Source organism: Lathyrus oleraceus, chromosome 6 (assembly GCF_024323335.1).
Source record: "Lathyrus oleraceus cultivar Zhongwan6 chromosome 6, CAAS_Psat_ZW6_1.0, whole genome shotgun sequence".
Taxonomy (NCBI): domain Eukaryota; kingdom Viridiplantae; phylum Streptophyta; class Magnoliopsida; order Fabales; family Fabaceae; genus Lathyrus; species Lathyrus oleraceus.
This window is the reverse complement of record NC_066584.1, coordinates 307,302,517-307,374,605: the sequence shown is the minus strand read 5'-3', so window position 1 is coordinate 307,374,605 and position 72,089 is coordinate 307,302,517. Positions and strand designations below refer to the sequence as shown.

The 72,089-nt window shown below is 36.8% G+C and overlaps 2 protein-coding genes and 1 non-coding gene across 3 annotated transcripts; all 3 read right to left on the bottom strand.

Moving 5' to 3' along the window:
• Positions 1-31,461: 31,461 nt before the first annotated feature.
• LOC127095362 (uncharacterized) lies at positions 31,462-31,848 on the bottom strand. The gene has a single exon (XM_051034065.1). The coding sequence runs from the start codon at positions 31,846-31,848 to the stop codon at positions 31,462-31,464; it is 387 nt and encodes a 128-aa protein (XP_050890022.1).
• Positions 31,849-32,058: 210 nt separating this feature from the next.
• LOC127095361 (uncharacterized) lies at positions 32,059-32,895 on the bottom strand. The gene is made up of 2 exons (XM_051034064.1): positions 32,663-32,895; positions 32,059-32,569 (listed from the first exon to the last, which is right to left on the bottom strand). Exons 1-2 carry the CDS (start codon positions 32,893-32,895, stop codon positions 32,059-32,061), a joined length of 744 nt encoding a protein of 247 aa, XP_050890021.1.
• A 14,992-nt stretch (positions 32,896-47,887) lies between these two features.
• Positions 47,888-47,994, bottom strand: LOC127099627 (small nucleolar RNA R71). The gene has a single exon (XR_007794109.1). It is a non-coding gene; the product is annotated as a small nucleolar RNA R71 (small nucleolar RNA).
• Between the last annotated feature and the right edge of the window lie 24,095 nt (positions 47,995-72,089).

Below are 72,089 nucleotides of genomic sequence, written 5' to 3'. Positions count from 1 at the left end.
GCATTTAATTCAAATATGTTTTATCCAATTCCTAAGATCTCATCAAAACACCAAAGAAATAGCCATGAGATCTATCATAGGTTAAACAAGGTCAAAGGATCTTGGAGAAAAAATTTCATAATTTTTGGACATTTAAAAATATTTTTAAGCAATTAAAAACAAACGCAAAATCAATTAATTCATGAAAATATTAATAATGATCCAAAAAATAATTTTAATTCAGAATATGAAAGAGAATAATATTTGAATTTTTTTGGTGAAAGTCCCATATTTTTTGGATCAATATTGAATTTAATATGAATTATTGAAGAAAATGCAAATAAAACAAAAATTCAGAAATTCTAAATTACGTGGACCATCAGATCTCCCTCATTAATTGAGGTGGCAGATCTGATGATCCAAAACGCGCGTTCCACATGTACATTAATCAACTGCGCTGTACCAATGGTAATTAAAAGCAACGCTCAGGATTAGAACGTGATACATGGATCCTATGGTCCACAGCCTTGCCAAGTCACCACCGGAGCCAGAGCTCCGGTCATCTTCTCCGGTGAACCTCACCGGACTGGTCAACATGAACCATCACCTAAAAGAGAAACAAGGACATGATCTTAAAGAAAAAATGGCACTGAGCTCGAATCTGACCTCCATTCATTCTAATTCCAAATATATTGAGAGATATGTGGAATTGAAATTTGAGGTACATGAACTGAGTTGCTTCGATTTGACCTCAAAGCAACTCAATATTCTTTCCTACATTGGAAGGACTTCAGACAACCAAAGAATCAATGGAATTGAGCAAGAAATTGATAGAATCGAAGAGTTTAAAATTTCTGAAAATTACCTTCAATGGAGGTCTGAACTCGATGGATCTTGATCTTGCTTGGACTCACTCTACTTGCTTGTAGGTGGAAGATGGAATGGTTTAGAAGCAATGGATTCCTGGAGAATTGAATTCCAAAATAGTGGAGATTCAAGCTCAAATTCAAATGAATTTATCAGGCTTATCCTTTGAGAATTGAGGGTTAACAATGGGGGATCAAAGCTGGCGCAATGGTGTCTGAATTTCTGAGCAATTGAAGCTCTATTTATAGAGGAATCATGTGATATTTGCACACTCACTTCCACTTTCCAAAATTGGCAAATGTGATGTAATGCTGCATGGGCGTGCATAGGCCCATGAAGTGATAGCTTGAAGTCCATAATTGAAGATCAGATGTGTTGAAGTAGGCTTGGATGGCAAGGCACATGTACATTGATGCTTGAAGATTGATCCATGCCAAATGATATCAGCCTGTTTAAGCCATGTGCAGCCTATGCATTTCTCATCCAAAATGAATGAATTTAAGCTCTTTGGAAAGGTGAGATCAAGAGGAATAACTTTTATGTTCAACAATTTTTCATTTGGAGCTTATAACTTGGAGAAATTTGAGGTGGAAGTTTGGAATTTTTGGACATATCAAATTTTTTCTAAGTGTCAAGCCATATGTCTCAATATTCCACCTTACTTAACTTTTTATATGAGCTTCAAATGAGAAAAGTGTCTTCATTAAAGTTGTAGCTCTCTCAAAGAACTTCAAAATGGTTACAAATTTCATGTCATTTGGATTTGAAATGATAGAGTTATGCATTTTTGAAGTTTGGAAAAATCACTCGATCAATAGTATAGGTCAAAAGTGACCTATAATGTAGCCTCGTATCACATGCTCAAAAAAGTTGAATTATCTCCCACTCCAAACATCAAAGTTGAAGTAGACACATTGAATTTGATTGTGCAACTTGGAAATCTTTCATCTCATAAAAATTGAGCAAGTTATGGCCTTGGGAAGTTGACTTTCAAATTAGGGTTTAGACAAAATGACCTATAATGTTTCAACATAGAAAATGATTTTCCAAGCAAAATTAGCTCTATGTCTCATTTTCATATGGTGAAAATTGTAGGAGATAGGGTCTAGGGAGACCCAGTTTTGATCAGATGAATTCATCTGGCCAACCACCTTCAACCAACTTGCTAATTTCCAATTCTCTTGACTTTCTTGGCTCATGGTAGATCATATATGCATAAGATGATGAAATTTGAAGTGTCCCTTGAGAAATTTGATCAATTGGTGAGATAGCTTGTTGGAGAAGTTACTCAAGATACCCAGTCAAACTAGGGTTTCCAAGGCAAATCAACCACAAACTCTTAAAGAAAACTTGATCAACGGGACTCATATATGATGCTTATAACCGTTCTTGAATCAATTCTTGGTTGTGCTCTTTGTTCATGAGGGTCTCAACCCCTAGATCTGAACTCGATGGATCAATGAGATCATGCCCTTCCTACAAAAGAGTTAGATAGATGCAAAGACATGTTTTTTTGGTATTTTAGCTAGTAAAAATGATAATATACAAGTATGATATAATCACAAAATGCTTGGTAATCTCTCCCAAAACAAACCCAATGAATGAGGGATAAGGAGGATGCCAAGATATGATCCCAATGCTAATGCTTATGATGGAATTTCATGAGGGGTCTTATGGTCAAAATTGGGGTTTTACAGAGGGGTGTTAATGCAGAGTGGTCAGGTTGTAGCTTATGCCTCTCGTCAGTGAAGCCTCATGAAGAGAACTATCCAACTCATGATCTTGAACTAGCTATTGTTGTTTTTGCATTGAAAGTGTGGCGATATTACTTGTATGGAGTTCATTTTGAGATGTTTAGTGATCACAAGAGTTTGAAATACTCATTTGACCAGAAAGAGTTAAACATGAGACAGAGGAGATGGATGGAGTATTTGAAGGACTTTGATTTTGAGCTTAAATATAACCCGAGGAAGGCGAATAAGGTTGCAGATGCCTTAGGTCGAAAAGAGATGCATAAAGTTGAGTTGATGATGTTAGAATACGCATTTTTGGAAAAGTTCTGAGATCTTAACCTTCAGTTTAGTTGGACGCAGGATGGTGTGATAATGGGAAATTTGAATGTCATTTCTAACCTAAGGGAAGAGATCCGACAAGGACAAATGATAAATGAGAAGCTACAAGAGATGTCGACTCAACCAGGTTTCACTCAATCACCGGATGGAGTTATTCTGTTTAATCAAAGGATTTGTGTTCTGAATGATGCCGAGTTGAAAAGAAAAGTTTTAGAGGAAGGCCACAAGGGGGCGTTTACTATACATCCAGGTTCATCGAAGATGTATCAAGACTTGAAGAAGGACTATTGATGGCCTGGAATGAAAAGGGATATTGCAGAGTATGTGTTGGAATGCATTGTATGCCAGCAAGTAAAGATCGAGCATCAGAAGCCAGGTGGCTTACTACGACCTTTAGAGATTCCAGTTTGGAAATGGGATAGTATTTCAATGGATTTTGCAGTGGGGTTACCTCGGACCCAAGGTGGTTATGATTCAATTTGGGTGATTGTGGATCGGTTAACTAAGTCCGCACACTTCTTGGCCATGAAGAGTACTTACAAGGCAAGTCATCTTGCACGGTTGTTCATTTCAGAAATTGTTAGGTTGCATGGTGTCCCAACTAGCATTGTCTCTGATAGAGACCCAAAGTTTACTTCAAGATTTTGGAAAGCATTCCAGCAAGCTATGGGATCGAGATTGTGTTTGAGTACTTCTAATCATCCTCAAACGGATGGTCAGACTGAACGGACGATGCAGACACTGGAAGATATGTTAAGAGCTTGTGTACTTGAAAGTGGAGGGAATTGGAAGGAGCTTTTACCACTGATTGAATTCACATATAACAATAGTTATCATGCAAGTATTCGGATGGCTCCTTATGAAGCCTTGTATAGACGGAAATGTAGAACACGTCTATTTTGGACGAAAGTTGGTGAAGAAAGGATCTTAGGACCAGAGATTATTCAAGAGACTACTGAGAAGATAAGGATGGTCCGTGATAAGATGAAGAAAGCGCAAGATCGCCAAAAGAGCTATGCGGATCACAGGAGAAGACCATTGGAATTTGATGAAGGTGATCATGTATTTTTGAAGGTGACTCCGAGGTTGAGTGTAACACCCACATATAATATATGTCTAGAATACATATTATACATAGTGTAAAACTGGTACTGAAATACATAAGCGCCTAGCAGCACATTATACATAGTCATACATGTCCAAAAGAAACATAACATGGTACAAAATATACACAAAAGTGCCCAAAATAAAACAACTAGATCTAGATCACTAAACAATGATCCCAAAATATATGCACAACGGAGTAACCATCAGCCATCAGGTAGGCAAGACATCACTCTATCTTGCCCTTACCCTTCTCCTGCTCAGAACCACCTGGAAAATAATCAACAACATGAGGTGAGATAATAATCTCAGTGGGTTACCTATCTTATGGGTCCACTTGGCTCTACAGGATTTTCTAATCAATATTCTGTTTTCTATCAATATACAACTTAAGTCAACAAGGGAACGAAGACTTGAGCAATGGGGAAACTAACTTGCAATGTATGGCAACATGCATATGAGTTCTCACAACTTAACCACAATAATTATTCAGATCACGACGCATCAATTCCCGAACAAACTTACGTCTAAGCCAGGCCCGATTCATGTACGCTCGTATGATTCGACTTTCACGGTGGATATCAGGTTCTCCTATGGGACTCGAACCCACTTTTAAGAACCGTCACTCGTATGGGACTCGAACCCACTTTGAGTCTCTTTTACCGTATGTGTCTCTAACCCACTTAGGTGTCTACCTTTCCCCAATGTCCGCCATGGTTGGGACTCAAACCTAATTGAGGCTTAAATCATCGGTCCCATATCCCAATGCTTACTCATCTAAGCATACCAAATAGAGATGTGTACCATCACAGAAAACACACATTCTAAATACATGATCGGTTCCACGAACCATAATAAGATCCATCAATCACAGGTGACTTCATTCACCACAATACACAAACAATAACATGGCAGGTTCCATACAATGCGTCTCATTCTCAAACAAAACAACCATTCGTCCACGACCTCCACATATGCATCGTACGAATGAATACCGTTTCCTCATATTATCTAGGTTACAAACCTAACTCATGACCTAATTTCAATCCTAGGTTAACTCACTGGATTCATCTTGTAATTTTCACCATTAGCATGTATTCAACATAAGCATAACATCACAATTGATTAATGGTTGGAAGAATTCATTTAGAAACACTTAAGAAGTGAATTTTGAAGTTTTTAACATAAGCCAATCGATTGGTTGGGGAATCCCAATCAATTGGTTCCTTTCACATTTCTGTTTTTTCAAAATTTGTTGAGGATCAATCGATTGATCCTGAGTGTCAATCGATTGGCTCACTAAAAAATTTCCACTGTTCATATACAGAAAGTTTGTGCAATCGATTGTAATGCACTGTCAATCGATTGGTCCTGTAAAAATCACATTTTTCTGCAAAACAAAAGGTTGTGCAATCGATTGATGACAGGGACCAATTGATTGGTCCACTCACATTTTCACATTTCCAATTCACAGACACCATTTTTCCTTTGTTATTCCATTTCTAACAAAACACCACTTCTTCTTCCAATAAAACCCATCATACTACATGTTCTTATACACATATAAATCAAGGATTACAAGCTCACAATCATAAGGATTTCAAGGTCATAATCACAACCAATCATTTTACCTCAACCATAACAAATCATGTTATCACAACAATCATAAAGAACATTTCAAGCACATGTTCATAATAACAACAACATCACGAGAAATATTCATCACATATCATGGACTGTTCATGTTTTATCTATGATTATATAACCCTAATCTTCTAGAAACCTAGGGTTTCTAACTAGAACCCACCTCAAGAAATAGAAGAGGAGAAATTGTTGAAGATGAGATGAGGATGATGGTGTTGGTTCCAAGCTTTCATACTCTTCTTCTTCACTAGCCTTGCTTTCCCTTCTTCTCTTGAGTTTTTCCTCTTTCTCTATATTCTTTCTGATACATAGAGCAAATGAAATGGTACATGTGGGTAGTTGGTAGGAGATAAAAATATGTGGTGGTGAGTGAGTCAAGGTTACTAGCAAGTGGCCATGAACGTTTGTGTGGTTAATAAGTGGTAGAAACAAATATCTCAAGTAGTACTAACCATAATATTTGTTCTACCGGAGCTATTGACCCATTATTAGTGTTACCAAAATGTCTCAATTAATAAAAGGCCAATCCCAATTGATATTAATTAAGTCAACCTGAACTCACTATTTACTCTATTTATCCCAATTGTCAACTTTTAGATCACATAGGAACTCAATTGATCTCAATTAATTGGAATTTAGGCATTTAAGGAAATACGGGGTATTACATTGAGACTGAAAGGACCGTTTAAGTCACGGAAGCTAAGTCCGAGATACATAGGGATGTACCAGATTATAGAGAGGATTGGAGAAGTAGCCTACAGATTAGCTTTATCACCTTCTCTATCAGAAATGCATGACGTTTTTCATGTATCTCAACTCCGGAAGTTCATCCCAGATTCTCTTCAGCCTATTCTTCCAGATCAAATGGAAGTAGAAGCAGATCTGACTTTCGAACCTCTACCAAGTCGCATTGCAGGACGAGAAGTTAAGTTATTAAGGAATAAGGAGATTCCTCTTGTTAAGGTTCTGTGGGATGAATCACCTCCGGGCGGTGCTACTTGGGAACTGGAGTCGGAAATACGAGAATCTTACCCTCATCTCTTCCAGGTAATATTTAAATTCGGGGACGGATTTTTATTTAAGGGGGGAGGATGTATTACCCCATATTTCCTTAAATACCCAAATTCCTATTAATTGAGATCAATTGAGTTCATATGTGCTCTAAAAGTTGTCAATTGGGATAAATAGAGCAAATAGTGAGTTCAGTTGACTTAATTAATATTAATTGGAGCTGACCTTTTATTATTTGGGACATTTTGGTAACACTAATAATGGGTCAATAGCTCTGGTAGAGCAAATATTACAAGTATGGTGCCACTTGAGATATTTGTTACTACCTGTAACCACTTATTAACTACACAAATGTTCATGGCCACTTGCTAGTAACCTTTGACTCACTCACCACCACATGTTATTACCTCTTACCACCTGCCATAAGCCACTTCATTTTCTATATGTATCATAAAGGTTAGTGTTGAAATAAGTAGCTCAAGGGAAAGGTAGAAGAAGATAAAACAAGCTAGTGGAGAAGAAGAAGAAGAAGAAGAAGAAAAGCTTGGAACTAACACCATCATCTTCATCCTCTCCTCTTCTATTTCTTGAGGTGGGTTCTAGTTAGAAACCCTAGATTTCTAGAGGATTAGGGTTGTAGAATCATAGATAAATCATGAAAATCCATGCTATATGATGAATATTTCTCTTGATGTTGTTGTTTTTATGAACATGTGCTTTGATGTTTTCTTATGATTGTTATGGTTACATGATTTGTTGTGGTTGTTGGTAAGTGATTGGTTGTGGTTATGAACATGGAATCCTTGATATATGTGTGTATATGAGCATGTAGTATGATGGGTTTGTTGGAAGAAGGAGTGGGTGTTGTGTTGGAAATGGATTAACAAAGGATATGGTTTTTGTGAATTGAAAATGTGAAAATGTGTGAGGACCCATCGATTGGTCCCTGCAACCAATCGATTGCACAACCCTTTGTTTTGCAGAAAAATGTAATTTTAGCCGGACCAATCGATTGGCAGTGTATTACAATCGATTTCACAAACTTTTTGTTTATGAACAGTGGACAATTTTAGTGAGCCAATCGATTGACACTTAGGATCAATCGATTGATCATCTGCAAACTTTGAAAAACAGAAATGTGAGAGGAACCAATCGATTAGGCCTCCCCAACCAATCGATTGACTTATGTTAAAAACTTCAAAATCCATTTCTTAAGTGTTTCTAAGTGCATTCTTCCAACCATTAATAAATTGTGATACTATGTTTGTGTTGAATACATGCTAATGGTGAAAATTATATGATGAATCTAGTAAGTTAACCTAGGATTGGTATTAGGCCATGGGTTAGGTTTATAACTTAGATAACATTGGATGACGGTATTCATTCGTACGACACTTATGTGGAGGTCGTGGACGAATTGTTGCCATGATTGAGAATGAGACGCATTGTATGGAAAATGCCATGTTATTGTTGTGTATTGCGGTGAATGAAGTCACCTGTGATTGATGAACCCTGTTACGGTTTGTGGAACCGATGGTTTGTGGAACCGATGGTTTGTGGAACCGATCATGTATTAAGAATGTGTGTTTTTATGTGATGGTGAACATATCTATTTGTTATACTTAGATGAGTAAGCATTAGGATGTGAGACTGATGATTCGAGCCTCAATTGGGTTTGAGTCCCAACCATGGCGGACGTGGGGGAATTGTGGACACCTAAGTAGGTTAGATTCCCATACGGTGAAAGAGACCCTAAGTGGGTTAGATTCCCATACGGATGACGGTCGCTTGAACTGGGGATTAAGCCTCATAGAGGACCCGATATCCACCGCGAAAGTTGAATCATACGAGCATGCAAGAACCGGACCTGGCTTAGACGTAAGTCCATTCGGGAATTGATGTTTCGTGATCTGAATAATGACCGTGGTTGAGTTATGAGAACTTAGGTGCATGTTGCCATACATTGCGAGTTAGTTTCCCCATCGCTTAAGTCTTCGTTCCCTTGTTGAATTGAGTTGATTATTGATTAGAAAAACCATGTAGAGCCGAGTGGACCCATAAGATAGGGAACCCACTGAGATTATTATCTCACCCCATGTTGTTGATTATTTTTCAGGTGGTTCTGAGCAGGTGAAGGGTAAGGGCAAGATATAGTGACGTCTTGCTTACCTGATGACTGGATGGCTTTTTCGCTGTGTAGATATTTTTGGGATCATTGTTTAATGATCTAGCTCTTAGTTTTTATTTTTGGGCACTTTTGTGTACATTTTGTGCCATGTTATGTTTCTTTTGGGCATGCATGTATATGTACATTGTGCTGCTAAGTGCTTATGTATTTCAGTATCAGTTTTACACTATGTATAATATGTATTCTAGACATATATTATATGTGGGTGTTACATTAAAATAACTACTTTCGGGCACGGATAAGGAACAATTTGTTAGATGTTACTCTAGAACACGGTCTCTAGCCCAAGAAAACTATAGTACTATTTAGAAAGAGATTTTATCCATTTTTGTATGTATTACCAAATTTCAAGAAGATTTGTTTTCAAAATCATTTATAATAAAAAATAGATTGCAAAGTAAAGCCATAGTTTTAGAATCACCTTCAAATATTACAAAAACTATTTCTACAATACCTTCTTCCCCCAGACTTATGATTAAGCCTCTATTATCATCTCTATTATCTTTTACTCAGAGAATGACTACTTCTCCGTCTTCTCAAAATAAACTCACTTCAAAATTATCTATTTACACTCCTCCATCTTCTACAAAATCTTCTATTATTACCAAAATCTGTCAGAACCGATTATCCTTTTAGAGCCTATGTAGTGTCTTTCAGATGTGTCATTATTATAAATTATTTCAAAAAATTTCCCTTCTGGATTTTTATTTTTATCAAAAGACTTATTAGAAACCCGAGAATATTAAGAATTTATTTTGGTTGATACTAATTTTATTTCTCTTACTCATCAATATGATGAGAATGATAAATCAAAAAGTAAGTTCTCTAAATTCAAAATTATTAAGGTTTTATCTCCATCAGATTGGAAGCTACCCCCCACAGAAGGGAAATCCTTTTCAAGGTCTTAAAAAGATTATATCTCACAAATGGTATAGTAAAATAAATCTCATTATTAAAGATAAATTTTTTGAACAAGTTGCTTCAATAGACTCAGGGGCAGATTTAAACAGCATTCAAGAAGGGTTAATACCAACCCAATGTTACGAGAAAACCAAATAATCTTTATGAGGAGATAGCGCTAACATATTACATGTGTCATATAAATTATCCAACATTAAGATCTCTAAAGATCAAATCTATTATAAAACTTCTTTTCTTTTAGTTAAAAACATTCAATAAGCTATTATTCTAGGAACCCTTTTCCTTGATTTACTTTATTCTTTTATTGTTGATAACCTAGCTATAACGACTATGCTTTAGGTCGGAATGTTAAGTTTGAATTTTTAGACCAACTTAGGATTAGAGATCTTAACTCTGTCCCGAGTAAAGGTATATCTTTCATCAATCTTATTAATAGTAAAAGAAAACATATTAATTTTATAAACAAAGAAATACATTTTAAAAGAATAGAAGAACAATTACAATCTTCCTCTATTCAAGAAAAAAAATTAAAAATTATGCAAAATAAGTTTACTAAAGATCTTTGTACATAATGGCCTAATGCCTTATGGAAAAGGAATATACATACTATTTATTTGCCTTATGAGCATGACTTAAAAGAAAAAGATATTTCGACTAAAGCTAGACATATACATATGATAAAGAAAAATTTAGATTTTTGTAAAAACAAAATACAAGATTATTTAGAAAAAGGTTTAATTAGGACGACCTTGGAGCCACTCTGTGTTTTATGTTGTTAGTACTGCTGAATTAGAGAGAGGTAGTCCCCGGTTAGTAATAAACTACAAACCTTTAAATAAAGCTTAACAATTGAGTATGTATCCTATACCTAATAAAAAAGATTTAATTAACATATTACACCATAAAAGTATATTTTCTAAATTTGACCTTAAATTTGGATATTATCAAATTCAAATAGAAGAAACCGATAAATATAAGACCGCTTTTGTAGTACCCTTTAGGCACTATGAAGGAAATATTTTTCCCTTAGGGCTTAAAATCTCCCCCTCAAAATTTTAAAATATAACAAAAAAATTTATATAGATTACTCCCACTTTACTATAGCCTACTTAGATGATATTTTAGTTTTCTCATATTCCATTAATCAACATTTACGACACCTTAATCAGTTCTATGAAATAATTAAAGATAATGGTTTTGTTTTATCCTAAAAGAAATTAAACTTATTTCAAAGTAAAGTAAGATTTTTGGGTTTTGATATTAGTCAGGCGCGTACAGCCCTATTAGTAGGTCCTTAGAATTTGTTAGTAAATTCCCTGACGAACTATAAGAATAAACTCAGTTACAAAGGTTTTTAGGTTGTCTTAATTATGTTTCGGACTTTATTCCTAATCTTAGAACTATTTGTCTTCCTTTATTTAAGAGACTTAGAAAGAATCCCCTGCATTGGAATGATCCCATGACAAAAAATGTCACCCAATTAAAGCAAATAGTTAAGAGATTACCTTTCCTAGGAATCCCTGATCGAAATGATAATCTTATTGTTGAAACAGATGCATCAGAACTAAGGTTTGAAGGTATATTAAAACAACTACTTTCGGTTACAGATAAGGAACAAATTGTTAGATATTACTCTGGAACTTGGTCTGTAGCCCAAGTAAACTATAGTACTATTTAGAAAGAGATTTTAGCCATTGTTTTATGCATTACCAAATTTCAAGAAGATTTATTTTCAAAATCATTTATAATAAAAATAGATTGCAAAGCTGGTATGAGTGTTTACAAGAGATTTTAGCCATAGTTTTATGCATTACAAAATTTCAAGAAAATTTGTTTTCAAAATCATTTAATTTAAAAACAGGTTGCAAAGCTGTTATGAGTGTTTTAAATAAAAATGTTAAAAATTTGGATTCAAAACATATTTTTGTTTGATGGAAATCTTTTGCTACCATGCTTTGATTTAGAAATAGAACATTTTGAAGGAATTAAAAAGTCTTTACCAAATTTTTTAACTCGAGAACTTTTACAGGGTAAAAATGAGCAAGAAACAGAGTGATCCCGTAGATTATTATGGACCTCCATTATCATCCAATTATAAAGCCATAGTTTTAGGATCACCTTCATATATTACAAAAATTACTTCTACAATACCTTCTTCCCCCAGACTTATGATAAAGCCTGTAATATTATCTCCATTATCTTTTACTCAAACAATTACTACTTCTCTGTCTTCTAAAAATAAACTCACTTCAAAATTATTTGTTTACAGTCCTCCACCTTCTATAAAATCTTCTATTATTACCAAAATATGTCAGAACTGATTATCCCTTTAGAGCCTATATATCGTCTTTCAGACGCGTCATTATTATAAATTATTTCAAGAATTTTCCTTCTGGATTTTTATTTTTATCAAAAGACTTATTAAAAACTCGAGAATAATATGAATTTATTTTTGTTGATACTAATTCTATTTCTCTTACTCATCAATATGATGAGAATGATAAATAAAAAAGTAAGTTCTCCAAATTCAAAATTATTAAGGTTTTATCTCCATCCGATTGGAAGCAACCCCCAGAGAAGGGAAATCCTTTTCAAGGTCTTAAAAAGATTATATCTCACAAATGGTATAGTAAAATAAATCTCATTATTAAAGATACAAATTTTGAACTAGTTGCTTCAATAAACTCAGGGGCAGATTTAAATTGCATTCAAGAAGGGTTAATCCCAACACAATATTACGAGAAAACCAAAGAATCCTTACGAGAAGGTAATGATAACATATTACATGAGTCATATAAATTATCCAACACTAAGATCTCTAAAGATCAAATCTGTTATAAAACTTATTTTCTTCTAGTTAAAAACATTCAAGAAGCTATTATTCTAGGAACCCCTTTCCTTGAATTACTTTATTCTTTTATCATTGAAAACCTAGCTATAACTACTAATGCTTTAGGTCGTGAAGTTAAGTTTTAAATTTTAGACCAACCTAGGATTAGAGATCTTAACTTTGTCCAGAGTAAAGATATATCTTTCATCAATCTTATTAATAATAAAAGAAAAAATATAATAACTTCATAAGCAAAGAAATACATTTTAAAATAATAGAATAACAATTACAATTCTCCTTTATTCAAGAAAAAATTAAAAATTATGCAAAATAAGTTTACTAAAGATCGTTGTACATAACGGCCTAATGCCTTATGGAAAAGGAAGATACATACTATTTCTTTGTCTTATGAGCCTGACTTTAAAGAAAAAGATATTCCGACTAAAACTAGACATATACAGATGAATAAGCAACATTTAGATTATTGTACAAAATAAATACAAGATTATTTCGAAAAACGTTTAATTAGGACGAGTAAGTCTCCTTGGAGCCGCTATGTGTTTTATGTTGTTAGTGTTGTTGAATTAGAGAGAGGTATTCCCCGATTAGTAATAAACTACAAACCTTTAAACAAAGCTTTACAATGGATTATGTATCCTATATCTAACAAAAAAGATTTAACTAACAGATTACTCGATAAAAGTATTTTTTTAAATTTGACCTTAATTCTAGATATTATCAAATTCAATTAGAAGAAACCGATAAATATAAGACCGCTTTTGTAGTACCCTTTGGGCACTATGAAGGAAATATTATGCCCTTAGGGCTTAAAATCTCCCCCTCGAAATTTTAGAATATAACAATTTTTTTATATAGATTACTCTCACTTTACTATTGTCTACTCAGATGATATTTTAGGCTTCTCATATTCCATTAATCAACATTTACAACACCTTAATCAGTTCTATGAAATAATTAAAGATAATGGTTTTGTGGTATCATAAAAGAAATTAAACTTATTTCAAATTAAAGTAAGATTTTTGGGTTTTGATATTAGTCAGGGCGTGTACATCCCTATTAGTAGGTCCTTCGAATTTGTTAGTAAATTCCCTGACGAACTATAAGACAAAACTCAGTTACAAAGGTTTTTTAGGTTGTCTTAATTATGTTTCAGACTTTATTCCTAATCTTAGAACTATTTGTCTTCCTTTATTTAAGAGACAGAGAAAGAATCCCCCGCATTGGAATGATCCCATGACAAAAAATGTCACCCAATTAAAGAAAATAGTTAAGAGATTACCTTGCCCAGGAATCCTTGATCCAAATGATAATCTGTTTGTTGAAACAGATGCATCAGAACTAAGGTTTGGTGGTATATTAAAACAACTACGTTCGGGCAAGGATAAGGAACAATTTGGTAGATATTACTCTGGAACTTGGTCTCTAGCCCAAGTAAACTATAGTACTATTTAGAAAGAGATTTTAGCCATTGTTTTATGCATTACCAAATTTCAAGAAGATTTATTTTCAAAATCATTTGTATTAAAAACATATTGCAAAACTGCTATGAGTGTTTTAAAGAAAGATGTCAAAAATTTGGTTTCAAAACATATTTTTGTTAGATGGAAATCTTTTCTATCATGCTTTGATTTTGAAATAGAACATATTGAAGAAATTACAAATTCTTTACCAGATTTTTTAACTCGAGAATTTTTACAGGGTAAAAATGAGTGAGAAACAGAGTGATCCCAGAGATTATTATGGACCTCCATTATCATCCAATTATAAAGCCATAGTTTTAGGATCACCTTCATATATTACAAAAATTACTTCTACAATACCTTTTTCCCCCAGACCTATGATTAAGCCTGTATTATTATCTCCATTATCTTTTACTCAGAGAATTACTACTTATCTGTCTTCTCAAAATAAACTCACTTCAAAATTATTTGTTTACACTCCATCTTCTACAAAATCTTCTATTATTACCAAAATCTGTCAGAACCGATTATCCCTTTAGAGCCGATATACCGTGTTTCAGATGCGTCATTATTATAAATTATTTCAAGAATTTTCCCTTCTGGATTTTTATTTTTATCAAAAGACTTATTAAAAACTCGAGAATAATATGAATTTATTTTGGTTGATATTGATTGTATTTCTCTTACTCATCAATATGATGAGAGTATTAAATAAAAAAGTAAGTTCTCCAAATTCAAAATTATTAAGGTTTTATCTCCATCAGATTGGAAGCAACCCCTCACAGAAGGGAAATCCTTTTCAAGGTCTTAAAAAGATTGTATCTCACAAATGGTATAGTAAAATAAATCTCATTATTAAAGATACAAATTTTGAACTAAACTGAAGATTGAGATCTCGGAACTTTTCTAACAATGCGTACTCTAACGTCATCAGCTCCACTTTATGAATCTCTTTCCGACTTAAGGCATCCACAACTTTATTCGCCTTCCCCGGGTGATACTTAAGCTCAAAATCAAAGTCCTTCAAATACTCCATCCATCTCCTCTGTCTGATATTTAACTCTTTTTGATCAAATAAGTATTTCAAACTTTTGTGATCACTAAACATCTCAAAATGCACCCCATACAAGTAATGTCGCCAAACTTTCAATGCGAAGACAACAACATCCAGTTCAAAATCATGAGTCGGGTAGTTCTCTTTATGAGGCTTCAACTGACGAGAGACATAGGCTACAGCTTGACCACTTTGCATTAACACCCCTCCTAATCCTTTCTTAGAGGCATCACAAAATACTTCATAAGACTTACTAGGATCAGGGATGACTAAAACAGGAGTAGTCGTTAGCTTCTCCTTCAAACTCATAAAACTCTTCTCACACTTCGAATCCCATTTGAAAGAAATTTCCTTTCGGGTAAGTCTAGTCATTGGTAACGCTATCTGCGAAAATCCCTTTGTAAACCTTCTATAGTAACCTACCAAACCTAAGAAACTTCTGACTTTGGAAGCATTCTTCGGTCTTTCCCAATTAATAACTGCTTCAACTTTAGATGGATCCACCGATACTCCTCCTTGTGATATTACATGACCAAGAAACCTCACTTCCTTCATCCAAAATTCACACTTACTTAACTTGGCAAAAAGTTGTTTCTCTTGCAGTACTGATAGCACAATCCTTAGGTGTTCTTCGTGCTCTTGAGGAGTACGAGAATAAATAAGATTGTCATCAATAAAGATCACCACGAACTTGTCCAAGTAGGGTTGGAATATCTGATTCATATAGTCATAAAAACAGCTTGGGCATTTGTTACACCAAACGGCATTACAAGGAACTCATAATGGCCATATCGGGTTCTAAATGCGGTCTTTGGGACATCCGAACTCTTAACTCTTATTTGATGATATCCCAATCGTAAATCAATCTTCGAGAACACACAGGATCCTTTCAACTGATCTAACAAATCGTCTATCCTTGGTGTCATACGGTGAACTGACTTTGTGGTGTTTTTGCTTTGGAAAGCAAATGTCGCGGATAGCAAGAGTCGCCACCGACTTTTCTTTTATCCAATAAGGAAAGGAGGAAAAGAACAGGAAAGACCTTGATTAGATTTTGGGTTCGGGAGGTACATTATACAAAGGGAAGGTGTTAGCACCCTTTGTATCCATGGTTATCCATGGGCTCTTAATTGCTTAATCACTTATGTTTTTCTTGTTTGAAAAAGTGTTTGAGAAATGTTCAGAAAATGTTTGAAAAGAGAGTTTAACTTTGTAATGATTCTTGTACGAATGTATACAAAGTGTTTATCTCGTTTAATTTTGAAAGTTGTTTAGAAAAATATAACTCGGCAATGATTCTAGTACGAATGTATACCAAGTGGTGATTTTCTAAAAGATATTTTGAAAAAGTGTGAGGTGTGAAAAGTATTTTGAGCTGTGAGTAAGCATTTAAGAGTTATACCTACCCAAGGTCTTTATGGGTATTTCCTATCCTTAGGAGGGTAAAACTGTCCTTACTATTGAGAAATAAGTAGTCTTATCCTTTGGATGTAAAGGGACATCATAGGGTCATCGATTGGTCATTGAAGGCAACATTTGTAAGGATACCTTAGCATTTGAAGGGACGATCATCATTTAACCATAGGCTACAACGACGGGCCATCGAGGGACAAAATCATATATTCGAAGGCAACATCCGAGGGACTATGATTTATCTTATAGGGACATGATGATTTAATCGAAGGGTCTTTGCTAAGTGTATCCCTACGTTCGCGGGACATGACCGTAATATCGTAAGGCAACAAAGAGAGGACCAAGATCACATGTATTCAAAGGCAACATTTGTAATCAGTTAGATAATTAGAATAGATCTCCACAAGGGTATCCCACAAATAAAGTGGAATACCTAGCAAGCTACCTTCTTCGGGAGTATGTGAACCCTCACAAAAAGTCAACAAACGGGTTAGAATACCAAAACGGGGTGCAATCGAGAGTTGCACCAAACAAAAGAATCACAGTAGTAAGAATGTCAGGCCAATAATACACGGTTATAATAAAACATGTCAGATAAGCACAGAACAGAACAGCAAAATCAGCGACTGTCATGTTCGCTACTGCCTCGCCTAGCGAAGGCTTGGCAACACTCGCTACATGTTCGCTGAGCGAGGTGCTAGCGAACGACTGCGGGTTTTGAGTTTGATAACAGTACGATTTCCGGAACTCTGAACCCTATGGCATCCATTATAGAAATTACACGGTTAATCATTCAGGAAATTCATGCATACTTAAATCCACATGCAAAATCTAACTACATATCCAAAATTCAATCATAATGCATCATGTATTTAGAGATTACAAATTGGAAGTATAAAACGGTAGTGATGGTGCAAACCTGTTTGCAATTGAATTGCACCAGTGAATTGGCAGATCACTCTTAGGGTTTGTACCGGATCGAGTGGGCGGAGGTAACCTTTGTGCAGATGAGTTTCCTTCAGGGTTTCCTTTAGGGTTGCTCTGAATTCTTTTGGTTAGCCTCCAGGGTTTGCTCTCTGTGTGTGTTTGTGTTTCTCCTTTTCTCCTCTGTTTTTCGTCCTCCTTTTTTCGTCCTCCCCCTTTTCTGAATGAGGTCTTGGTATTTATAATAGTTTTTGTGACCTGATGGGCTCAGAATGAAGCCCAAAATTTCTGGTATTCGCAAGCTTCGCTAGGCGAGTGGTGCAGCGAGGAGTTCGCTAGGCGAAGGATTTGCTCGCCTAGCGAGCATGCCAGTTTGAGTCATTTTCTGGATTTGGCCACCTGTGAGCTGGGTCTTTGTTCCTTTAAGATCAATGTCTTGAACAATGAGTTGGAGTGCCTTGAAGAATGTCTTGAAAGACTAACGGGAAAATTTTGGGGTATGACAGCTGCCCCTGTTCAATATTCTTAAACCGAGAGAGTTAGAATGGTATGTACGCCATTCGTGGTCTGGAGGTGGAAGATTATTGAACACTTAGAATGCCCCAAAAATTTGCACTTGTTAATTAAAAGTTAGTCTTGATGGGGATGGGCTTAAAGATGCCATCCAGGAAGGTTGATGATGAGAGCTTCAGAGTGCGTCGTACGTTAGACTACATCTGGAGACATGGGTGCCACACTGGGTCGTAAGCTAGACCGTATAGTGAGTCATCCATTAGGCTATCAACTTCACTGGGGATAAAAGATCAGAATGGACCGTAAGCTAGATCGTATCTGAGTTGCAGAATGAGCCGTACGTTAGGCTGTATATGACGAAATAAGAATCAGAATGGATCGTACGCTAGATCGTATCTGAGTTGCAGAATGAGCCGTACGTTAGGCTGTATCTGACGGAATAAGAATCAGAATGGATCGTACGCTAGATCGTATCTGAGTTGCAGAATGAGCCGTACGTTTGGCTGTATCTGAAGAAAGTAGTCGTACGCTAGACTACACCTCGGAATGTACTGTACGCTAGGTAGTATCTGAGGAATGAAGATCAGAATGGATCGTACGCTAGATCGTATCTGAGTTGCAGAATGAGCCGTACGTTAGGCTGTATCTGAAGAAAAGTAGTCGTACGCTAGACTACACCTCGGAATGTACCGTACGCTAGGTAGTATCTGAGGAATGAAAATCAGAATGGATCGTACGCTAGATCGTATCTGAGTTGCAGAATGAGCCGTACGTTAGGCTGTATCTAAAGAAAGTAGTCGTACGCTAGACTACACCTCGGAATGTACCGTACGCTAGGTAGTATCTGAGGAATGAAGATCAGAATGGATCGTACGCTAGATCGTATCTGAGTTGCAGAATGAGCCGTACGTTAGGTTGTATCTGAAGAAAGTAGTCGTACGCTAGACTACGCCTCGGAATGTACCGTATGCTAGGTAGTATCTGAGGAATGAATATCCAAATGGGTCGTAGGCTAGACCGTATCGGAATAGTTGAAGAAATCATATGTTGGGCTGAATCAGAATGAACCGTACGTTAGGCTGTATCTGATAATATTTGTATACGTTGTATTTGCAATAAATGTCCGGGATGGGCTTAAAGATGCCATCATTAGGAGGATATCAGAATGCTTGTCAGAATGAATGTTCATATGGATTATATCTGAAAGACGTATCTGAATCTTGAATGTGATTGATAAAGGTGTCTGCCTGAATGAACCTTTTATTTTGACTATATCAGGAGGATAATTAACCTGAAAAGAAAAGTTAGCTTCATGCCATGTCATGATGCATGAGATGTTTTATGCTTGCAAACATTGTATGCATGCGTATGCTGTGAAATGATGTAATGAATGAATTATTCGTCTGAGAAGTTCTGCCAGGGGAAAATAAATCCCGAGATTCCGGTTGGAGATATTTGTGTTGATGACCCTTTCTCAGCTGGGGGTGTTTGATTTCTGTCTGATGGTAGAAATGTTCAACAGAAGCCTGGCTGGGGATGGAAGAGATGACCAATCTGTCTAGTAATGCCGATTTCTTCTGGGGAATAACTGGCTTTGCTGGGGAATAGAATTAGCAACGGATTCATTGGAAAGCATGGTTAGACCTTCTCTTCGATCCTGAAGTCTTTTAGTAATCACTATTTCTATTTTATGCATGTATTTTTGGTAAACATCGATCATATTCAAATGCATATATTAATTCAAATTAAATCAATGGACGTTTACGCAAACAAAACAGAGAAAGTAACACAAAAGTATCTTTTTGGGAACAAAATTATATTGATTTTGAAAGAGGGCCTATAAACAGGCAATTTGAGCACAAGGAGACAGAAATCCTAGTAAGAGGAAATTGTCGAGAAAACAAAGAAAAGCTATGAAGAAAAAGTCCTATTGATTTTAATTCTGCCACTGTCATTATGTCTTCAAGCATCCCATCTCCTGCTGTCGGATAGAAGTGATTGGCTTGTTCAGTCCCTTTGGCTTGGGTGAAGCTGACTGAGAACGGGACATAGTCATACGCTTTAATCCCTAATTTTTGCCTGGACCGCCTTTTCAGGTTTTCAGTCCACCAGGATACCCTTTTTTGCCCAATCCGCCTTTTCAGGTTTTCGACTTGCCGGGTGTACATTTTTATATGCTTATCCCTAATTTTTGCCCGAACCCTTTTGGTTCGCCGGGATGCCCTTACTTTTGCCTAGATACGTTGACCTAGCGGGTCTCTTTTATGCGTAGTATTTTTTGACTATGTCTGCGTTCACGGGATGTGGGAAGTCTTCGCCATCCATTGTAGCAAGTATCATGGCTCCACCAGAGAATACCTTCTTAACTACAAATGGTCCTTCGTATGTGGGAGTCCATTTGCCTCTGGGATCACCTTGTGGTAGAATGATACGCTTTATCATCAAGTCGCCAACTTGATACACCTGTCTTTTGACCTTTTTGTTAAATGCCTGGGTCATGCGCTTCTGATATATCTGCCCATGACAAACAGCCGCAGGTCTCTTTTCATCAATCAAATTTATCTGATCGAGTCGAGTCTGAATCCATTCATCCTCATCTAAGCCTGCCTCTTTCATGATTCTTAGAGAGGGAATCTGAACTTCCACTGGTAAAACGGCTTCCATTCCGTAGACTAAAGAGAAGGGAGTTGCCCCTGTCGAAGTGCGTACTGAAGTGCGATAACCATGAAGAGCAAACGGTAACATCTCATGCCAGTCTTTGTATGTTACTGTCATCTTTTGTATAATCTTCTTAATATTCTTATTAGCGGCTTCTACGGCGCCATTCATCTTTGGCCGGTACGGAGAAGAGTTATGGTGTTTTATCTTGAACTGCGTGCAGAGTTCAGTAATCATCTTGTTGTTCAAATTAGTACCATTATCAGTGATAACTCTTTCAGGGATACCATACCGACAAATGAGACTATTCTTGATGAACCGTGCCACCACATTCTTGGTGACGGAAGCAAATGAGGCTGCCTCTACCCACTTCGTAAAATAATCAATAGCAACCAGAATGAAACGATGTCCATTAGAAGCAGTAGGTTTAATCTCTCCAATCATATCAATGCCCCACATTGCAAAGGGCCAAGGTGCTGTCAACACGTTTAATGGAGCAGGAGGTACATGTACTTTGTCCGCATAGATCTGGCACTTGTGACAAATTCTAGAGTGATGGTGGCAATCAACTTCCATGGTAGACCAATAATACCCTGATCTCAGAATCTTCTTGGCCATCGTATGTCCACTAGAATGAATCCCAAAAACACTGTCATGTATGTCTTCCATAATCTTTTCTGCTTCCCTTTTATCCACCCAGCGCAACAAAGTCGAATCATGATTACGTTTGTATAATACTCCATTACTCAAAAAGAATTTAGCGGAGAACCTCCTCAGAAATTTTCTGTCATTGATGGATGCCCCTTCAGGGTATTCCCGAGTTTCTAAATATCTTTTTACTTCGTGGAACCAAGGTTTCTCTTCTACTTCATCAGCGTTAAGTTCATAACAGTATGCTGGTTCATCTAATCGTTCAATGGTGATCATGGGAGCTTCATTGTCCCATCTGACTCTGAACATAGATGACATGGTAGCCAATGCGTCTGCCAACTGATTCTCTTCTCGTGGAATATGTTCGAATGTAATCTTTTCAAAGTATGGGATTAATGTCAACACCCGCTCTCGATAAGGGATGAGATTCGGATGTTTAGTGTCCCATTCTCCTTTGATCTGACTGATTACTAAGGCTGAGTCTCCGTACACACTCAAAAACTTGATTCTCAGGTCTATAGCAGCCTTGAGTCCCAAAATACATGCTTCATACTCAGCCATATTGTTGGTACAGTCAAAGCATAGTCTAGCAGTGAAAGGCGTATGGCAACCCCTGGGAGAAATAATTACAACACCAACACCATTGCCCAATGCATTAGAAGATCCATCAAAAACCATAGTCCATCGGGATCCCGGTTCGGGTCCTTCATCTAGTCCAGGTTCCTCATAATCAGTAACAAGCATGACATCCTCATCTGGGAACTCAAAATTCATAGATTGGTAATCATCAACTGCTTGATGAGCCAAATGATCAGCTAACACGCTTCCTTTGATTGCTTTCTGCGTAGTATATTGGATGTCGTACTCTGTTAAAATCATCTGCCATCTTGCTATTCTTCCGGAGAGGGCAGGTTTCTCAAATATATATTTGATAGGATCCATCTTAGAAATCAATAAAGTGATATGATTCAACATATACTGTCTTAGTCGGCGAGCAGCCCAAGCCAAAGCACAACAAGTTTTCTCGAGCAATGAGTATCTTGTTTCATAGTCGGTAAACTTTTTGCTAAGGTAGTATATGACATGCTCTTTTCGACCAGACTCGTCATGTTGCCCCAACACACACCCCATCGAATTTTCCAACACGGTCAAATACATGATTAGAGGTCTTCCTTCAACTGGTGGCATCAGAATTGGAGGTTCTTGGAGATACTTCTTGATTTTGTCGAAAGCTTCTTGACATTCATCATTCCATATCATCTCTTGATTTTTCCTCAGTAATTTGAAGATGAGTTTGCAAGTAGCGGTCAAATGGGAGATAAATCGGGCAATGTAATTCAAACGTCCCAAGAAACCTCTGACTTCTTTATCTGTACGGGGAACTGGCATTTCTCGAATAGCTCTCACCTTGGCCGGGTCAACCTCAATTCCTTTACCACTGACAATAAAGCCCAAGAGTTTACCGGATCTTACTCCAAAGGTGCATTTGTTCGGGTTCAATCTCAACTTGTATTTCTTCAACCTCTCAAACAGTTTGTATAAATGATCGAGATGTTCTTCTTCAGTATGAGATCTGGCTATCATGTCATCCACATATACTTCTATTTCATGATGGATCATGTCATGGAACAAAACCACCATAGCACGCTGGTATGTTGCCCCTGCATTCTTTAAACCGAATGGCATTACTTTGTAACAGAAAGTGCCCCATTGCGTCACAAATGTAGTTTTCTCCATGTCTTCAGGCGGCATCTTGATCTGGTTATAACCCGAGAATCCATCCATGAAGAAGAATACCTTATGTTGAGCGGTGTTATCTACCAGAACATCAATGTGCGGAAGTGGAAAGTCGTCTTTGGGACTCGCTTTATTCAAATCTCTGTAATCTACACACATCCGCACCTTACCATCCTTCTTCGGCACCGGTACCACATTAGCAACCCATTAAGGATAAGAAGTAACAGCTAGAAAACTGGCATTGAACTGTTTCATAACTTCGACTTTGATTTTCTCGGACATTTCAGGACGCATGCGATGAACCTTTTGCTTAACAGGATGACAATCTTCCTTCATCGGCAAACGATGTACTACTATATCAGTATCCAGTCCTGGCATGTCTTCATAAGACCAAGCAAAAATCTCAATATAGTCATGTAACATCTGAATCAATCTTTCCTTGATACTGTCTCCCAAGCCTGCTCCTATTTTGACTTCTTTCTTGTCTACTTCAGTACCCAGATTTACAATTTTAATTGATTCCTCATGCGGCTGTATAGTCTTTTCTTCTTGCAATACCAGTCTGGCAAGCTCTTCAGGTACTTCACAATCTTCCTCACTTCCATCCTCGGCTTGGTAGATCGGATTTTCAAAGTCATAATTAACAGTAGCAGAACTATTATCAACAGGATCCAGAGTGGATATGGATCTGCAATTCGTTACGTGAGTGTGTGTAAGAAAACATAGCTTGTTTGAAAGATGACAGGAAAGATAAAGAGCGCAATATTTGAATGCAAAACGTCCATTGATTTATTGAATGTGAATATGCTTATGAAGATGACAAAACCCTTAACAAATTAGCTATTGTGCCTCGGGCATAGACACAATGCTTTTAAGAAGTTCAATTGTAAAAAATTAAAATTTGCAACACTAAAATAGGCAATAACAATTACTCCTGACTAAAGGAAATCGAGATAGTGTCTTCAGCCTTCCAATTATTGAGTCTGTCACCGATTGTTGGGAAAATCCAGCTATCCAAGTCACAATCGCTATCAGCATCTTCTACAACATTAATCTGATCTTTGACTATCTTTTCAGAGTTAAACCCCAGGCCAGACTTATCAGACTTGTACGGTACATCGATCAGTTGACCCCAGCCAGTATGACCACCATCTTCAATCATGGCTTGAGCATCTTTCAGAGAAATCATAGTAGGAGGAGCACGAATAACCTTGGGCACAAGGGGAGTTGGCTTAAGGACAGGACTGGGCGGAGGAACCACTTCAAATGACTGAGAAGGAGTCTCAAAGAATTCACCATCCATCTCGACGTATCTGAAGGCCTGCACACTACTGACAATATACTCTTCTTCTCCACACACAGTGACAATCTTGCCCTCTATTGGATACCTCAGCTTTTGATGGAGAGACGAAGCTACCGCACCGGCCCCATGGATCCAAGGGCGTCCCAACAAGCAGGAGTAGGAAGGACGAATGTTCATTACGTGAAAGGTAGTGTTGAAGACTTGAGGTCCTATCTTGATAGGGAGAACCACTTCACCATGGACAACACTCTTCGTACCATCGTAAGCACGCACCACAACATCATTAGGTTTCAATTCGATGCTTTTACAGTCAAATTTATCGACCACAACTTTCGGTAGCACATTCAAAGAAGAGCTGTTTTCGATCAATACATGAGCCAAGGTGATCCCCTTACACTCAATGGAGATATGCAGAGCTTTATTGTGATTCTTTCCTGTTGGTGTCAGGTCAGCATCGGAAAAGCCTAGGCCATTGTCAACAGCCAAGTTAGCAACATAATGTTCTAACTGATCCACAGATGTCTCCTGAGGTACATGAGCGGTCTTCAAGAATCTTATCAACGCATCGGCATGAGATTCAGAAGATAACAACAAGGATAACATCGAAATTTTAGGCGGAGTATGCCCCAACTGTTCTACCACATCAAAATCACTTTTACGGATGATTTTCAGCATTTCTTCCATCTTCTGCTTGGTGACATCTTCGGTAGTAACTTCGACTGACGTCTTTGACTGAGAAGGATCGATTACTGGTTCTTTTCCTCGAGTTTCAGGGGCGGGATGTGAGATCTCTGGAGAGAAGATCCTTCCACTTCGAGTAATTCTACTGGTCCCAACAATGTCATTAGGATTAGCAGAATTATCAACTTGCTTTATGCCATGGATGTAAACATCCCCTCCATAATTCCACGGAATGGCTTTGCTTGAGGAATACGGTACTGGGCCAGGTGCAGTAATGATTAGGGGAGCTACCTTGGGCTCAGTAGTAATCTTCACGGGCACTCTAGTAGCGGTAATCTTCACTGGAACTTTGGACCTAGCAATCACATATATTTCTTCAATAGGGTTTTCCATCTTAGGAATCTTTTCAAAGAGAATTGTACGATCATCCATCAGTCGTTGAATACCATTCCTCAACTTCAAGCAATCATTGGGTCGGAGTATACAGAGATCGCAATTTTCAGCACAACCTGGAAATAAACCAGCTTGCAATAAATTCCTCTTGATGATCAGGAGGGGAGATGCTAAGTCGGCCACATTAGTAATGTGAGAATTGTCATCCACAACATTAACAGTCTTGTCATGATTAGGCATAGGTCCAGTGATGACATTGGGAGTCTCCGGAGGATCAAATTCGATTTCTCCCGCGTCGATCATATCCTGAATCTTATTCTTCAACAACCAGCAATCGTTTGTATCATGCTCAGGGCTATCGGAGTGATATGCACACCTGGCATTGGGATTATAACAAGGAGAAGTAGTGTTGAGATTTGCAGGAGGGCCTCTGAGGGTAATTAAATTTGCCTTTAGCATACCCTGCAGTGCTTGTGCTAAAGCCATATTGATCTTGGTAAACTGCCTTCTTGGCCTGTCTTGTCTGTGCTGGAAGTTTTGAGATGGCGGTGCTGCAATCGTAACTGCTCCTACATTATGGTCACAATTTTTCTTGTTATGACCCCTTTCACCGTACACAGCATTTGATTCATTCTTTCCCTGATAGGACTTTTTGGTGCTTGCAGAGGTAGCTGCCTGTATCTTTCCACTTCGAATGCCGCTTTCAACACGTTCACCTGTCAATATAAGTTCAGTGAAACCCGATGAGGAACTTCCTAATAGATGGCTGTAGAATGGGCCAGTCAGTGTACCCATGAACATGTCCACTAATTCTCGATCCGTCATAGGGGGTTTGACTCTGCCAGCCAAATCTCTCCATTTTTGAGCATATTCTTTGAAGCTTTCTTTAGAGTCCATAGTCATATTCTACAGCTGCAGCCGAGTAGGCGCCAATTCAGAATTATACTGGTAGTGCTTGTAGAAAGCTGTCGCTAAATCAGTCTAGGTGCGGATGTTAGAGCTCTCGAGCTGATAATACCACTCTAACTGTGTGCCAGATAGACTCTCTTGGAAGAAATGGATCCATAGCTTCCTATCAGTGGTATACGGCTGAATCTTTCTCACATAAGCTCTCAGATGCATCTGAGGACAAGACGCATCATCATACTTAGTGAAAGCGGGGATCTTGAATTTGCGAGGAATGACCACATCAGAGACCAGCCCCAAGCTTTCGAAATCCAGACCGGGCGCCTTCTGACCCTCCATAGCTAGCATACGTTCTTCCAGCAACTTGTACTTATCATCTTTTGGAGAGTACTGTTCATTTTCATAATCTTCATCGTCGTCCTCATGGTTGAGAGGATCAACATTCTCATCTTCCGAATCATTTTCTGTCTCCTCTTCTTGATCCTTCGGAATTCTAATCTTGACTCCTGCAGCCTGTCCTTTAAGCCTTCTTCCCGGGTTAATGTAACTCACAGGTTTCTTGTCTTTCTTCTTCTCGAGCAAGAGAGCCTTCAGTTCCTCCTGCCCCTTGGATAAGCTCGAGATCATCTCCTGGAATTGAGCATTTTGAGCCTGGAGATCTTTGACAGTTTGTTCGAGGGCCATTTTTCTGTTTAATAGGAAGACCGTGAGAATATTGATCCTTTAGAATACCTGTTATGCAATGTTATGTTATGCTATGCAATGTATGAAATGTTTTCAAGGACTTTTGGAATTTAACTTTGCGTAAACCACCAAAAAAAAGGAAACTTTTATTAATAATTTTTAATCAATATTCATTACAATAAATAATAAAATACAATAAAAGCTCAAGTCTCCCAGGGGCGGCTTCTTTTTGGGCGAAGATATGCGTTGAGTCTTCGTTCCTCATTAAGCTGGCTGGTGAGCTCTAACACTTTCTTCCTTTCAGCACAGAACTGAGCTTCAAAAGTATCCCTTTCCTCTCTCAACTGGATCCAGGATTTCTTTAATTCTTCAACATTGGTAGGCATATCTGGATAAGGAATGATCTGAGGAGTACCTCCTTCAACTTCTGGTTCAAAAATCAGCGGTCCGACTGCAAGATATGGCATGACAAGTTCACGAGCTCTGGCGCGTACCCATCTGAGATAAGGTTCCATAGGAATAGAGTTTTTCTGTCCTAAAGTGCTTCTTTTCACCATGCCCTAAGCTCGTACAAATCTTTGACGGAGACCTTGGGAATCGTTGTCATGGTCAAACATAGTGCCTTCGATAATTATTTCATGTGGACCATCTCTTCGAGCACAACCAAACTGACATAGGGCTAAAGCAGGATTATAAGTAATACCTCCCCTCATCCCCAGGAGTGGTATGCTAGAGAATTCTCCACAACGGTCGATGATGATAACATTTTCTTTGGGATGAGGCCACCAACAGATGTCTGAATGGGAGAGCGACATTATCCTTTGAGACCATTTCAAATTCTGCTCATTCTTCAAGACTGATTAAGGAAGGTGCGAAATAAACCACCTAGATAATAAAGGTACGCAGCACATGAGAGTCCCTTGCCTTTTCATAGTACGAGTGTGAAGGGAATGCAAAATGTCTCCAAGCAAGGTGGGCACAGGGTTATGAGTGAGAAATATCTTAACAGCATTCATGTCTATGAATTGATCCGGGTTAGGAAATAGCACCAAACCATAGATTAGTAGTGCTAGAACATCTTCAAAAGCATGGACATTCATAACTTTTAGGAATTCTCGGGCCTTATTTATCAGAAACTTGGCAAGTAAACCCTTAACTCCACTTCTTGTTACCCAATTAGTTTCAATGTCGGACTTTGTCATGTGTAAATCCGTGGAAACTTCTTCAGACTTCGGAATCTTTTCTAAACCACTGAAAGGTATTTGATCAAGGATAGGTATCCCAAGCAGCCTGGAAAACTCTTCTAATATGGGTACCAACTGATAATCTGGGAAGGTGAAGCAATGATGTTTAGGATCAAAGAACTGGAATAGGACTCTCATCATATCTTCTTTGAAACTAGTGGTAACCAAATTGAGGAGAGAACCATGTTTCTTGATGAACTGAGCCTGATCGGGAAGTTCTGACACTAAATCCTTGAGTCGAGGAGAGATGGCTACAAAATTGATCCGGATGGTCTTCCTGGGAGCCATAGCCTTACAAAACAGAGCAACGTTAAATCCCTAAGTCCTTGAAATGGTTAGTACAATGCCATGATGTTATGATGTCATGATGTTATGATGTTATGATGTTATGATGTTAAATAAGTAACAAGCACAAACAAGTCACACAACAATCATTCCTAGGTTTTAAGGCCTGCATGAGTTCCATAGGTAAGTACCCTCCCCACTGAAGTTTGGTTGGTTCAACCTGTCCTAGAATAGTAACCGGGTTCTAGAAGGATCTCAAATCATTGACCTTTCCTTAAGTCCACTTCATTGCAACACCAAGTGGTTGACCAAAGCTTCCCTAAAGTTCAATCTCAAAGAGTGTAGTATCGAGTCTCAACCAACCCCAGTCGGAACCGAAGTCAGTTATCTCACTACTTTCTAATGGCTAGGATGAGTCAATTAGGGTTCTAAAGGTCTGGTTAACGCTTTGATGACACCACGCGGACGCCAAATTTTTCCTCAAGTAAACATGAGGAACATCAGGACATCCAAAGTGTCACGTTAGCCGTAGCCATCATTTTAACCATTCCAGTATACGCCGGATAGTCGCGATGATCTCTTGCTACTTACCTAAGGTACACTAGATCCAGGTGTAGGATCTTTCACTCAAGCATAAAATACCCAAGCAATCCCTTAAAAGTAAATCAGACAATTCGAATACATAAGTGATCTTGTTTTTTAAGGTAACCTCTCTCTTTAATATTTCCCCAACAGAGTCGCCAGTTCTGTCATATGGTGAACTGACTTTGTGGTGTTTTTGCTTTGGAAAGCAAATGTCGCGGATAGTAAGAGTCGCCACCGACTTTTCTTTTATCCAATAAGGAAAGGAGGAAAAGAACAGGAAAGACCTTGATTAGATTTTGGGTTCGGGAGGTACATTATACAAAGGGAAGGTGTTGGCACCCTTTGTATCCATGGTTATCCATGGGCTCTTAATTGCTTAATCACTTATGTTTTTCTTGTTTGAAAAAGTGTTTGAGAAATGTTCAGAAAATGTTTGAAAAAAGAGTTTAACTTTGTAATGATTCTTGTACGAATGTATACAAAGTGTTGATCTCGTTTAATTTTGAAAGTTGTTTAGAAAAATATAACTCGACAATAATTCTAGTACGAATGTATACCAAGTGGTGATTTTCTAAAAGATATTTTGAAAAAGTGTGAGGTGTGAAAAGTATTTTGAGCTGTGAGTAAGCATTTAAGAGTTATACCTACCCAAGGTCTTTATGGGTATTTCCTATCCTTAGGAGGGTAAAACTGTCCTTACTATTGAGAAATAAGTAGTCTTATCCTTTGGATGTAAAGGGACATCGTATGGTCATCGATTGGTCATTGAAGGCAACATTTGTAAGGATACCTTAGCATTCGAAGGGACGATCATCATTTAACCGTAGGCTACAACGACGGGCCATCGAGGGACAAAATCATATATTCGAAGGCAACATCCGAGGGACTATGATTTATCTTATAGGGACATGATGATTTAATCGAAGGGTCTTTGCTAAGTGTATCCCTACGTTCGCGGGACATGACCGTAATACCGTAAGGCAACAAAGAGAGGACCAAGATCACATGTATTCAAAGGCAACATTTGTAATCAGTTAGATAATTAGAATAGATCTCCACAAGGGGATCCCACAAATAAAGTGGAATACCTAGCAAGCTACCTTCTTCGGGAGTATGTGAACCCTCACAAAAAGTCAACAAACGGGTTAGAATACCAAAACGGGGTGCAATCGAGAGTTGCACCAAACAAAAGAATCACAGTAGTAAGAATGTCAGGCCAATAATACACGGTTATAATAAAACATGTAAGATAAGCACAGAACAGAACAGCAAAATCAGCGACTGTCATGTTCGCTACTGCCTCGCCTAGCGAAGGCTTGGCAAACACTCGCTACATGTTCGCTGAGCGAGGTGCTAGCGAACGGCTGCGGGTTTTGAGTTTGATAACAGTACGATTTCCGGAACTCCGAACCCTATGGCATCCATTATAGAAATTACACGGTTAATCATTCAGGATATTCATGCATACTTAAACCCACATGCAAAATCTAACTACATATCCAAAATTCAATCATAACGCATCATGTATTTAGAGATTACAAATTTGAAGTATAAAACGGTAGTGATGGTGCAAACCTGTTTGCAATTGAATTGCACCAGTGAATTGGCAGATCACTCTTAGGGTTTGTACCGGATCGAGTGGGCGGAGGTAACCTTTGTGCAGATGAGTTTCCTTTAGGGTTGCTCTGAATTCTTTTGGTTAGCCTCCAGGGTTTGCTCTCTGTGTGTGTTTGTGTTTCTCCTTTTCTCCTCTGTTTTTCGTCCTCCTTTTTTCGTCCTCCCCCTTTTCTGAATGAGGTCTTGGTATTTGTAATAGTTTTTGTGACCTGATGGGCTCAGAATGAAGCCCAAAATTTCTGGTATTCGCAAGCTTCGCTAGGCGAGTGGTGCAACGAGGAGTTCGCTAGGCGAAGGATTTGCTCGCCTAGCGAGCATGCCAGTTTGAGTCATTTTCTGGATTTGGTCACCTGTGAGCTGGGTCTTTGTTCCTTTAAGATCAATGTCTTGAACAATGAGTTGGAGTGCCTTGAAGAATGTCTTGAAAGACTAACGGGCAAATTTTGGGGTATGACACTTGGCATAGGGTACTTGTTCTTGATGGTAACTTTATTCAACTGACGATAATCAATACACAACCGCAGACTACCGTCCTTCTTCTTTACTAATAACACTGGAGCTCCCTATGGTGAGACACTAGGTCGGATAAAATGCTTGGTTAACAACTCTTCCAATTAATTCTTCAACTCTCTCAACTCTAGTGGCGCCATGCGATACGGAGAGACAAAGATTGGAGCCGTCCCATGTATCAGATCAATAGAGAATTCCACTTCCCTTTAAGGAGGAAGAGAGGTAACATCCTCAGGAAAAACTTCCAGGAATTCACAAACAGCAGGGATTTGTGTAACACTCAGATTATGGCTAGGCTCCTTGGTAAGAACCAAGAGAACTGACTTTTCATTCTCAAATAAGAAATTAACCATGCCAACTGTACCTTCCAAGATAGTAGTTAGCACATCCTTTGGAGTAGCTTCACTAGATGGAATGATAATCAACTTCTCTTCACAACCAATAAACACCGAGTTGGCGGAAAGCCAATCCATCCCCGAAACCACATCAACCTTCTTAAGTGGTAAAGAAATAAGATCAATCTGGAAAATTCTACCATTCCCCAAGAGCGAACAATTTTCACAAATTAACGGTGTCTCAACCACATCATCCATGGCGGTAGTAACCACCATAGGAGGAGACAAGGGAATTGCTTGCAAGCCAAGACGCTTAATGCACCGAATTGATACAAAAGAGTGTGTCACCCCACAATCAAACAATACAAAACAAGGATCATTATTGATGAAACACGTACGAGTAATTAAGGCATTGTTTCTCTTAGCCTTCCTTGCATCCAAAGTATAAACTCGACCGGCGCTCCTCCCCTACATCTGATTCTTATTCTGAGGACATTCCCTAGACATGTGTCCCTCCTTATGACATGTAAAACACCTAATTCCACTTACAGTACATTTTCCAAAATGATACTTCTTACACACTTGACATTGAGGTGGTTGGTTAGGTCTTGCATGTTGCACCTGTTTTCCCTTGAAAGCCTGAGATCTAGGCCTAAACTGGCTTCCTGGCCTTCCTTGGTCTCTCTGCCCACTCTTGTACAAATCCCTTTCTTCTTGAACTTTCTTCAAACTGTTCTCAGCCACATAATGTTGCCTCAAGAATTCAGCATAAGAAGTGAATTCCCTTTGAGAAACACTATGAGAAATTTCACCCCTCAGACCAAAAAGAAACTGATCAATCTTCCACCACTCATCTGGTGCGTATGCAGCTTGTCTAGAATAAGTAGCCATATCTTCGAACTTCTCAGCATACGCAGCTACTGACATAGTACTCTTCCTGATCTGTTGAAACTCAAACTCTTTCTGAGTCCTCAAAGAACTAGGAAATTACTTATCCAGGAAAATAGTCTTAAAATGCTCCCAATCCCTAGGTATTCCTTGATTGGTCATAAGAGTCGAAGCACTCTCCCACCATATCACAACTGGACCCTTCATCATGTGAGAATCAAATACAACCTTATTTTCTTCACTACAATGCACTATCAGAAAAATCCTTTCCATGTCGGTTATCCACTCCTGAACCTTCACGGAATTCAGCCCACCATGGAATTCCGGAGGATTCATGCGGAAGAAATCTAGAAAACTACCACCTGTAGCTACCTGTGGAACTCCTTGAGGATGCAAACCACCATTCCACTGCTGCATCATCTATTGCATGAATTGATTCTGTTGTTGTTGCATCTGTTGCATAAATTGAGGCCATTGAAAACCTTCACTACTATTGGCGGTTCAGAGTCTGAATTCTGGGTCTACCACGACCTCTGCGTCTATCATCCATGATCCTGAATGTCATACAAATAGGATTAAGTTGATCAGGCTCAATACTATGAATATAACAACAAGGACAATGATGACAACCCACATATGAGGCAGAAAGGAATACTTATAATATTCATGGCTAGGTCGAGGATACGACCTGCTCTGATACCAACTGTAACACCCACATATAATATATGTCTAGAATACATATTATACATAGTGTAAAACTGGTACTGAAATACATAAGTGCCTAGCAGCACAGTGTACATATACAAATACATGCCCAAAATAACATAATGTGGCATAAATGTACATAAGAATGCCCAAATTATGAAGGTCCATATGTTGTTAAGAGAGCCTTTTCAGGTTGTGCTTTGTTGCTTACAACTATGGATGGGGAGGATTTCACTCGTCTTGTGAATTCAGATGCAGTCAAGAAATACTTCCCCTAAAAATAAAAACAGAATAGCTCGCTAAGTTGAAAACACGAAAGGGGGGCTTAGGCAAAAATGAGCGTCTCGGTGGATTGAAAACCTGAAAGGGTGATTCAGGCAAAAGTTAGAGACATGAAAAAATAAATACATATATACATCCCGCTAGATTGAGTATCTCACCCTGGGGAAATCTAGGCAAAAATTAGGGATTTGGAAAGTAATTGCATCCTAACAAGACTTTGTTCTATAGCTGCCTTCTGTCAAAGATTCTCGCTCAGCCATCGTCAACTGAAGCTTCAAATACATTGGATTCAGAATTGGTGGAGAAATGGTCATTATGTTCAATGTAGCCATTTTTCCAATATATATCACCAATTTCAAATTTCTTCTGAGTCTGAAAATTTCTTCTGAGAGTTAAGAGATGTTGAGGAAGATGTGGTGTTTCCTTCCCCAACGGAGCAAATTGTTCTTTCTCCCTTTAGCAGAGACATCTCTCCGACAGTTAGAAGAAATTGTTTGATTGGGTACCTGTTTGGCCTTAGTTCCCCAGTAGAATTTCTTCTACGACAGACCTTATTGGTATTCAGATACCTGTTCTTGAATTGATGAGAAGTCCCTGGCAGTTGGCGTTTGTGACTTTGCCTATCCCCCGCGGTGGTTGATGTCTTTCGGTATTTGAGGCATCCTCACCAGAACTAATTTCTCCTGTGGACCTTTCCCTTATTTTTTAAGATGTTGTGCCGGATGTCCGTTTGAGGCTCGTGAGTCTGTTTGTGTTAGATATGTCTGTCTGTCAGCATTAATCATACACGAATCACGCATATACATGCATAATCATAGCGTTCAAATATTCCTGATTGCATTCTTTGCCATATATCTTTGCTTGTTATCTCCTGCTATTGGTGAAATATTCTTCCCCTAGCAGATGTTTGCGTCTGATCTCTCCATTTAGAGTTAGCCTCGTAGGCAGAAGGTGTCTATCTTTCCTTCTTTATTCCCCACTGAGTTATGTCCTCATGGATGATTATTGTTTCAGTTTCCACCCCAATTACATATCGGGATGGAATTACTCCCCTGAGTTATATCCTCATCGGGTTGAGTTTTGTTTGATTGTGTCTTTCTAGTTTGTTCCTAGATTGACTCCTTTCTTGTTATCCCTTTGCAGTTCCCTGTGGTTCAGTTTTTCAATTGCTCAGTAACCAGTAATTATTCATCCTTTTCTCCTGCGAACTTTGTGGCCTTCTACCCAGTAAACGGTAGTTGTAAGTCCTATTTCTGTGGTTTTCTACCCAGTAACCGGTAGATGTAATCCCCTATTTGTTGGTTTTCTACCCAGTAACCGGTAGATATAATCCCCTTTTTGTTGGTTATCTTTACCCAGTAACCGATATTGGTATTCCTTCGTTTTGAGTATACCACCCAACCAGTGATATATCTCTTGGATGATTGCTTTTATCAAGCAATTCTTCCCTGCCGAGTCATCTTTCATTTACCCTTGTTTGGTAATGATCATTTCTCCTTCTGATTGGTCATCATTTTATACCCAGTAACCGGTATCCCGATGTCCTTTCTTTTCGGTCGATTTATCCTTTATTAACCCAGTAACCGGTTGTGGATAATCTTCCATTGCGAGTATGTTATCTACATTATGACGGTATTCAAAAAATTATTCTGGTTGACAATTTAGTCATTATGCATGTTATGCTATGCAAATGATGTTAATGACTCGATGAATGTATAAATTTTTTGCATGAGGGACAAAATTAGGGTATGATATTATTGTTGCTCATAATTTTTATATGTTTAACATTCATTAACAAAAAATATATACTAAAATTTTAAGCTTGATAACATTTATATTCATTGATTTTATCCTTATTAAAATAATGAGTATTATTTATATTTATTTCACTTGTGATAGATAGTAGTCAATTAGTCAATCTTATTATAGATTTAACACATCATAAACTTCCCCCTTATTTTTATCCATCCATCATTGTAGTATACAAATGCACGGTAAATTATGTAAAATTTGAATTGATTATATAGTTTATAAATGACTATCCATGATAAATTCAATATTTTTGCATTCATTATCTTTTAAGATTTATGTCTATTAGTCTCTTTCTTGTATTTTATAGGAATCATTAAACAGTAAAACTCAAAATCTAAACATACATAAAAATAATGATTACAAACTTTATCTAAAGTTGTTATGCATATATGTATGAAATTTAAGCCTTTAGCACACCATTAACTCTTATCGAAATACAAAGATAGACTATATAATTATTTTAAATAATCATATTTTTTTATTTAATAAAGTAATTAATTCTAATTATGCAGTAACATTGTTGTGTCGGTATCTTATAAAAGATAACAAAGGTGTCAATTTTAGCATGATATCTGCTTCCAGGCCTATCAAATAAATATTTTTAAGTGTCAGAGGCATCATATGTATAACATAATTATGATGTAAAAATAAAACTATACACTTGAAAATAATAGAACTAATTTAAACTTAACTAATATAGGTTACATGCATTGGCATTTCTTATAAATGCACTCGGCAAAACGATGTGAACACTCCTTGTAAATGCAATCATGGTGTTCCTCACAAAAATTAGCTGTAATTTAAAATAAAAATAAATTAATGTTACTAAAATACATAATTCAAAGATGAAAACTTTGAAAAGGATGAGAAAAAAATCTTACCACTGACAACAAGTATTATGGAAAGCAAGAGGATTATGGCATAAGCACAACATATAAGTTTCTTCATACTTTTACCTTTTTGTATAAAATAAATAGAAAAATGTATGATATTTTTCTAAAGGTTGATGTCCATTATATAGTTTTTTTGCCAAGTCTATTATATAGTTTTAACACTTATGGAGTTGTAAGAAGCCCTCCTTAAAAAATTGTTTCATAAGTATATTGATATATCACATTTGTCTCTTTTGCTCACTCAATTGATCACTCGACTTTAATAATACTGACATACAATAATAATTTTGGTCATTAAATTTTATTGTTTTTTTTATAAAAGTATTCTATTTTAACATTTTTTTTAATTTTTTTTTATCTTTTCATTAAAGATAACAAAAAAAATTAATTTTTTGAACAAATCAAGAATTAAGTGATAATAAATTGTGCTCAAATTAAAAGTATCTTAAATAAAAATTAATGTATATCAAATGTGAGAGATGTGTGATTTGTTTTACATATATGTCCCTTTAACTTATTCAATTGATCACTAGACCTTAATAAAACTAACATATAAAACTATTTTTGGTCACGAGAGTTCATTATAATTTATTACGAATCTTTTATTATTATTATATTTTTTATCCATACACCTAATACGTGAGAAAAATCACAAAAGAGAAATAATAATATTAAAGGATAAGAACTTTAATTTATAAAAAAATAATGAATGAGGTGGTAGCATAAATGTCCAAATCAAAAGTTTGTTTAACATCTAAAAATTATCCTAATGGGTCATCACGTAGAGCATCCATATTGATTTAAGAGCAACACGTAAGTGAGAGAGACACCGCATATTCACCAAAAACCTTAAGGTGATAAGTGTATGAGTCCTCTCATTTATAAAGTGTTTAACCTTCACTTTTCAAAGCAATGCGGGACTTTCAACTCACACTTATACACAACAATCTCCCCCTCAAGTGTGACTCCATCTACTATACTCCTCCTCAAGCGAAAGCTCTTTCATTCAAATACACTTGTACCACCGTTACGGGCACTACAACGAAACACGCCACCTGACCAACACATTGTCATGAAGACTTTCAATACAAGGAGTTGGTCCTTTAATTAAACCATCAACTCTGATACCACTGATGGGTCATCATGAGGAGCATCCATATTAGGTCAAGAGCAACACACAGGTGAGAGAGACACCACATATTCACCCAAAATCTTAAGATGATAGATGTATGGATTCTTTCATTTATAAAGTGTCCAACCTTCACTTTTCTAAACAACGTGTGACTTCCAACTCACACTTGTACACAACAAAGACTTGAGTCGTGAGATTGTACTCCTCTCACGATCTCAAGTTTCAATCCTGTTAGGTACAAATAATTTCTATGTTGGACCATGTTCATATAAAAGTTATGGCTTTAACAAGCTCACTGCAAGTGGACAGGGGAATTGATCCATTTGGATGAGTCATTTGCAATTAATTTGAATCTTTAACCTTTTGATATTTTGACTTTTAATTTTATAAATCGGGTTTTTAGTTTTACAATTAAATATTTTTCAAGAATTTTGACTCCGTCTCATTTTTTAATTTTTTTATGATGTTTATATTAATCATTATATTGATCTCTCTAATTCTTTAGAAACATAAATCATGTTCAATATTCTTATAGATTGATTTCAATTATTAATGAGTATGTGAGATCAACTAAAATAATATCAAAATTGAAGAGGGTGAAAAAAAAACAATTTTTGAAAATTGAGGGACCAAAAATCAATTAAAAAGATGAGGGTCAAAACTTATTTTATTTTATAAAAGGAGAAGCAAAAATGTATTTAAGTTTAACTAAAAAAATCTTTTTATCATTTTATTATGTTAATGTCAATTAAATTATTTTTATTACATATGAAGTTTTAAGAAATTATTTTTATTACATATCTTTTTGGTGCATTTATATTTATTTAATTAACTTTTAATTGATCGATCACCTAAATAAAGATAATGTGTAAAATATTTTTTTTCTTGAGACTCTTTATTATTACAAATCTTCAATGAGTCCCCAAAAAAATAATTTCAATTAATGCTTAATGAGAGATAAACGCAGTCTTTTATTTATATTTTTTCCCCTTATTACATCTTTATGGTCATGAAAACATATGTTTTAATTGTACCCAAAAAAATATTTAAAGGGGGCAAATAAGATACATCAATGTACTTAATGGAAGGTTTGTATTAAAAAATGGAAGGGTTGTAATAAAAAAATAAAGAACTCTTGGGATAAAAAGTTTATATATCTTATCTTTATTATAGTTGGGTGGCCAATTGAGTGAGTTAAGTGGACAAACAACATACATCAATATCTTTAATAGACAATATTTTATAATAATTATTTTTTGTGAAAGAAGTTTGCACTACTCCTTAAATAAAAAAATTATTTAATTAGCATAAGGCAAGAAAAAATGGTGTATAGCACGAATATCACCTCAATTTTAACTAAATCCAAATATATAGAGAGAGATATGGAGTTGAATTTTGAGGTGCATCAACTGAGTTGCTTCGATTTGACCTCTAAGCAACTCAATCTTCTTTCCTACCTTGGTAGGACTTTAGACAATCAAATATCCAAGAGAATTGAGTAGAATTGAGTGAGAATCGAAGAGATGAAGTTTTCTGAAAATTACCTTCAATGTTGTGCAGAACTTGATGTTGCTTGCTTAAAACACGATCTAATCAAACTTGAGAAGCTTGCAAGAAGTGATTAGCAAGGGTGCAAGGATTTAGATCCTAGAGTTTTTGAATCTCTAGCAGTTGAGATTCAAACTAAATTTTCAAATTGAAAATTCTACGGTTTTCCTTTGGAATGAGAGGGTTTGAATTGGGGGGCAAAGCTGGCGCACAAGGTGTGTTTTAATTGAGCACAAAGGTCATGCATTTATAGCATGAGGGAGTGATATTTTCACACTAGAAATTTTGTCCAAATTTAGCAATGTGAATGGCACGAGTGCATGGGCATGTATAGGCCCATGATGCAATGCATTAAGGTCCAAAATCAATCATGTTGAAGTCTGAATGAAGCTTGAATGGAAAGGCAATGTGAAATGACATTTGTACATTTGATTTCTCCAATGATGCAACTCTGTTAAAGCCATGCGCAGCCCTAGAAAACCTCATCCAAAATGCATGAACTTGGGTTTTTTGAAAATCTTGGATCAAGGGGAACAAGTTTTATGTTCAACACTTTTTCATTTGGAGCTTGGATCATGGTGAATGTTTAGGTGGAAGTTTGGAAATTTCAATATGTTGAAAAAATTTCTAGGTGTAAAGTCATATATTTCAATATCTCACCTTACTTAACTTTTTATGTGAGCTTCAAATGAGAAACGTGTACTCATCAAAGTTTGTAGCTATTTTAAAGACCTTCAAAATGGAAGAAAAACAATAATAACAATTTGATTTACCACAGCGGAAGAAAAGCCACCAGTCCTCAGGTAAGCAAGACATCACTCTATCTTGCCATTACCTTTATCCTGCTCAGAACCACCTGAAAAATAATCAACAACATGGGGTAAGATAATAATCTCAGTGGGTTCCCTATCTTATGGTCCACTCGGCTCTACAAGGTTTCCTAATAAATAATCAACTCATATCCAACTCAAGTCGACAAGGGAACGAAGACTTGAGCGATGGGGAAACTATCACGCAATTGTATGGCAACATGCATCTGAGTTCTCGCAACTCAAACCAGATTATTATTCAGGTCACGACACATCAATTCCCGAACGGACTTACGTCTACGCCAAGCTCGGTTCATGCATGCTCGTATGATTCAACTTTCGCGGTGGATATCCAGTTCCCCTATAGGACTTAAACCCACTATTGAGAACCATCACTCGTATGGGACTCTACCCACTTTGAGTCTCTTTCACCGTATGGGCCTTATCCCACTTTGGTGTCCACCTTTCCCCCATGTCCTCCATGGTTGGGGCTCAAACCCAATTGAGGCTCGAATCATTGGTCCCACATCCCAATGCTTACACGTCTAAGCATACCAATAGAGATGTGTACCACCATAGAAAACTTACATTCTGAATACATGATCGGTTCTACAATCATCGGTTCCACGAACCATAACATAATTCATCAATCATAGGTGACTTCATTCACCACAATACACAACAATAACATGGCATGTTCCATACAATGCGTCTCGTTCTCAATCAAGGCAATAATTCATCCACGACCTCCACATAAGCATCGTACGAATGAATACCGTATTCTCGCATTATCTAGGTTATAAACCTCACTCATGACCTAATTTCAATCCTAGGTTAACTCACTAGATTCATCATGTAATTTTCACCATTAACATGTATTCAACATAAACATAGCATCACAATTGATTAATGGATGGAAGAATGCATTTAGAAACACTTAGGAAATGTATTTTGAAGTTTTTAACTTGAGTCAATCGATTGGTTGGGGAAGCCCAATAGATTGGTTCCACTCACATTTTTGTTTTTCAAAATTTGTTGAGTGTCAATCGATTGATCCTGTTGAAAATTTCCACTGTTCATATACAGCAAGTTTGTGAAATCGATTGACATGCAGTGTCAATCGGTTGGTCCTGTAAAAATTTCATTTTTCTGCTAAACCAAAGTCTGTCAATCGATTGATAACAGGGGCCAATCGATTGGTTCACTCATATTTTCATTTTTCCACTTCTCAGAACACCATTTTCCTCTGTAACTCCATTTCTAATCAAACCCACACTCCTTCTTCCAACACATCCATCTCACTACATGCTCATATACACATGTACAACAAGAATCCCAAGTTCATAACTACAAGGATTTCAACATCATAACATAACCATAATAAATCGTATTATCATACCAATCATAAAAACATATCAAGGCACATGTTCATGGAAATCAACAAGAGAAAGAACATATTCATCTTATAGCATGGATATTCATGATTTGTCTAACATTTTACAACCCTAACTTTTCTATAAACCTAAAGTTTCTAACTAGAACCCACCTCAAGAAATTGAAGAGGAGAAGTTGTGGAAGATGTAATGAGGATGAAGATTATGGTGTTGGTTCCAAGTTTTTTTTTCCTTCTTCTTCTTCTCCACTAGCCTTGCTTTTCCTTCTTCTCTTAAGCTTCCTCTTTCTTTCTATGCTTTCCTTTCTCTCTACTTATCCTTTCTAATACATAGAAAACAAATGGCAAGTGGTAGGTGGTATAAGACACAAACATGTGGTGGTGAGTGGGTCAAAAGTCATAAACAAGTGGCCATTATGATTTGTGTGGTTAGAAAGTGGTGGAGTGGTAGCAACAAATATCTCAAGTGGCACTAACTTGCAATATTTGTTCTACCAGGGCTATTGACCCATTATTAGTGTTACCAAAATGTCCCAATTAATAAAAGGTCAGTTCCAAATAATATTAATTAAGTCAACCTGAACTCACTATTTGCTCTATTTATCCCAATTGGCAACTTTTAGAGCATATAGGAACTCAGTTGATCTCAATTAATAGGAATTTAGGCATTTAAGGAAATACGGGGTGTTAAATCCTCCCCCTTAAATAAAATTCGTCCTCGAATTTAAATATTACCTGGAAGAGATGAGGGTAAGCTTCTCGCATTTCTGACTCTAGTTCCCAGGTGGCGTCTCCTGGGTGTGATTCATCCCACTAAACCTTAACAAGAGGAATCTTCTTATTCCTTAATACCTTAACTTCTCGTCCTGTAATGCGACTTGGTAGAGGTTCGAAAGTCAGATCTGCTTCTACTTCTACTGAATCTGGAAGAATAGGCTGAAGAGAATCTGGAATGAACTTCCGGAGTTGAGATACGTGAAAAACATCATGCATTTCTGATAGAGAAGGTGGTAAGGCTAATCTGTAGGCTACTTCTTCAATTCTCTCTATAATCTGGTATGTCCCTATGTATCTCGGACTTAGCTTCCGTGACTTAAACGGTCCTTTCAGTCTCAACCTCGGAGTCACCTTCAAAAATACATGGTCACCTTCATCAAATCCCAATGGTCTTCTCCTGTGATCCGCATAGCTCTTTTGGCAATCTTGTGCTTTCTTTATCTTATCACAGACCATCCTTATCTTTTCCGTCGTCTCTTGAATAATCTTCGGTCCTAAGATCCTTTCTTCGCCAACTTCTGTCCAACATAAAGGTGTTCTACATTTCCGTCCATACAAGGCTTCATAAGGTGCCATCCCAATACTTGCATGATAACTATTGTTATATGTGAATTCAATCAATGGTAAAAGATTCTTCCAATTCCCTCCACTTTCAAGTACACAAGCTCTTAACATATCTTCCAGCGTCTGTATTGTCCGTTCAGTCTGACCATCCGTCTGAGGATGATTAGAGGTACTCAAACACAATCTCGATCCCATAGCTTATTGGAATGCTCTCCAAAACCTTGAAGTAAAATTTGGGTCTCTATCGGACACAATGCTAGTAGGAACACCGTGCAACCTAACAATTTCTGAAATGAACAACCGTGCAGATGACTTGCCTTGTAAGTAGTCTTCACAGCCAAGAAGTGCGCGTACTTAGTCAACCGATCAACAATCACTCAAACTGAATCATAACCACCTTGGTTCCGAGGTAACCCTACTGCAAAATCCATTGAAATACTATTCAATTTCCAAACCGGAATCTTTAAAGGCTGCAATAACCCACCTGGCTTCTGATGTTCAATCTTTACCTGTTGGCATACAATGCATTCTTACACATACTATGCAATATCGCTTTTCATTCCAGGCCACCAATAGTCCTTCTTCAAGTCTTGATACATCTTCGATGAACCTGGATGTATAGTAAATGCTCCTTTGTGAGCTTCCTCCAAAACTTCCCTTTTCAGCTCGACATCATCTGAAACCTGGTTGAGTCGACATCTCTTGCAATTTCTCATCTATCATTTGTCTTTGTCGGATCTCTTCCCTTAGGTTAGAAGTAACATTTAAATTTCCCATTATCACACCATCCTGCGTCCAACTAAACTGAAGATTGAGATCTCGGAACTTTTCCAACAATGGGTACTCTAACATCATCAGCTCCGCTTTATGAATCTCTTTCCGACTTAAGGAATCCGCAACCTTATTCGCCTTCCTCGTGTGATACTTAAGCTCAAAATCAAAGTCCTTCAAATACTCCATCCATCTCCTCTGTCTCATATTTAACTCTTTCTGATCAAATAAGTATTTCAAACTCTTGTGATCACTAAACATCTCAAAATGCACCCCATACAAGTAATGTCGCCAAACTTTCAATGCGAAGACAACAACATCCAGTTCAAGATCATGATTCGGGTAGTTCTCTTCATGAGGCTTCAACTGACGAGAGACATAGGCTACAACTTGACCACTCTACATTAACACCCCTTCCAATCCTTTCTTAGAGGCATCACAAAATACTTCATAAGACTTACTAGGATCAGGGATGACTAAAACAGGAGCAGTCGTTAGCTTCTCCTTCAAACTCATAAAACTCTTCTCACACTTCGAATCCCATTTGAAAGAAATTTCCTTTCGGGTAAGTCTAGTCATTGGTAACGCTATCTGCGAAAATCCCTTTGTAAACCTTCTATAGTAACCAGCCAACCCTAAGAAACTTCTGACTTTGGAAGCATTCTTCGGTCTTTCCCAATTAATAACTACTTCAACTTTAGATGGATCCACCGATACTCCTCCTTGTGATATTACATGACCAAGAAACCTCACTTCGTTCATCCAAAATTCACACTTACTTAACTTGGCAAAAAGTTGTTTCTCTTACAGTAATGATAGAACAATCCTTAGGTGTTCTTCATGCTCTTGAGGAGTACGAGAATAAATAAGAATGTCATCAATAAAGATCACCACGAACTTGTCCAAGTAGGGTTGGAATATCCGATTCATATAGTCCATAAAAGCAGCTGGGGCATTCCTTACACCAAACGGCATTACAAGGAACTCATAATGGCCATATCGGGTTCTAAATGTAGTCTTTGGCACATCCGAACTCTTAACTCTGATTTGATGATAGCCCAATTGTAAATCAATCTTCGAGAACACACAGGATCCTTTCAACTGATCTAAAAAATCGTCTATCCTTGGCAGAGGGTACTTGTTCTTAGTGGTAACTTTGTTCAACTGGTGACAATCAATACACAACCGCATACTACCGTCCTTCTTCTTTACTAATAACACTGGAGCTCCCCATGGTGAGACACTAGGTCGGATAAACTGCTTGGTTAACAACTCTTCCAATTGATTCTTCAACTCTCTCAACTCTAGTGGCGCCATGCGATACAGAGAGACGGAGATTGGAACTGTCCCAAGTATCAGATCAATAGAGAATTCCACTTCCCTTTTAGGATGAAGAGAGGTAACATCCTCAGGAAAAACTTCCAGAAATTCACAAACAACAGGGATTTGTGTAACACTCAGATTATCGCTAGGCTCATTGGTAAGAACCAAGAGAACTGACTTTTCATTCTCAAATAAGAAATTAACCATGCCAACCGTACCTTCCAAGATAGTAGTTAGCACATCCTTTGGAGTAGCTTCACTAGATGGAATGATAATCAACTTCTCTTCACAACCAATAAACACCGAGTTGGTGGAAAGCCAATCCATCCCCAAAACCACATCAACCTTCTTAAGTGGTAAACAAATAAGATCAATCTGGAAAATTCTACAATTCACCGAGAGCGAACAATTTTCACAAATCAATGGTGTCTCAACCACATCATCCATGGCGGTAGTAACCACCATAGTAGGAGACAAGGGAATTGCTTGCAAGCCAAGACGCTTCATGCACCGAATTGATACAAAAGAGTGTATCTCCCCACAATCAAACAATACAAAACAAGGATCATTATTTATGAAAGACGTACCAACAATTAAGGCATTGTTGCTCTTATCCTTCCTTGCATCCAAAGTATAAACTCGATCGACGCTCCCCCCTGCATCTGATTCTTATTCTGAGGACCTTCCTTAGACATGTGCCCCTCCTTATGACAAGTAAAACACCTAATTCCATATACAATACATTTTCCAAAATGATACTTCTTACATACTTGACATTGAGGTGGTTGGTTAGGTCTTGCATGTTGCACATGTTTTCCCTTGAAAGCCTGAGATCTAGGCCTAAACTAAACTAGCTTCCTGGCCTTCCTTGGACTCTCTGCCCACTCCTGTACATATCCCTTTCTTCTTGAACTTTCTCCAAACTATTCTCAGCCACATAACATTGCCTCAACAATTCAGCATAAGAAGAATTCCCTTTGAGAAACACTATGAGAAATTTCACCCCTCAGACCAAAAAGAAACTGATCAATCTTCCACCTCTCATCTGGTGCGTACGCAGCTTGTCTAGAATAAGCAGTGATAACACTGAAATTTACCGTATTTTCGACTCCGATTTCACATGCATTCTAGTTGTTTTATTATCATTTTGTTGTGTTATTGCTATGTTTTCCTTTGTTTTTAGGTTTTTACTTTAATCGGAGCCCCGATCGAGAAAAGGAGTGAAAAAGAGCTAAAAACCCTAAAATTCAGCATTTTGTACTTGTGGCCTACCCCATGGCTGGCGCCATAGACCCTGCCATGACGTGTCCAAGCTCAACTTCCACGTTCCCTATTACTTCCACTAAGGCGCCTCATTTTGTGCTTGTGGCGGGCGCCATGGCCTTGTGGCGGGCGCCACAAGAGGAAAGTTTTTCCCTCCCATTTTCAAGTTGAAGGGCATCCTTGTCATTTCCATCTTTTTACTTGCTTATAAATAGAAACTCGAAATCACTTTTACAATCATCCAAATTAGAACAAAGGCAAACTCAGAGCAACTTTGTTTCACTTAGGCATATATTCAGTATTTTAAAGTGGTAATCGCTTCGCATTGGAGTGTTACCACAATTGTGTAATCGAGTCTGTGATAGAGTCTGTAATCGAGTTTGGAGCACTTTGGAAGGAAGTTAATCCTGCCGCCATTTTCATTTCCGCTTTGCAATTTACTCAACCCTCCGATTGGAGCAGGTTTTTATTACTTGTCTTTATCTTATTTATTTTCCCGCACTCGCTTTACTTTATTTATTTCCCGCACTCGCTTTACTTTATTTATTTCTCGCACTCGCTTTACTTTATTTATTTCTCGCACTCGCTTTACTTTATTTATTTCCTCGCACTCGCTTTAAATTATTTATTTCCTCGCACTCGCTTTAAATTATTTATTTCCTCGCACTCGCTTTACTTTTGTTTATTTCCTCGCACTCGCTTTAAATTATTTATTTCTCGCACTCGCACTACTTTTGTTTACTTTCCGCACTCGCACTACTTTTATTTATTTTAATGCACTTTTACTTTACCATGTCTAGCTAAATTTATAAGGTTAGAATGTAAGGATCGTAATTGAACCGACAATCCGTACAATTGTTCGTAGAAACACTTAAGGGCTATTTTAACTTTCAACTTAAGTTTTCCCGCACTTCAATTCCGTTGGGTAAGATCGAAAGTCGTCCAACGTCTTTTTAAACTTAATTGTTTTTAACTATTTCAAAAACAACGAAAGCACTTTGTTTAGTTCATTAGGATATTTTAACATTAAGAAGAAAAGAGATTTTAAAACTATTTTCGGACGCGTTTATAAGTTTAGAGTCTGGTTCGCAAGAACCTCTTTTGGTTAAGAAATCCAGGTTATAATACTTTTCAACTTAGTCAAGATACTATATTTCTTAAAAATAGGTTTATTACTCTATCACAATGCGCGTCTTTTTATAAGTGACAATAAGAGGGTTTGATTAGGGAGTACAACTCGGTTCTGAATACGCGAAAGCGACAGTTCCTGTTAAATTAGTTCTTTTCAAAGTAGGAAACATTGCCCATAAGTAGTTCTACTAGCAAGTACTTGGATTATTAATTGATTACGTGAATTACATTCGACCCTGTCTTTATTAATTAAATTTATTTCAAAACTTTACTTTTCATTGCACACTCCAAAAAAAACACCTATTTTGATTGCCTTTGATAAACACCATAACAATAGATAACGATAGATTGACACTTGGTCTCTGTGGATTCGACAATCTTTTATATTACTCTGACGCGTTCGTATACTTGCAAAACACCGCATCAAGTTTTTGGCGCCGTTGCCGGGGACCAATTTCGTCAAATTTCATTTTCCTGTTGTTATATCGTTTAGACTTAGGCTGTTTCCCGCCGGTCAATGCGAAGAACTCGCAGCACCGGAAGTTTAAGCTTAGTATACCCTCTAGCGGAACCTGAACGTTAAGCTCGCGCACGTTTATTCTTTCATAGAATTAAGAGAGTTATGGCCGAAGATCAAAACCAAAGACCTCTTAAAGATTTCGCTCAACCATCAAATGAAGAACCTAGTTCTAGTATAGTAAACTCAACCATCCCAGCTAATAATTTTGAACTTAAACCATCCCTATTGCAACTAGTGCAACAGAGACAATTCGCGGGTCTCGCTACTGAGAACCCAAACCAACATTTAAAAATATTTCTTCAATTAGCAGACACTTTTAAAACCAATGGAGCTTCTCCTGAGGCAATACGTTTAAGATTATTCCCTTTTTCCCTCAGAGATAAAGCCCTATCATGGTTAGATTCCCTTCCACCCAATTCCATTACGACTTGGGATAACCTTAGAAGAGTTTTTCTTGCTAGATATTTTCCCCCGAGTAAGATCGCCATTCTTCGAAACCATATAACTAGATTTACCCAAAACCAAGGAGAATCATTGTTCGAAGCTTGGGAGAGATATAAAGAGTTGTTACGAGCATGCCCACATCATGGTTTAGAAAATTGGTTAATCATTCAAACCTTATATAATGGACTTCATTACAACACAAAGATGACCATCGACCCTGCCGCAGGCGGTGCTCTGATGAACAAATCTTATCCTGAAGCTAGTTCCCTCATCGAAGATATGGCTCAAAACCATCAATCATGGGGAGTCGAACGAGCGACAGTTGAGAAGAAGGAAGCCCAAGGAGGAGTGCATGAACTAAGCTCTATAGACATGATGCAAGCTAAAATGGACGCATTAGCCCTCAAAGTCGAGCATATGTGCATAAACCCGAATACTGTAGCCGCAGTTTCATCGGATTGTGAGATATGTGGAACCAAAGAACACCAATCTGCAGAATGCAGTCTATTAAACGAAACCCACTCTGAGCAAGTGAACTACACCCAAGGGAACCCATACTCGAATACCTATAACCCTGGATGGAGGAATCACCTGAACTTCTCCTATAAAAACAATAACCCTATTCAAAATAATGCACCCCCAAGACCTAGTTATCAAGCCCCTAGATCAAATCAACCTATGCAACCTGTACCACCAAAGCCGAGCCTTGAGAAAATTATGGAAAATTTTATCACCGCTCAGACCCAACAAAACAAGGAGTTCATGAATCAAAACATTCATGTTAACAAATTGATTACTCAGTTAGGAACCAAGGTTGACCAAATAGTTACTCATACTAAGATGCTTGAAACCCAGATCTCTCAGGTAGCTTTAAACCAAGCCCCTCAGACTACACCTGGAGGACAATTCCCTGGACAACCTCAACAAAATCCGAGAGGACAAGCCAATGCCATTACCCTACGAAGTGGGAACGCTTATGATGAGCCACCAAACCCTAGATTGAGTGAACCCGAAACTTCTAAGGAATGTACCAAACCCACGGACGAAGTAAAGGAACCAGAGGAATCTGAAAACCAGGAAGGTCGAGAAAAAGGAGAAGAACCTAAAGATAAAACTTACGTACCACCCCCGCCATATAAACCACCTATACCATATCCGCAAAGACTCAAACAAACCCAGATCAATAAACAGTATCAAAAATTTATTAAAGTTATAGAAAAACTTCATGTAGAAATCCCTTTCACAGAAGCCATCACCCAAATACCTTCTTATGCAAAGTTTCTCAAATACATCCTTACCAACAAACGTAGACTTGACGATCCGAAGCCTTTGGAATGTAATGCTATTTCCGAGGACAAATTAGCAAAGAAAGATAAAGATCCTGTAAATTTCTCCATTCCTTGCCTTTTGAGTAATCATGTCATCGAAAAAGCTTTTCTAGACTTAGGAGCTAGTGTGAGCCTAATGCCTTTAGCAGTTTGTGAGAGGTTAAACTTAGGAGAATTACAGCCCACTAAGATGTCACTTCAGTTAGCCGATAGATCTGTTAAATATCCGATAGGCATTTTAGAAGATGTCCCTGTTAGGATAGGTCAGTTATTTATCCCTATTGATTTTGTTGTCATGGACATCAAAGAGGACAATGATATACCAATCCTTCTAGGTAGACCATTCTTATCAACAGCAGGAGCCATAATAGATGTCAAGAAAGGAAAGTTGACATTTGAGGTAGGTGACGAGAAAATAGAATTTATACTTTCGAAATTTCTTATGGCACCTGTGATGGGAGACTCGTGTTATGCCTTAGATATCATTGATGAATGTGTTAGAGAATTAGAACAAAAAGAAATTATAAAAACAATTAAGTTACCATCAACTCTCATAGGGGAAGATGATGACTTTAAGAAACCCTACATCGATGATAACCTTTACGAATGTTTATCCCTTACCCCAGATCCTATGCCATGCCCTAAGAAACCAACCTTAGAACTTAAGGAACTGCCTAAGAACCTGAGATATGAGTTCCTCGATGAAAAGATGAACCGTCCAGTTATAGTCAGTGCTACCTTTAGCCAAAAGGAAACGAACCAACTTTTAGACGTTTTACGAAGATATCCCTCAGCCTTAGGATATAATATCTCTGACCTAAAAGGTATAAGCCCATCCGTATGCATGCATCGGATTTCACTAGAAGAAGATTCAAAACCCTCTAGGGAACATCAGAGAAGAATAAACCCTATAATGAGTGATGTTGTTAAAAAGGAAGTTCTTAAGTTACTTGAGGCAAGTATAATCTATCAGATCTCGGATAGTAAGTGGGTGAGCCCTGTGCATGTAGTACCTAAAAAGGGAGGCATCACAGTCGTGCAAAACGATAAAGGCGAACATGTAGCAAAACATTTAGAAGGAGGATGGCGGATGTGTATAGATTATAGAAAATTAAATAAAGCAACTAGGAAGGACCATTTCCCTTTACCATTTATAGACCAAATGTTGGAGCGTCTAGCCAGACACTCTTACTTCTGTTATCTAGATGGATACTCTGGATTCTTCCAAATACCTATTCACCCCGAAGATCAAGAAAAAACTACCTTTACATGCCCTTATGGAACTTTTGCCTACAGACGAATGTCGTTCGGCCTCTGTAATGCCCCAACCACTTTCCAACGCTGCATGATGTCAATCTTTGCAGATTACCTAGATGGTATCATGAAAGTGTTTATGGATGATTTCTCGGTTTGCGGATTTTATTTCCACAATTGTCTTGCTAACCTTGAGAAAATCCTGGAAAGATGCGTGGAGGTGAACCTCGTGCTAAATTGGGAAAAATGTCATTTCATGGCAACCGAAGGAATAGCTTTAGGACATATAGTTTCCGAAAAAGGTATAGAGGTAGATAAAGCTAAAATAGAAGTTATAGAAAACCTAAAACCACCAAAAACCATCAGAGAAGTCCGAAGCTTTCTTGGACACGCTGGATTCTACCGGCGTTTCATTAAAGACTTCTCCAAAATAACTAAACCTTTAACTGGACTTTTAATGAAAGATGCTGAATTCATTTTCGATGAAAAATGTAATGACGCATTTAATCTTTTAAAGCAAGCATTAGTATCTGCACCCATTATGAAACCACCTGATTGGTCAGAACCTTTTGAGATAATGTGTGATGCTAGTGATTATGCAGTTGGAGCCGTTCTAGGACAAAGGAAAGATAAAAAATTACATGCCATTTATTATGCTAGTAGAACCCTAGATGCTGCCCAACTTAACTACGCAACAACTGAAAAAGAATTACTCGTTGTAGTTTTCGCTATAGACAAATTTAGATCTTATCTAGTAGGAGCAAAAATTATAGTTTACACCGATCATGCTGCCATTCATTACCTATTAAGTAAAAAAGATGCCAAGCCCAGGTTACTCTGATGGATTCTACTACTACAAGAGTTTGATTTAGACATAAGAGATAAAAAAGGCACTGAAAATGTAGTAGCCGATCACCTTTCTAGGCTAGAACATCTAAAACCTGAACTAGTACCCATAAATGATGATTTCGCCTATGATAGACTGATAGCTAGAGTAGAAACCATTGAAGATAATAACCTAGATCCTTATAAGCACCCCCAAAATTCCTTAGCTGTAAGTAACGTACCCTGGTATGCAGACTTCGTTAATTACCTAGTTGCTGATATAGTACCCCCTGATCTTGACTACCACCGCAAGAAGAAATTCTTCCACGATGTGAGAAACTTCTATTGGGACAAACCGCTCCTTTTCAAAAGGGGTAAAGATGGCATTTTTCGCCGTTGCGTTCCAGAAGAAGAGGTAAATAATATTATCGAGCATTGTCATTCTGCACCTTATGATGGACATGCGAGCACCTCTAAGACATACGCCAAGATTCTTCAAGCTGGCCTATTCTGGCCTACCATGTGGCGTGATGTCTATGCTTGCATTGTCAAGTGTGATAGATGCCAACACACTGGAAACATTTCAAGGCGTGATGAAATGCCTCTAAGAAACATTCAGGAAGTAAAACTCTTTGACGTATGGGGTATAGATTTCATGGGACCTTTTCCACCATCCTTAGGAAAAAGGTATATCTTAGTAGTTGTAGACTATGTGTCTAAGTAGATTGAAGCTGTAGCTGCACCCACAAACGACACTAAGGTAGTAATCAAACTATTTAAAAACTATATATTCCCTAGATTTGGAACACCACGTTTAGTCATAAGCGATGGAGGATCACACTTTATACCGAGAATATTTGACAAACTTTTAAGAAAATATGGAGTTAGGCATAGAGTAGCAACACCATACCACCCACAAACTAGTGGCCAAGTAGAAGTATCTAATAGGGAGATAAAACAAATCCTAGAGAAAACTGTTTCTATTTCTAGGAGAGACTGGTCTCAGAAGCTTCAAGAAGCATTATGGGCCTATAGAACCGCTTTCAAAACCCCTATAGGAACTACTCCTTATCAACTAGTTTATGGAAAATCATGTCACTTACCTTTCGAATTAGAGCATAAGGCCTATTGGGCCATTAAAACTTTGAATTTAGACTACATAGCCGCTGGAGAAAAGCGTACCCTAGACATTCATAAACTAGAAGAACTTAGGCAATCGGCCTACGAGAATGCAAAAATATATAAAGAGAGGACAAAAGCCTATCACGACAAAAGAATAGTAAAGAAAAACTTCAATATAGGCGATCCTGTTCTCCTTTTTAACTCTAGGTTACGACTCTTCCCTGGAAAGCTACGTTCAAGATGGAATGGTCCTTTCGAAGTATCCAAGATTCTGAGATCCGGAGCCGTAGAAATCAAGAACGATACCTGTAGTCCATTCATTGTAAATGGACAAAGACTGAAGCTCTACGAAGGAGGAGACATTCCAGCATACTACTCGAGCCACACCCTGATTGATCCACCGATTCCTACTACTACAGGTGTATAAATTCTAATCGTCAAGCTAATGACGTTAAACAAGCGCTGCGTGGGAGGCAACCCATGGTTTTTCTTTCATTTTACTTTTTCGCATTTATTTAATTTAATTTTTATTTTATTTTATCATATTTTGCATTGAGACTAAAATTTGAATGGTTTGTATTTTCAGGATCACTTTCTTAACCTTTACAGGATGCAGGATTTTGATGACATGCACGTGGCCTATAGAGATAACGCTCAGAGAGAATGCTACATCGCTCTGTATCAGCGCCCTATGGCACCCACACGTTATCCTGATCAGCATTGTATGGAGGCACTGGGTATCTAGCCGAGTATCCGATTCCTTAGCCACCAGCTTCACTGGGACGAGTTTGCTGATGACTTGAGTAACACATATAGGAACCTGACTTTGGAGTTCCTGAGTTCATTCGACTATGACCCATACTCTGGACCAGATGGGTATGCTGCTTTCAGGCTTTTCGGAGTTGAGTACTCTTTCAGCCAGAAAGAGTTCGACGACTTATTGGGTTTCCAGACTACTCCTGATGCTATCCCGGAGACACCTATGGGATATTTCCTGGGTAAGGAGGTTGAGAAGTTTTGGAGTGGTATCTCAGGTGGAGGAAGCCAGGATCCATCTATGCAGCTGTCTCATGTCATACATAACCCCGCCTTCAGATACTTTCAGATGATATTAGCACATTCCTTCCTGGGAAGGCCGGATGCAGAGACACTACTGAGTGAATAGGAGATCTTCCTATTATTTTGTGCATCCCAGTCTCGCCCAGTAGCATGTGGGAACTTTTTATTATACAGTCTCAGCGGTATCTCCAGATCTACCGAAGGAGTCATCCATGTGGGCGGAATCATCACGCAGATTGCTGTTGCTTTAGGTCTGTCTCGCAAGCTGTCACATCTCCGGATCTACTATAGGTACACTACCATGGACATCGACTTCTGTTTGACCAGAGGATTGATGAGGAGAGCCTCTTTTCACCCATGTCAGTTCCGATTTCTAGTCGACAGCGAGGCTATCCATTACTTCACACTGCCAGATCCTATGATGACCGGTGTGCATGATCCAGCGAATTGGAGTTATGCTCTAGAGGGCCAGGGAGAGACCGTCGAGGAGCCGAGATCACTACCCATTGCTGAATACACACCTACACCACCATCTCCCAGAATCACTGTTTTCTCTAATAATCTTTCATTGCAGACACCCGACATCCGCACTCAGATTGCTGAGTGTCGTAGAGAGATCGCAGCGCTTAGACAGGAGGTGGCTGACCTCACTTTACAGATGGGAGTGTCTGATCTTACCCATGCTACTGAAGCCGACTGTCTATATCAGGAGATCGCAGAGCCAAGCAGGAGGTAGCCAGGCTCCGTGGACCCTCTCAGGAAGATGACATCCCCACTATATGATCTCACCATTTCATCTTATTTTATCTCTTTTTTATATTTTTCGTATTTACATAACTCATCTTATATTATCGCATTTGGAATATTATATAAATTACATCTATACATTGATATTTCTACTTTTATCTATATATGTCTTATTTTTCATTTTATTTGCATTTTTTATTTTTTCAGTTATTTATTTATTTACTAGTCTAATATTTAATTTTCGTTTCATTTATATTTTTATTTTTGTTTTTACTTTTATAAAATTATGCAAGTCAAAGATACTAGGAGAATCACAAGACAAATGCTATCCGGACCCCTCAAAGCCAAAAGACAAGAGAAGCCCAAGCCAAAGGACCAAAATCCGGCCTAGCCAGATTTTGCCTTGTGGCGCCCGCCATAGACCCTGTGGTGCCCGCCACAGCGTCTGTAAAAGGTCGGGGAAGAACCCCTTTCTTCACCATTTTTGCAACTTACAACCTTCCAAACCCATTTTTTCACCTTGGAAAAACATCCTTGAACCCACAAAAAGCTCATACTTTTCTAACCACCACACCGTACAAATCATCTTTCCGAATTCCATTTTCATTTTCATCCGTCGGATTTCGTAAAAATCCAACCTTTTCACAAACCACTTCATCTTCTTCATCACTTCTCAAGTGCCTTCAAATGGAGTTTAACAGATTCATTCTTCGAGGAGGGAAACCGGGGGATCGACAAAGAAAAATCATTGAACGATTGCAAAATCGAGAAATCCTCCCGACAAGGTATGTTGACGAAAACTGTCTCTACACTTTAGGTATCTATCATAGCATATTTTATTTATTAGATAATTTAGGTTTGCATAATTTCTTTTCCAATAAAGAACCTACCTATGAGCGGTTGACAATTGAGTTTTTGAGTTCCTTAATTTATATTGTCAACCCTAACACTGCTAGCACAGTTGGTACTGTCAAATTTAGAATGTTTGCTGTTGAATACCAATTCAGTACCGATGAACTAGCCAGCTTGTTAGGAATCCCTCATGGGGACGGTGCTATTTGTGAGGCCCCTTTGGATTCCGAATGGTCTGTTGAGGTATTTTCCTTCTGGGAGCGTTTATCAAACACTTCCATAAACTCTTTTGAAGGAGTTCTTGCCTCAACTATCCATAACCCGACCATCAGAGTTTTTAGATATCTGTTGGCGTGCACTATTTTTGGCCGGGAGAATCCAAATAAGGTTAATGCTAGAGAGCTTCTATTTTTACAAGGAAGCCTCACAAATAGACGTATTAATTCGGTCTCGTTCATGCTTGCCCATATGACTTTAACTTTGAATAAAGCAGGACCGATTTCTTTTGGTGGATTGATCACATCTATTGCTCGGGCGCTTAACCTGAACGATGAGATGGCTACCCTAGAACCCTTACCTCCTCGCACAATTAACCTAAAATTTCTGAGAGACATGAAATTGTGCCGCTCGAGGAGAGAAGGAGGCTATATGCTTATGGTTCATGGTGTAGCCATCCCGTCTGTTGCTTTACCGTGCACTAGACGTATAGATGTACGAGATGAAAGGAATTGGACCTACGCTTTAGATGCTCCACCTGTTTTGGGTCCTCTTCCTCCTAACATTCCTGATGAGGCGGGACATGTCACTGATGATGAATATGATCGGAGAGAGAGATCTCCCGTACCCCATGTGTCCCCCCATCATCCTTCACCACCACACACCGCACCATCTTCTTCTTCTGCAGGTACCACTCCTGACTTTTATATTACAGAGGAGATGTGGCGTGACCACATGGCTAGAGAGCAAAGGCGTGACGACCTCCTCTCTACCATCCAGCAACAAATGACGGATAACATGAACTTCATGCAAGAGTCGCAGCAGAGGACAGACAGGTCCTACGACACTGTTCTACAGTCTCTGCTTACGGTTACCAATACACAAGCCCGTCAGCAACAATACCACCAGAAACACATTGCTCTCATAGAAAACACTTAGGGTACCATTCTAGGTCACCTTCGAGAGGTGAGGACCGCTCAGGATGCCCTGATGGCAAGGATGGTTCAGAGAGACTGTCGTCGTACCCGATCCCGTCGTCCACCTCAGGATGGCGAGGGCACTAGTGGTCAGCAATAGGTTGTCAGGTAACTCTTCCCTTATCTTATTTCGAAACATTGGGGACAATGTTCGATTTAAGTGTGGGAGGAGACTCTATCGTTTTCCCTTTATTACCTTTCTCGTTTTTTCCTTTATCGCTTTTTCTTTGTTGTTTTTAGATAGTTTATTTATTGTTATTTCCTTGTAGTTGTTTATTTTGCTTTTTAGTATAATGCATGAGTTTGACGAATCACCAAATATAGTAGATCTTTAGTACAATCCTACCTCCCCATACCTTTAGCCCCACCGAAAAAAAATTTGCAAAAGAAAATAGTGTTATTCCGAAAGTTTTCAGGTTTTAAGGACATGTTTTGAGTAAGGATGCGGTGACTTGGGAGAACATTGCGAAACATCAGTATTATTTTAGCACCATAAGCTTCGTAAATATAGGAACCACTCCCGAAACCCCATATACCATGGCCCTAATCATCATTTCCGTATAAGTCCTTAGTAGTTTATCTCAGCAGTCAGCTCCGGCCTACGCATCCTCTACGTAGGGGACCGATGCAAATAAGTGAATGATCCAGAAAAACAAAAAATAAAATAAAAGAAAGCAAAAAAGGCAACTCCGGTATAGGTGACCCTCACAAAGTCATTTAAACCAAAGAATTGTAAAAATTTGCTACAAAAAGAAAAAGAAAAAGAAAAAGAAAAACTTACCCACTGTTAGTTGGTTCAGAGGTATCTGGCACTGAACTTGGTAGGGCGGATTACGATCCGATCCCCCACAACTACGGTTGGGTCCAATAAAAGGGTTTACACATATTTATGTTCCAGAAAACCCATGCTCAGATCATAATCACTAACAGGCCACTCTACTATGAAGCATGTACGGATAACGGGCTTAATGTGATTACGCCTGAATGAAAAGGACACAAAAAGAGATGAAGAGGCAGGCCTAGGTATTGTGGGATAATATGGGTTGGTTAATATAGGAATGAAGTTTATGTCCGTATTTGCGGATTAGTGTAATCATGATATCCTTAGTTCACTCAGTTAGTATCTATCACTGCATCCCGACTTGAACTTAGAATTTTTACCTAAAACACTCGTTTAGACAAATTTTCTTTTATGAGCTTTTTAATGTTTTACTTGAGGACAAGCAAAGGTTTAAGTGTGGGAGAGTTTGATAACACTGAAATTTACCGTACTTTCGACTTTGATTTCCTTTGTTTTCAGGTTTTTACTTTAATCGGAGCCCCAATCGAGAAAATGAGTGAAAAAGAGCTAAAAACCCTAAAATTCAGCATTTTGTACTTGTGGCCTACCCCATGGCTGGCGCCATAGACCCTGCCATGACGTGTCCAAGCTCAACTTCCCTCAACTTCCACGTTCCCCACTACTTCCACTAAGGCACCTCATTTTGTGCTTGTGGCGGGCGCCATGGCCTTGTGGCGGGCACCACAAGAGGAAAGTTTTTCCCTCCCATTTTCAAGTTGAAGGGCATCCTTGTCATTTCCATCTTTTTACTTGCTTATAAATAGAAACTCAAAATCACTTTTACAATCATCCAAACTTAGAACAGAGGCAAACTCAGAGCAACTTTGTTTCACTTAGGCATATATTCAGTATTTTAAAGTGGTAATCGCTTCGCATTGGAGTGTTACCACAATTGTGTAATCGAGTCTGCGATAGAGTCTGTAATTGAGTTTGGAGCACTTTGGAAGGAAGTTAATCCTGCCGCCATTTTCATTTCCGCTTTGCAATTTACTCAACCCTCCGATTGGAGCAGGTTTTTATTACTTTTCTTTATCTTATTTATTTTCCCGCACTCGCTTTACTTTATTTATTTCCCGCACTCGCTTTACTTTATTTATTTCTCGCACTCGCTTTACTTTATTTATTTCTCGCACTCGCTTTACTTTATTTATTTCCTCGCACTCGCTTTAAATTATTTATTTCCTCGCACTCGCTTTAAATTATTTATTTCCATGCACTCGCTTTACTTTTGTTTATTTCCTCGCACTCGCTTTAAATTATTTATTTCTCGCACTCGCACTACTTTTATTTACTTTCCGCACTCGCACTACTTTTATTTATTTTAATGCACTTTTACTTTACCATGTCTAGCTAAATTTATAAGGTTAGAATGTAAGGATCGTAATTGAACCGACAATCCGTACAATTGTTCGTAGAAACACTTAAGGGCTATTTTAACTTTCAACTTAAGTTTTCCCGCACTTCAATTCCGTTGGGTAAGATCGAAAGCCGTCCAACGTCTTTTTAAACTTAATTGTTTTTAACTATTTCAAAAACAGCGAAAGCGCTTTGTTTAGTTCATTAGGAGATTTTAACATTAAGAAGAAAAGAGATTTTAAAACTATTTTCGGACGCGTTTATAAGTTTAGAGTTTGGTTCGCAAGAACCTCTTTTGGTTAAGAAATCCAGGTTATAATACTTTTCAACTTAGTCAAGATACTATATTTCTTAAAAATAGGTTTACTACTCTAACGCAATGCGCGCCTTTTTATAAGTGACAATAAGAGGGTTTGATTAGGGAGTACAACTCGGTTCTGAATACGCGAAAGCGACAGTTCCTGTTAAATTAGTTCTTTTCAAAGTAGGAAACATTGCCCATAAGTAGTTCTACTAGCAAGTACTTTGATTATTAATTGATTACGTGAATTACATTCGACCCTGTCTTTATTAATTAAATTTATTTCAAAACTTTACTTTTCATTGCACACTCCAAAAAAAACACCTATTTTGATTGCCTTTGATAAACACCATAACAATAGATAACGATAGATTGACACTTAGTCTCTGTGGATTCAACAATCTTTTATATTACTCTGACGCGTTCGTATACTTGCGAAACACCGCATCAAGCAGCCAAATCTTCGAACTTCTCATCATATGCAGCTACTGACATAGTACCCTGCTTGAGCTGTTGAAACTCAAACTCTTTCTGAGTCCTCAAAGAACTAGGAAATTACTTATCCACGAAAACAGTCTTAAAATGCTCCCAATCCCTAGGTATTCCTTGATTGGTCATAAGAGTCGAAGTACTCTCCCACCATATCACAGCTGGACCCTTCATCATGTGAGAATCAAACACAGCCTTATTTTCTTCACTACAATGCACTATCCGAAAAATCCTTTCCATGTCGGTTATCCATTCCTGAACCTTCACAAAATTCAGCCCACCATGGAATTCCAGAGGATTCATGCAGATGAAATCTTGAAAACTACCACCTGTAGCTACCTATGGAACTCCTTAAGGATGCAAACCACCATTGCACTGCTGCATCATCTGTTGCATGAATTGATTCTATTGTTGTTGCATCTGTTGCATAAATTGAGGCCATTGAAAACCTTCACTACTACTTGGCGGTTCAGAGTCTGAATTCTGGGTTCTGGGTCTACCACGACCTTGGCGTCTGTCAGCCATGATCCTGAATGTCATACAAATAGGATTAAGTTGATCAGGCTCAATACTATGAATATAACACCAAGGACAATAACGACAACCCACATATGAGGCAGAAAGAAATATTTATAATATTTCATGGCTAGGTCGAGGATACAACCTGCTCTTATACCAACTATAACACCCACATATAATATATGTCTAGAATACATATTATACATAGTGTAAAACTGGTACTGAAATACATAAGTGCCTAGCAGCACATTGTACATATACAAATACATGCCCAAAATAACATAATGTGGCATAAATGTACATAAGAGTGCCCAAAATAAAACTATTGATCTAGATCATTAGACAATGATCTCAAAAATATATACACAACGGAAGAAAAGCCACCAGTCCTCAGGTAAGCAAGACATAACTCTATCTTGCCATTACCTTTATCCTGCTCAGAACCACCTGAAAAATAATCAACAGCATGGGGTAAGATAATAATCTCAGTGGGTTCCCTATCTTATGGGTTCACTCGGCTCTACAAGGTTTCCTAATAAATAATCAACTCATATCCAACTCAAGTCGACAAGGGAACGAAGACATAGCAATGGGGAAACTATCTCGCAATTGTATGGCAACATGCATCTGAGTTCTCGCAACTCAAACCAGATCATTATTCAGGTCACGACAAATCAATTCCCGAACAGACTTACGCCTACGCCAGGCCCGATTCATGCATGCTCGTATGATTCAACTTTCGCGGTGGATATCCAGTTCCCCTATAGGACTTAAACTCACTATTGGGAACCATCACTCGTATGGGACTCTACCCACTTTGAGTCTCTTTCACCGTATGGGCCTTATCCCACTTTGGTGTCCACCTTTCCCCCATGTCCTCCATGGTTGGGGCTCAAACCCAATTGAGGCTCAAATCATTGGTCCCACATCCCAATGCTTACACGTCTAAGCATACCAGTAGAGATGTGTACCACCAAAGAAAACATACGTTCTGAATACATGATCGATTCTACAATCATCGGTTCCATGAACCATAACATAATTCATCAATCATAGGTGACTTCATTCACCACAATACACAACAATAACACGACATGTTCCATACAATGCGTCTCGTTCTCAATCAAGGCAACAATTCATCCACAACCTCCACATAAGCGTCATACGAATGAATACCGTATTCTCGCATTATCTAGGTTATAAACCTCACTCATGACCTAATTTCAATCCTAGGTTAACTCACTAGATTCATCATGTAATTTTCACCATTAACATGTATTCAACATAAACATAGCATCACAATTGATTAATGGATGGAAGAATGCATTTAGAACACTTAGGAAATGTATTTTGAAGTTTTTAACTTGAGTCAATCGATTGGTTGGGGAAGCCCAATCGATTGGTTCCACTCACATTTCTGTTTTTCAAAATTTGCTGAGTGTCAATCGATTGATCCTGCTGAAACTTTCCATTGTTCATATACAACAAGTTTGTGCAATCGATTGACATGCAGTGTCAATCGATTGGTCCTGTAAAAATTTCATTTTTTTGATAAATCAAAGGTTGTCAATCGATTGATAACAGGGGCCAATCGATTGGTTCACTCATATTTTCATTTTTCCACTTCTCAGAACACCATTTTCCTCTGTAACTCCATTTCCAATCAAACCCACACTCCTTCTTCCAACACATCCATCTCACTACATGCTCATATACACATGTACAACAAGAATCCCAAGTTCATAACTACAAGGATTTCAACAGCATAACATAACCATAACAAATCGTATTATCATACCAATCATAAAAACACATCAAGGCACATGTTCATGGAAATCAACAAGAGCAAGAACATATTCATCTTATAGCATGGATATTCATGATTTGTCTAACATTCTACAACCCTAACTTTTCTATAAACCTAAAGTTTCTAACTAGAACCCACCTCAAGAAATTGAAGAGGAGAAGTTGTGGAAGATGAAATGAGGATGAAGATGATGGTGTTGGTTCCAAGTTTTTTTCCCTTCTTCTTCTTCTCCACTAGCCTTGCTTTTCCTTTTTCTCTTAAGCTTCCTCTTTCTTTCTATGCTTTCCTTTCTCTCTACTTATCCTTTCTGATACATAGAAAACAAATGGCAAGTGGTAGCTGGTATAAGACACAAACATGTGGTGGTGAGTGGGTCAAAGGTCATAAACAAGTCGCCATTATGATTTGTGTGGTTAGAAAGCGGTGGAGTGGTAGCAACAAATATCTCAAGTGGCATAACTTGCAATATTTGTTCTACCGGAGCTATTGACCCATTATTAGTGTTACCAAAATGTCCCAATTAATAAAAGGTCAGTTCCAAATAATATTAATTAAGTCAACCTGAACTCACTATTTGCTCTATTTATCCCAATTGGCAACTTTTAGAGCACATAGGAATTCAGTTGATCTCAATTAATAGGAATTTCAAAATCATTTGTATTAAAAATAGTTTGCAAAGCTGGTATGAGTGTTTTAAAGAAAGATGTCAAAAATTTGGTTTCAAAACATATTTTTGTTAGATGGAAATCTTTGCTATCATGCTTTGATTTTGAAATAGAACATATTGAAGGAATTACAAATTCTTTACTAGATTTTTTAACTCGAGAATTTTTACAGGGTAAAAATGAGCGAGAAATAGAGTGATCCCAGAGATTATTATGGACCTCCATTATCATCCAATTATAAAGTCATACTTTTAGGATAACCTTCATATATTACAAAAATTACTTCTACAATACCTTTTCCCCCAGACCTATGATTAAGCCTGTATTATTATCTCCATTATCTTTTACTCAGAGAATTACTACTTCTCTGTCTTCTCAAAATAAACTCACTTCAAAATTATCTGTTTACACTCCTCCAACTTCTTTAAAATCTTCTACTATTACCAAAATCTGTCAGAACTGATTATCCCTTTAGAGCCTATATACCGTCTTTCAGATGCGTCATTATTAGAAATTATTTCAAGAATTTTCCCTTCTGGATTTTTATTTTTATCAAAAGACTTATTAAAAACTCGAGAATAATATGAATTTATTTTGGTTGGTATTGATTCTATTTCTCTTACTCATCAATATGATGAGAGTATTAAATTAAAATGTAAGTTCTCCAAATTCAAAATTATTAAGGTTTTATCTTCATTAGATTGGAAGCAACCCCCCACAGAAGGGAAATCCTTTTCAAGGTCTTAAAAAGATTATATCTCACAAATGGTATAGTAAAATAAATCTCATTATTAAAGATACAAATTTTGAACTAGTTGCTTCAATAGACTCTCAGGGGAAGATTTAAACTACATTCAAGAAGGTTTAATCCCAACACAATATTACGAGAAAACCAAAAAATCCTTATGAGGAGCTAATGATAACAAATTACATGAGTCATATAAATTATCCAACACTAAGATCTCCAAAGATCAAATCTGTTATAAAACTTATTTTCTTCTAGTTAAAAACATTCAAGAAGCTATTATTCTAGGAACCCCTTTCCTTGAATTACTTTATTCTTTTATCATTGAAAACCTAGCTATAACTACTAATGCTTTAGGTCATGAAGTTAAGTTTGAAATTTTAGACCAACCTAGGATTAGAGATCTTAACTCTGTCTAGAGTAAAGATATATCTTTCATCAATCTTATTAATAATAAAAGAAAAAAAATATTAATTTCCTAAGCAAATAAATACATTTTAAAATTATAGAATAAGAATTACAATTCTCCTCTATTCAAGAAAAAATTAAAAATTATGCAAAATAAGTTTACTAAAGATCTTTGTACATAACGGCCTAATGCATTATGGAAAAGGAAGATACATACAATTTCTTTGTCTTATGAGCCTGACTTTAAAGAAAAAGATATTCCGACTAAAACTAGACATATATAGATGAATAAGCAACATTTAGATTATTGTACAAAATAAATACAAGATTATTTAGAAAAAGGTTTAATTAGGACGAGTAAGTCTCCTTGGAGCCACTCTGTGTTTTATGTTGTTAGTGTTGTTGAATTAGAGAGAGGTAATCCCCAATTAGTAATAAACTACAAACCTTTAAACAAAGGTTTACAATTGATTATGTATCCTATATCTAACAAAAAAGATTTAACTAACAGATTACATCATAAAAGTATATTTTTAAAATTTGACCTTAATTCTGGATATTGTCAAATTCAATTAGAAGAAACCGATAAATATAAGACCGCTTTTGTAGTACCCTTTGGGCACTATGAAGGAAATATTTTTCCCTTAGGGTTTAAAATCTCCCCCTCAAAATTTTAAAATATAACAAAAAAATTTATATAGATTACTCTCACTTTACTATTGTCTACTCAAATGATATTTTAGGTTTCTCATTTTCCATTAATACTGTAACAACCCGTATAATATATATCTAGAATAATATCATACAAGTGTTAATAATTGGTACTGATCCAACATAAGTGCCTAATGGAATCAATATATATATATATTATATATATATATATATATATATATATAATATATATATATATATATATTATATATATATATTATTATATATATATATATATTATATATATATATATATATATATATAATATATTATATATATTATATATATACATACATGTCCAAACTAAAATCTAAGAATATATTATACAATAGTGCCTAAACAATAAAAATCTAAGAACTATGTGCAATATCTTCATTGCACACAACTCCACAGCGGAAGATCATGATAAACAGCATCCCTTGAAACATCCATAAACAGCTTCTCTTAGATTCAACCTGCAAGGATTACCTGAAAAATAACAACAATAATGGGGTGAGATAATAATCTATCCTATGGGTCCACTCGGCTCTACAGGGTTCCTACTCGATTCTAACTCAAGTATTCACCTTCCGTTATTTGTGCATCACTCGCACCTTGTAATTAGGACTTGATTAACAGAGGGATAAACGCAATGTATGGAAACATGTCACTTGAGTTCACATAACTCAACAAATCACTATTTGGATTCACGCAAAATCGATCCCCAACCGTACCTACGTCTAGGCCAAGGCTTGGTTCACGCATGTCCGAATGATTCGACTTTCACGGTGGATATCAGGTTCCCCTATGGGACTCGAACCCACTTTTAAGAACCATCACTCGTATGGGAATCGAACCCACTTTTAAGAACCATCACTCGTATGGGACTCGAACCCACGTTGAGTATTTTTCACCATATGGGACTCGAACCCACTTCTAAAAGCCATCACTCGTATGAGACTCGAATCCATGTTGAGTATCTTTCATCATATGGGACTCTAACCCACTTAGGTGTCCACCTTTCCCCGGCGTCTATCACGGTTGGGAGTCAAACCCAATTGAGGCACGAATCATTGGTGCCACATCCCCACTTACCGCTTTACCGAAGCCCTTGAAGTGGTATATGCACAATCACAAATAATTCTGAATACATGACTAATTCTCATTAACCAATAGGGCTTTCGGAGCAATGCTCCTCACCAAAAATAGGACTTCTGAAACAAATGTTCCTCACCAAAAATATCAAACGATTCTCATGACATCATATCAATTCTCATGGCATCATAACATGATCCATTCTCATACATAAATCACACATTTTCCATACAAAGCATATCGGTTCACTTACCAAGTGATTACTTATCCACGATACACACCTAGGTACCGTTGCGTCCAAGCATTACCGTATACTCATTTCCATAACCTAGATTATCTTTCTAAGTTATTAATCAAGTTATTCTCCTAGTTTTCCTCACTCATCTTTATAGAGTTTTTAATCATATTATTTCACCTCCAACAACATCCAATCAATTTATAGCATATACATTAGCATATTAAATATCATACAAGAACACCCATAGTAGCATAATATGTCACAATAAACCCTCAACATATCTGACTCACAACATGCTCCTCATCTTCTTAGGTTATTCAAGTTGTCACATACAAACAAGTCAAACATAACCCAAGCATACAATTATCACTATCCTTTACCAATAATTCTTGGTTAGCTCATGGTCTCTCATCACCATGCAATATCTCATTGTATGAGCTTTTCAAAGCTTTAAGTCTCATATCAGTCGGATTCACGGTTCTTGAATTATGGTAAGAACAAGAACCATACATTCAATCAACAAAACAATAACTCATAATATATATATATATATATATATATATATATATATATATATATATATATATATCATTATACTATCAATAATTGACATATGATCATGTTTTTTCATCACTATATGATAGAGCATTGAAAGAGCTTTCCAACGCCTCCGACTGCGTCCAAAACGGATTTATAACACTCAATTAATTCATTAATCTATCTTAATTAAGATTTAGATTAAAATTTATTCATTGCATAAGTATTCAACAACAAAATCATTGGCCTAGTTGTAAGGCTTGAACCATTCCAAGGAGGTCCCAAGTTCAAACCCCATTGGTGATATATTTTAATTCATCAAATAATTAATTCATGTCAATAGATTGATCAAATGAATCAATCGATTGGTTTAGTGAAATTTAAGTTCATCCAATCGATTGGTTCTTCCTTTTTCTTCAAAAATTCATCTGTTAACTCCATTTATACCATCCTTAACCATATTTAATTCATCCCACCAACCCAACCAACATGAGCATCATGTAAACAAGGAACAACACCTTAATCCATCATAACATAACATCTATTCATATGGCAACATGAAAGATCACAAACAACATACAATAACAACTACATGGCACCAAGGGGGTATAAACACAACAAGTTCATCACAAATTCTCACAAATCCTAACCCACAAACATGGATTATTTTCCCCCAAATGCTAAATCTATCTAAGAACTCACCTTGAAGATGAAGATGGTGAAATAGATGTGAAGTTGGTGATGATGATGATGAAGATGAAGATGGTGAAATAGATGTGAAGTTGGTGATGATGATGATGAAGATGAGATGATGGTGGTGATGATGAGTTTATGAACTTTCCTCTTCTTCTTCCATGAGTCTTCTTCTTCTCCTCTTCTTTCTTTCCTTTTCTCTTCTCCCACATCCTGATAACTCTCCCTTTCTATCTTACCTACTACCTCTCTGCTTATCCACTTCTTCTTTTCTTTCTTTCTAACCACACAAATATATATATATATATATATATATATATATATATATAATAATATATATATATATATTTATATTAGGTAGTAACAAAATATATCCCAATTAATATTTTATCTTCCAGCACCAATTGACCAATTACTAATGTTATCAAAAATGTCCTCTCTTGTATTTATTAATATTGGTCTGTCTCTTCTATTAATAATTAATCTCTTCAGAGTTCAATGGTTAATCTATTGGTCCCAACTAATAACACTTAGAGCACATATGAGCTCAAATTGTTACAATTGAGAATAGATAGAGTTCATAGGAACTCAATTGGTCTCAACTGACAACTAATTGAGCATTTAAGGGAATATGGGATATTACAAATCAACATTTACAAAACCTTAATCAGTTCTATGAAATAATTAAAGATAATGGTTTTGTTGTATCATAAAAGAAATTAAACTTATTTCAAAGTAAAGTAAGATTTTTGGGTTTTGATATTAGTTAGGGCGTGTACATCCCTATTAGTAGGTCCTTCGAATTTGTTAGTAAATTCCCTGACGAACTATAAGACAAAACTCAGTTACAAAGGTTTTTAGATTGTCTTAATTTTCTTTTGGACTTTATTCCTAATCTTGGAACTATTTGTCTTCCTTTATTTAAGAGACATAGAAAGAATCCCCCGTATTGGAATGATCCCATGACAAAAAATGTCACCCAATTAAAGAAAATAGTTAAGAGATTACCTTGCCTAGGATTCCCTGATCCATATGATAATCTTATTGTTGAAACGGATGCATCAGAACTAAGGTTTGGTGGTATATTAAAACAACTACTTTCGGGCAAGGATAAGGAACAATTTGTTAGATATTACTCTGGAACTTGGTCTCTAGCCCAAGTAAACTGTAGTACTATTTAGAAAGAGATTTTAGCCATTGTTTTATGCATTACCAAATTTCAAGAAGATTTGTTTTCAAAATCATTTGTATTAAAAACAGATTGCAAAGCTGCTATGAGTGTTTTAAAGAAAGATGTCAAAAATTTGGTTTCAAAACATATTTTTGTTAGATGGAAATCTTTTCTATCATGCTTTGATTTTGAAATAGAACATATTGAAGGAATAACAAATTCTTTACCAGATTTTTTAACTACAAAATTTTTACAGGGTAAAAATGAGCGAGAAAAAGAGTGATCCCAGAGATAATTATGGACCTCCATTATCATCCAATTATAAAGCCATAGTTTTAGGATCATCTTCATATATTACAAAAATTACTTCTACAATACCTTTTTCCCCCCAGACATATGATTAAGTCTGTATTTTCATCTCAATTATCTTTTACTAAGAGAATTACTACTTCTCTATCTTCTCAAAATAAACTCACTTCAAAATTATCTGTTTACACTCTTCCATCTTCTACAAAACCTTCTATTATTACCAAAATATGTCATAACCGATTATCCCTTTAGAGCCTATATACCGTCTTTCAGATGCGTCATTATTATAAATTATTTCAAGAATTTTCCCTTCTGGATTTTTATTTTTATCAAAAGACTTATTAAAAACTCGAGAATGATATGAATTTATTTTGGTTGATACTGATTCTATTTCTCTTACTCATCAATATGACGAGAGTATTAAATCAAAAAGTAAGTTCTCCAAATTCAAAATTATTAAGGTTTTATCTCCATCAGATTGGAAGCAACCCCCCACAGAAGGGAAATCCTTTTCAAGGTCTTAAAAAGTTTATATCTCACAAATGGTATAGTAAATCAAATCTCATTATTAAAGATACAAATTTTGAACTAGTTGCTTCAATAGACTCAGGGGCAGATTTAAACTGCATTCAAGAAGGGTTAATCCCAACACAATATTACGAGAAAACCAAAGAATCCGTACGAGGAGCTAATGATAACAGATTACACGAGTCATATAAATTTCCAACACTAAGATCTCTAAAGATCAAATCTGTTATAAAACTTATTTTCTTCTAGTTACAAACATTCAAGAAGCTATTATTCTAGGAACCCCTTTCCTTGAATTACTTTATTCTTTTATCATTGAAAACCTAGCGATAACTACTAAAGCTTTAGGTCGTGAAGTTAAGTTTGAAATTTTAGACCAACCTTGGATTAGAGATCTTATATTTGTCCAGAGTAAAGATATATCTTTCATCAATCTTATTAATATTAAAATTAAAAATTAAAATTTTTGCAAAATAAGTTTATTAAATATCTTTGTACATAACGGCCTAATGCCTTATGGAAAAGGAAGATACATATTATTTCTTTGTCTTATGATCCTTACTTTAAAGAAAAAGATATTCCGACTAAAACTAGACATATACAGATGAATAAGCAACATTTAGATCATTATACAAAATAAATACAAGATTATTTAGAAAAAGGTTTAATTAGGACGAGTAAGTCTCCTTGGAGCCGCTCTGTGTTTGATGTTGTTAGTGTTGTTGAATTAGAGAGAGGTAATCCCCGATTAGTAATAAACTACAAACCTTTAAACAAAGCTTTACAATGGATTATGTATCCTATATCTAACAAAAAAGATTTAACTAACATATTACACCATAAAAATATATTTTTAAAATTTGACCATAATTCTGGATATTATCAAATTCAACTAGAAGAAATCGATAAATATAAGACCGCTTTTGTAGTACCCTTTGGGCACTATGAAGGAAATATTTTGCCCTTAGGGCTTAAAATCCCCCCCTCAAAATTTTAAAATATAACAAATTTTTTAAATAGATTACTCTCACTTTACTATTGTCTACTCAGATGATATTTTAGTTTTCTCTTATTCCATTAATCAACATTTACAACACCTTAATCAGTTCTATGAAATAATTAAAGATAATGGTTTTGTTGTATCATAAAAGAAATTAAACTTATTTCAAAGTAAAGTAAGATTTTTGGGTTTTGATATTAGTCAAGGCGTGTACATCCCTATTAGTAGGTCTTTCGAATTTGTTAGTAAATTCCCTGACGAACTATAAGAAAAAACTCAGTTGCAAAGGTTTGAAGATTGTCTTAATTATGTTTCGGACTTTATTCCAATCTTAGAACTATTTGTCTTCCTTTATTTAAGAGACATAGAAAGAATCCCCCGCATTGGAATGATCCCATGACAAAAAATGTCACCCAATTAAAGCAAATAGATAAGAGATTACCTTGCCCGGGAATCCCTGATCCAAATGATAATCTTATTGTTGAAACGGATGTACCAGAACTATGGTTTGGTGGTGTACTAAAATAACTACTTTCGGGCAAGGATAAGGAACAATTTGTTAGATATTACTCTGGAACTTGGTGTCTAGCCCAAGTAAACTATAGTACTATTTAGAAAGAGATTTTATCCATTGTTTGATGCATTACCAAATTTCAAGAAGATTTGTTTTCTAAACCATTTGTATTGAAAACAGATTGCAAAGCTGCTATGAGTGTTTTAAAGAAAGATGTCAAAAATTTGGTTTCAAAACATATTTTTGTTAGATGGAAATCTTTTCTATCATGCTTTGATTTTGAAATAGAACATATTGAAGGAATTATAAATTCTTTACCAGATTTTTTAACTCGAGAATCTTTACAGGGTAAAAATGAGCGAGAAAAAGAGTGATCCCAGAGATTATTATGGACCTCCATTATCATCGAATTATAAAGCCATAGTTTTAGTATCACCCTTATATATTACAAAAATTACTTCTACAATACCTTTTTCCCCCAGACCTATGATTAAGCCTGTATTATTATCTCCATTATTTTTTACTCAGAGAATTACTACTTCTCTGTCTTCTCAAAATAAACTCACTTCAAAATTATCTGTTTACACTCCTCCATCTTCTACAAAATCTTCTATTATTACCAAAATCTGTCAGAACCGATTATCCCTTTAGAGCCTATATACCGTCTTTCAGATGCGTCATTATTAGAAATTATTTCAAGAATTTTCACTTTTGGATTTTTATTTTTATCAAAAGACTTATTAAAAACTCGAAAATAATATGAATTTATTTTGGTTGATACTGATTCTATTTCTCTTACTCATCAATATGATGGGAGTATTAAATTAAAAAGTAAGTTGTCCAAATTGAAAATTATTAAGGTTTTATCTCCATCAGATTGGAAGCAACCCCCCACAGAAGGGAAATCCTTTTCAAGGTCTTAAAAAGATTATATCTCACAAATGATATAATAAAATAAATCTCATTATTAAAGATACAAATTTTGAACTAGTTGCTTCAATAGACTCAGGGGCAGATTTAAACTGCATTCAAGAAGGGTTAACCCCAACACAATATTACGAGAAAACCAAAGAATCCTTATGAGGAGCTAATGATAACATATTACATGAGTCATATGAATTATCCAACACTAAGATCTCTAAAGAACAAATCTGTTATAAAACTTATTTTCTTCTAGTTAAAAACACTCAAGAAGTTATTATTCTAGGAACCCCTTTCCTTGAATTAATTTATTCTATTATCATTGAAAACCTAGCTATAACTACTAATGCTTTAGGTCGTGAAGTTAAGTTTTAAATTTAAGATCAACCAAGGATTAGAGATCTTAACTCTGTCCAGAGTAAAGATATATCTTGCGTTAATGTTATTAATAATAAAAGAAAAAAATATTAATTTCATAACCAAAGAAATACATTTGAAAATAATAGAATAACAATTACAATTCTCCTCTATTCAATAAAAAAGTAAAAATTATGCAAAATAAGTTTACTAAAGATCTTTGTACATAACGGCCTAATGCCTTATGGAAAAGGAAGATACATACTATTTCTTTGTCTTATGAGCCTGACTTTAAAGAAAAAGATATTCTGACTAAAACTAGACATATACAGATGAATAAGCAACATTTAGATTATTGTACAACATAAATACAATATTATTTAGAAAAAGGTTTAATTAGGACGAGTAAGTCTCCTTGGAGCCGCTCTGTGTTTTATGTTGTTAGTGTTGTTGAAGTAGAGAGAGGTAATCCCCGATTAGTAATAAACTACAAACCTTTAAACAAAGCTTTACAATGGATTATGTATCCTATATCTAACAAAAAAGATTTAACTAACAGATTACACCATTAAAGTATATTTTTTAAATTTGACCTTAATTCTGGATATTATTAAATTCAATTAGAAGAAACCGACAAATATAAGACCGCGTTTGTAGTACCCTATGGGCACTATGAAGGA

Coding starts and splice junctions, on each gene's coding strand:
- LOC127095362 (XM_051034065.1), bottom strand. CDS start 31,848: ATGGATGATGTGGTTGAGACACCGTTAATTTGTGAAAATTGTTCGCTC.
- LOC127095361 (XM_051034064.1), bottom strand. CDS start 32,895: ATGCAGCAGTGGAATGGTGGTTTGCATCCTCAAGGAGTTCCACAGGTA. Junction 32,570..32,662: donor AAGGGTCCAGTTGTGATATG/GTGGGAGAGTGC, acceptor GTAATTTCCTAG/TTCTTTGAGGACTCAGAAAG.